The sequence below is a fragment of the Aegilops tauschii genome, chromosome 5, assembly GCF_002575655.3.
Source record: "Aegilops tauschii subsp. strangulata cultivar AL8/78 chromosome 5, Aet v6.0, whole genome shotgun sequence".
NCBI classification, from domain to species: Eukaryota; Viridiplantae; Streptophyta; class Magnoliopsida; order Poales; family Poaceae; genus Aegilops; species Aegilops tauschii.
Genome location: NC_053039.3, coordinates 521,761,579 through 521,833,667, shown reverse-complemented (window position 1 = coordinate 521,833,667; position 72,089 = coordinate 521,761,579). Strand labels below are relative to the sequence as shown.

At 47.7% G+C, this 72,089-nt stretch overlaps 1 long non-coding RNA gene across 1 annotated transcript; it reads right to left on the bottom strand.

The window, feature by feature from the left end:
• Positions 1 to 36,834: 36,834 nt before the first annotated feature.
• On the bottom strand, positions 36,835 to 37,789 carry LOC109756416 (uncharacterized). Its single transcript, XR_005758226.3, has 2 exons — positions 37,338 to 37,789; positions 36,835 to 37,125 (listed from the first exon to the last, which is right to left on the bottom strand). It is a non-coding gene; the product is annotated as an uncharacterized lncRNA (long non-coding RNA).
• Between the last annotated feature and the right edge of the window lie 34,300 nt (positions 37,790 to 72,089).

Here is a 72,089-nt window from a genome sequence, read left to right as displayed (position 1 = left end):
CCGCTATCACAGCCGTCGGGTTAAGTCCAGGACCTTTCAGGAGGGTGACTTGGTGCTCCGGCTCATCCAAGATCAAACAGATGCACATAAGCTATCCCCACCTTGGGAAGGGCCCTTTGTGGTCAGCAAGAACTTGCACAACGGGTCATACTACCTCATCGATGTTCGAGAGCACAAAGATTCACATAAGTCTGAGGAGGAGACCCGCCGGCCGTGGAATATAGCTCAGCTTCGGCCTTATTACACTTGAGCCACCAGCTCTCATAATGTACATATTTCTATAGCCATGTACATATTATGATAAATAATAAAGCAGGACCTCTGTCCTTTTTTCCCCTCCAAAGGTAAATGTGTCATTGTTATTTTCATTGTAATATCACATGGTCACTTGGAGGTTGATCCGGCTTATGATCGTATTCGAATCTAGCCATTAAAAATATGATCATTTGGGGGCTTCCTGTTCAAACATAGGTCGTATTCGAACCAAACAGAACATAGCTGTCGATACCCACTTGATTGGCATATTGCCGAGCTCATTGGGGAGTTTCTTGATCATATTTGAATCATAGCTCAACCCCCTTCGGGAACCGACGTGGATCGTATTCGAATCAGCGTCGTTAAACAACTCTTAAGGTCATTTGGGGGCTTCCTGTTCAAACATAGGTCGTATTCGAACCAAAGAGAACATAGCTGTCGGTACCCTCTTGATCGGCAACGCCAAAGCCACTGGGGGCTATATGATCGCATTCGAATCTTAGCTTGACCCCTTTGGGACGGTTCTCTGGTCGTATTCGAATCAGAGGCCTCTAAATTTTTGAGATCTCTTTGTTGCAAACAAGTTCTTTTGGTCATATCAAAGGTGTTCAAGGGTGGTTCTTATTCCACCGGCTTAACCTTGGTTAATAACGTCGATAGCACATAATAAGCATTATATGTGCTGGTGAACCGGAGTTGAGTTCTTAACCTCATTATTCGGGTTACATAAACCGGAAGTATACTTGAAGGCTCGCAGGTATGCTGTTATGGTTATATCAAAGATATAATTGAGAACCGGTTTATTATGACTTTGATTCATATTCCGGGTTATATGTACGGTATATGACTCTCCATGCGGTGAGCCGCCTAGGGACTTGTGATTTGTTTTCTATGCAGGACAATTAAAGACACCTCTTTAAAACTTAAGGAAAGCAGAGGATCAAACATAACCCGGAAGAATATAAAAGAGCGGCTTAAACAGTATTGAGCGCTACACACGTGCACGATGGCACGGCAAAATTAACTGCTTATCCTACTCTATTACATGACTCCCAGAGTCCAAAAGGTGAGGCATTGTTTTTAAAGACATAACCATGAGCCGCCTAAGAGATCAAAGGTGCTATTGGGCTAAAGCTTCCGGTTCATCCCTCTCCGCTCCTCCGGCTGTTTCCATGTCCTGGAAGGTTGATGATTTCCAGTCAATGCCACTCAAGGCTTCAAATTGAGCTTCATCATCAATTAACCCGGTCGGGTCAACTTCAGGGGCAAAGGTATGCTTACGAGTCGGAGGAATCAGGCTGACTGCTTCATAACAAGGTGTTGGGATCCTGTGATTCTCCGCGTCATAGCCCGGTTGATATTTGGTAAGGTCTGTGTCATTACCAATCAAAGTGGCCACAGGGCGTACGCTCTTCACGCAAGCGGCGAAGTCCTTATGGTCAAAGGGAGTGCCATCTTCCTTCAAGCTAGGATACCCAAGGGCGATGTCGGCCGGGTCTAGCTCTGGTAGAAACGCCTTGGCCCGGCTTAGAGCGGCTATGGCTCCGGCTCTTGCAGAAGCACGTCTTAACTCTTGCAAGCGTTGAGGAAGCATGGCAAGCCGCCTGAGTACATCCGCCAGATGAGTGGGAACTTCGTTTGACAGAGCCACAACGGCTAAGGCACGTTGTGACCCGGTGTAAAGTTGCTCTACCAAGGTATAAACCGCCTTCAGTTTGGTCAGCACGTTCTGGTTGAGATTGGAACTCCTGGGACCTGCATTACAAAGTCAGGTGAGCTGATGGCAATTGAGATACTTATGGGAAATGAACGATGTAAACTAGCTAGAAACTTACAGAGTAACTTACCAAAGATTGCGGAGACCATCTGAGATACATGGCGTTTTAAGCCGGATAGCTCGGCGGTTCTTTCAGTAAGAGTGGCCTCCGCTTGTTCGGCCCGGCTGAGCAAAGCAGTTTTTTCATCCGCCCAGGCTTTTCTTTCGGCTTCAAACTTTTTCTTCAGTTTCTCTTGTGCAGATACACTGAATTCAAATTTGGAGTTGGCCTTTTGGGTTTCACTTTCCTGAGTCTTCAGGCGGTTCTTTAGATCAGAGATTTCCGATTCAAATTTCTTACAGACGGCCTGTACAAATTCCGGGTTACAGTTAGGGTGATTATAATGCAACATTAAGTCCCAAGCACTTTGCAAGCAAAGACACTTGGCACTTGGGGGCTAATGTATGCTGAAGAGCTCTATTTACAGTGCCGGTTCATGAAAATAAGTCCCAAGCACTTTGCAGGCAAAGGTACTTGGCACTTGGGGGCTAATGCGTAAAGCTGCTCAACTACTTGATTAAAACAAGGTAAGGACCGGTTCAACTATGTTGTTTAAACCGGCCCTCGAGTGTTACCAGATAAGCCGGTTTTCTTGCAGTGATTACTAAGCCGGTATTAAGTCTACAACATATTTCATCGTAAGTAATAGACTTGGGGGCTGGCATGGTAAGGATAACTATGGAGTAAGCAAGAGAGTCATACCTCAGATTTTTGCTGTATTTGCTTCACCATATCAATTTCCAGGTCCCGGCTGTTGTGCACTTGATTAATATAGCCAGAGACAATATCTCCATTGCTCAGATTAGCATAATCAATGATGTCCAGCCTGGCCATGCGGCGTTCCAGAAGTTCTTCCTTGGCAGAGCATCTAGCCAACACGGTGGGTCTTCCCGGTTCGACAAACTCGGTCCGGGTGATTACAACGTCCGGATCATCTGGATGAGCCGGGCTGGGGATCTCCGGGTTATCAGAACCTTGCATAACTTGTTCATCAGATGGAGTAGTGGTGGTTTCAGGAGCTGGTGCAGACGGCAGCTCATGAGCAGAAGCATTAGGTTCAGTCAGGACCGGCTCTTCGGCCGGCTTATTTTTCTTCGCCCTCTTGGTGGGCTTTACTTGTACACTAAAAGTCAAAGGGTTAGTGCAAAAACATGAGTAAGATAAGCACAAAATAAGCTGATCATCATTACCCGGGTGCGGTTTTGAAAGCCGGCAAGCTAGACTGCATTGAGTCGCCGGAGGAAGGTGAAGTTCCCTGGTAGTTTGAATCAGAAGAATTGAGTGGTTGACAAGTGACGCCCGCCAAAGGATGAAAAGGATATAAGTCGGAGATAACCTCAGTCCGGCGCTTCCTTGATGCTTCGGGTAAGCCGGAGGAGAGGTCTGCATCCTTGCTGGTCCGGGTCTACCTCCGACTCTCATAAATCTGTCGCTTCAAAAGAAATTGAGGATCTTGATAAGCTAAAGGATGTGAAAATCTTACTTTCCGGGTTACTGTTCGGACTTTCTGTCTTGGCAAAGGCTCGGAGTCGGAGGAAATTATAGTTACCTCTTCAATCGCTTCATGACTCTCTCCGGTGTCCTCCTGCTGATAATCCATGTCAATAAGATGGTTAAGAAAGGAGCTTAAAGAGTCAAGGGCTACCTCTGACTCGGAGGTGTCTTCTAGGTGAAGCAGGTCCGAGGCGCTAGGTTTACTCCCCTTCTTACGGGGAGCGGCTCTCCTGGCGGTTTCTTAACCTTTCTGGCTTTCTTGGCAGCATCATGGTCATACTTGACCTTCCAGAATTTATCATTAGCCTGTAAAATACAACAAAGGTTTTTGAAGTTAAGACGAAATCGTTAAAATGGAAGGTGAGGTGTTCAGGTCAATAGTTTACCGCTGGGGCCGGATTAGCCTTGCAGAAAGGACTTAAGCCTGTTCTCCCGCAATCTGCCAGGCTCTCGTTCAGAAGAGACTTGGTCATGTCATCAATGACGTCCTCAGGTAAGTCGTTGGGACTGTGCCGAAGAGGATCATCCTTCCGGCCCGTATAATCGCACATTAAGCCGGGGCGGCGGCTTAAAGGAATCACCCGCCAGGCAATCCAGACCCGGACCAGATCAATGCCATTCAGGCCGTTCCCCAGAAGAGCTCTGATCTTGTTAATGGTGGGAGTAAGTGGCTGATGTTCAGCTTGAGATAGTTTATCTGGCAAGGGGTGATTTGATTCCAGACGCAGGGCACGAAAGCCGGGCAGAGGATTCTCATCAGCCGGAGAAGTGTCTTGGCAGTAGAACCATGTCTGGTTCCAGTCTTTCGGGTGGCTTGGCAGCTCAGCATAAGGAAAGAGACAATCTCTCCGTCGTTGGATTGAGATTCCACCGAGCTCCAGGCTAGGCCCATTGGCACATTCATTTTGGCGGTTCAGATAGAATAACTCCCTAAAGAGTAGCAAGTTGGGCTCTTCTCCAAGGTACACCTCACAGAACACTTGGAAGTTACAAATGTTTGACACGGAATTGGGTCCAATGTCTTGAGGTCATAGGTCGAAAAAGTGCAGAACATCTCTGAAGAATTTTGAGCCGGGAGGAGCAAAGCCCCGGCTCATGTGATCAGCAAATATGACAACCTCTCCGTCCTTGGGTTGAGGTCTCTCTTCAGACGGGTCAGGAGCACGATATGACATGACCTCTTTCTTGGGCAGGTAACCCGTTTTCACGAAGTCAGCTAAGGTGCTATCGGTGACGTTAGATCTAACCCAGTTGCATGTAATGGGCGCCTTGGGAGCCTTGGGCGGCATTGTGAAGGATGGAAGCCTATGACAAAATAAAATTTCCGGTTCAAATTTAAGCCGGAGGAAAGTTTCAGTTTAGTATTTAAGGTGGCGGCTTATGAAGGGGCCTAATGATATATGGCTAATTGTGTCAGATTATTTAAGCCGCTATGGATATCATGAGCAATTAAGTTATTTGAATCTATTATGAATGAGCCGGAATATTCATGAAGCATTGCCTTTTTTAAAGCCAGAGATATGAGCCGCCATAGCTAACAGATGCAATTTTTGCCTAAGTGTTGCACAAACAAGTTTCACAGATTGCAGTGATTATTTTGGATCAAACGGTCGTCCAGAAAGGAAAATTTTCTAGACCTAAAAACTGGTACAGAGAAGCTCATAAGCTCCAGTGAGGTATTTTTGCAAGTAAAAGGGGTCTACTAGTGTTGAAAATGGGTGCGAAACAACTACCGCAGGAGGTCTGTACTGTTTTTCGAATCAAAAGAAATCGCGGTGGAAGAACTATGAAGGAACCGAGATGAACTACGAAGAACACGGAGAAAGCGCGGAACCCTAATGCGGATCTGACGTTCGAGAAGAAGAAGACTTACGGTTGCAGGTTCACTGCGGAGAGTCGTCGCCGTTCTCTGGACCAGCACAGGTTGATGCAGCGGCCGAGGCTGAGGAAGACGAGAGGCGCGGCGGCGGCGGCGGAGCTCGGGTTCTGGGGTGTTGAGAGGAGGAAGACGATGGAAAGGGAAGAGTGAGAGAGGACCCGGTCGGGCCTATTTATAAGGGACGGCTGATGAGTGGGTGCGAGAAACGAGGAGGCTGAAAACATGATTATCCAGCTGTAGAGGCGCCTCGATTTTCGGGATAGTTATTAAGATAAGGATCCGTTGAGATACGTTGGACAGAACGTGCATTAATGGCGGATGACGTCACGGCGGGTTACCAAGAATCCAGAAGATGACGTCATGGCGGGTTATAACCTTTGCGCAAACAGAAGCCGGAAGATTTTTCTTAAGGTATTGAAGATTGACATGAACCGGTTCAAATCAATCTAGGGCCTAATGTTGAGGATATAGCTACTGGTGTAACCCGCCCAAGATGGGCCGGGTTACGTTGCGACAGCTCTTCATTCAGAAGCCCAAGGACAGGTTAAGGATGGCGGTTTAGTAATAGGTCTAAGGCCCATAGGCGACTTAAGGCCCGTAGTGGTAAACCGCCGTTGTGGCATGACTTGTAGTGTAAGGCAAGAATAGTTAAGAGTCCAAGCCGGACACAGTTTATGAGCCGGCCGGGACTCTGAGAGCCGCTGGGCGTTAACCTTTCTATATAAAGGGATGACCCGGCGGCGGTTCAGGACAAGTAACATCAAATCGATAGCCAGGCATAGCAGTTTAGCTCCCTGGTCATTGAAACCCCAAGTAATTCCACCTCAACTGGAGTAGACTTTTACCTTCACCATAAGGGGCCGAACCATTATAACCTTCATGTCCTTTGTCCTGTTTAACCCCTTTAAGCTTCCTAGCTGCGATGGCTCCACGACTAAGTCCTTGAATGAGGACATCTGCCGTGACAATTCCATGACAAGAAGTGAAGATGCTTCCACAATCTGAAGAAATCAATTGTGGAATGCCGTGCAAGGAGACAATCCTGGAGGTGTATAGCTCTGCCAACTGAGCTGCTATGATAGATTCTTTGATTGGAAGGAAATGAGCCACTTTAGTAAGCTTGTCGATGACAACGAAGATAGCATCACGCGCTTGGACTTGGGAAATCCAGTCACGAACTCCATTTCGATATGATCAAACTTCCATTCTGGGATAGCAAGAGGTTGGAGGAGACCAGCTGGTCGTTGGTGTTCTGCTTTCACCCTTCGACAGACATCACATTCATTCACGAATTGAGCGATTTCTCGCTTCATTCGAGTCCACCAATACGACTGCTTGAGGTCATGGTACATCTTCGTACTTCCAGGATGAATGGAAAGAAGAGAATTGTGCGTCTCGTTCATAATGACTTTCCTTAGATCACCTTTAGGAACCACAATCCGGTCCTCAAAGAATAAAGTGTCTCTGTCATCAATGCGATAGCACTTGTATTTGGAAAGACCCTTATCAATACCACGTTTCACCTTCTTCACCATGGTATCCTGGAGTTGTGCCTCACGAATTTGATCTTCCAAAGTAGGAGAGACTATGAGGTTGGCAAGAAAGCCTTGAGGAACAACTTGGAGATTCAGCTTGCGGAAAGCTTCACAAAGATCTGGTTGAAAAGGCTTGAGAATTAAGCTGTTGCAATAAGCCTTCCTGCTCAAAGCATCTGCAATGACATTGGCTTTGCCTGGAGTATACTCAATACTCGGATTGTACTCTTGAATCATTTCGACCCATCGAGTTTGCCTGAGGTTGAGGTTGGGCTGAGTGAAGATGTACTTGAGACTCTTGTGATCGGTGAAAATGTCCACTTTTCTTCCCAACAAGAGATGTCTGCATGTTATTAATGCATGGACAACTCCCGCCAACTCAGATCGTGAGTGGGGTAGTTCTTTTCGTTGGGCTTCAACTAACGAGAGGTATAGGCCACGACTTTCTTCTCTTGCATTAACACAGCACCGAGACCTTGAAGAGAAGCATCACGGAAAACTTCGAATGGCTTGGATTCGTCAGGAGGAGTTAAGACAGGAGCTGTGACGAGTTTCTCTTTGAGAGTGTTGAAAGCAACGTCACACTCAGGAGACCAGACATACTTCACATGCTTCTGGAGGAGGTTGGAAAGAGGCTTTGCAATCTTAGAGAAATTCTCAACGAATCTTCGGCAATAGCTTGCAAGACCAAGAAAACTGCGAAGCTGCTTGACATTCTGAGGAGGTTCCCAATTTACAATTGCAGACACCTTCTCGGGATTAACAGCGATGCCCTTGGCAGAGATGATATGACCAAGGTAAAGAACTTCATCAAGCCAAAACTCACATTTGGAAAAATTCGCATAGAATTGATACTCTCTGAGCTTGTCAAGCACCAATCGCAAATGTTTGGCATGATCCTTCTTATTCTTGGAGAAGACCAAGATATCATCGAGATACACCAGGACGAATTCATTGGTATAGGGGTTGAAGTTGAAATTCATCATTCGACAGAATGTTGGAGGAGCATTGACAAGGCCGAAAGACATGACATTATATTCATAAGAACCAAAGCTTGTTCTGAATGCTGTCTTGGGAATATCTTCTTCACGAATGCGAATCTGATGATAACCCATACGAAGGTCAAGCTTGGAGAATACTTTAGCACCCTTGAGTTGCTCGAATAGCTCATTGATGTTGGGAAGTGGATACTTGTTCTTGATTGTCTTCTTGTTCAATGGACGGTAGTCGACACAAAGTCGGTCTGTGCCATCCTTCTTCTAGACAAAAAGAACACCACAACCCCACGGAGATGAACTCGGTCTGATCAGACCCAGACGCTCTTGTTCATCGAGCTGTTTCTTCAATTCTTTCAGCTCCTTGGGTCCAAGCTTATAAGGACGCTTGCAAACGGGTTCAGTGCCAGGCTCAAGATCGATAACGAACTCAACAGGCCGGTGAGGAGGCATACCCGGAAGCTCTTCTGGAAAGACATCTTGGTACTCACAAACGACTGGAATCTGAGAGATGGCATCCAACTCGCCCTTCTCATTGAGAGAAAACAACCGAATGGTTTCATCATGAGCGGCATAGATAATCACATCCTCAGAAGAGTGTGTCAATTGAATTTCCCTGGCAGCACAATCAAGTTGAGCCTTGCGCTTAGAAAGCCAGTCCATCCCGAGAATTAGATCAATATCCGAGTCACCAAGAACCATTGGAGAAGATAAAAATTTATAGTTGCCCATCTTAATAGAAACATCCGGAGCCATCATTTTGGTATTCATGAATAAACCCGGAGAGGAAACCGCTATCGGCTTAGACAGATCGACAGTATGCAAATTGTTCATGGATGCAAAAGGTCTTGATATGAAAGAAATAGATGCACCAGTATCAAATAAGACTTTTGGAGGAATATCATTAACTGAGAGATTGCCCATTATCACATCAGTAGATTCCTCCGCTTGAGCTGCATTCATCATGTTCACCTTTGCAGACTTGGGATTATGCTTGACCACTGCATTGCTGGAAGATCTCACAGGAGGAGGAGGCGGAAGGCGCCTTTGGTTGAAGCATTTGTTAGCATAGTGACCTTTCTGCTGACACTTGTTGCAAGTCACCTCTGAGAGTGGACGGTGATAAGGAGAAATCGACTTGGGAGCTTGATTCTGAGACTTGTTCTGATAGCCAGGGTTGGGTGGGTGGGAAGATCCATGGCCACCTTTGTTCTTCTGCTGGAAAGGCTGACTAAACGGAGGAGGAGGCAACCAGAACATCTGTTTCTTAGCAGCCACTAGTGAGGAAGAAGAAGACTGAACTGCGTCCCTGACTCTCTTCTTAGAAGCCTCACACTTGAGCTGAGCAGCCTCTTGCTTCAGTGCCATATTGTAGAAATCATCATACTTGGTCGGCTCAAAAAGCACGAGAGACAATTGCAGATCTTCTCTGAGGCCACCTCTGAATTGATAGATCATGCTCTCTTCATCAGGAACGTCTTGCTTAGCGAAGCGAGCGAGTTTCTGAAACTGAGTATTGTATTGATACACGGACATGCTGCCTTGCTTGAGATTGCGGAACTCCTCACGCTTGCTCTCAACAACACTTTGTGGAATGTGGTGAGCTTTGAAGTCTCAGCGGAAATCATCCCAGGTAATCACACGACCTCCCCTGGAATCTTTGTATTGTTGATACCACTCGGCGGCTTGATCCTTGAGTTGAAAAGAAGCGAACTTGCCAAAGTCCTCAGGCCTGACATTGCTACATTCAAAATGCTTGTTGATGTCCACGAGCCAATCATCGGCGTCTGTGGCCTCGGCACAGTAGCTGAAAGACTTCAACTGATTTGCGAGGAACTGGTTGAGTGTAGCGAAATGAGGCTGATTGTTGCCTTGGCCTTGATTACCTTGATTGCCTTGCCCTTGGGTGCGTTCTTGCAAGAGTTGCAAAATCATCTGAGCATTGGCGTTGGTGGCTGCCATGATAGCTTGCCATGCCTCCGAAGGCGGAGGTGGTGGCGGAGGGTTCGCCTGACTCCCTTCATTGCGTTCCGGATTCTGACGCGTTGGCGGAGCCATCCTGAAGAGGGTGGCATCCATTAGCATCTTGATAGACAGGTAGACAAGTTGAATCGACGGGTAGAAATTGCAACATATAGTCTTCACAATAAACATTCGAACGAGGATGAATGAATGAATTCCATAGTAAATCATCACACTTCCATTAAGGTGAGAAGCCACTTGATAAGAGATTGATGAATAAAATAAAAAGGTACGAGTGGAACAAATAAGTGGTAAGGATTACCCAATCACAAACCAAATATCTGCGGGAAGAAATGCTAAGAGCTACTTGAATCCCACCTATAAACTCCCGAAACTTTCTGGTTATGCAATCTGGTGTCGGGATACATGGGACACAAAATATATCACCCAAACTAGCAATCCCTAGATCCAGTTGTATCCATCCGTCAACACATAACCAAGAAACCTTCGGAAATCGTGTACCTCAACCTTCGAAAAGCATCCGTTATACGAGTTATGGCAATACTCCCGAACTCCCGCCCCAGTACTGGGTGGCGTCGAGGTCATCTCACCAACAACTGCATAAAAGAGATTTTCGATGTTGGCGAAACTCAGGTATTCCAGAACTGCAACGATAAAATTGTGACGACAACACCTCGGAGCTCAACTCCCCGGGACACTGCCACAACCCCTAAATGTCAGGAGGCACCAAGAACAATGTTCTCGTCACAAAACCATCGGAACGATTCTAAGATACCCGCGTGATCCTAAAAAAAATTAGTGAAATTTGAGGAGAGAAGAGTCAAAACTTCTACGTCAGGAGGCCTCACCAGAGCGACGAAGGGACTGAGGAGTAAAAAGAATCCTACTCTCCGATATATATAATCCTAAGACTCAAAACATTTTTTGTTCTAGACTCAACAACGCCAGCGATTCGATCAAGCAGGGGGCTCCTAAGTTGGGGATGGCTCTGATTACCAACATGTAACGCCCATGATGCGGCTATATCTCCCACGTGTCGAGGCATGACTTAGAGGCATAACCGCATTGTAGGTATTGTCGCAAGAAGGGTCATCTTCACACAATCCCATGTAATGAACAAGAATGGGATAACGAGAGTTGGCTTAGAATCGCCATTTCACACAATACATAAATTAATTCATACATCATTCAAAATCCACACATAGACCGACTATGGTCAAATCCAAATGAAAATAAGACAACCCCAAATGCTAGATCCCCGATCGTCCCAACTGGGCTCCACTACTGATCATCAGGAAAAGAAACATAGTAACGACCACGTTCCTCGTCGAACTCCCACTTGAGCTCGGTTGCGTCACCTGCACTGGCATCGTCGGCACCTGCAACTGTTTTGGTAGAATCTGTGAGTCACGAGGACTCAGCAATCTCACACCCGCGAGATCAAGACTATTTAAGCTTATAGGAAAGGATGGTGTAATGAGGTGGAGCTGCAGCAAGCACTAAGCATATATGGTGGCTAACATACGCAAATGAGAGCGAGAAGAGAAGCAACGCAACGGTCGCGAAGCTAGAAATGATCAAGAAGTGATCCTGAAGCTACTTACGTTCATGCATAACTCAAACCGTGTTCACTTCCCGGCCGCCGAGAAGAGACCATCACGGCTACACACACGGTTGATGTATTTTAATTAAGTCAAGTGACAAGTTCTCTACAACCAGACATTAACAAATTCCCATCTGACTCATAACCGCGGGCACGGCTTTCGAAAGATAATACCCTGCAGGGGTGTCCCAACTTAGCCCATTATAAGCTCTCACGGTCAACGAAGGATAAACCTTCTCCCAGGAAGACCCGATCAGTCTCGGAATCCCGGTTTACAAGACATTTCGACAATGTTAAAACAAGACCAGGAAAGCCGCCCGAATGTGCCGACAAATCCCGATAGGAGTTGCACATATCTCGTTCTCAGGGCACACCGGATGGGCAAGACGTCGGGTTGGCATAGACCCTGGTTGCCCAGGAGGCGCCGGACATCGCCCAGTTTGGGCCAGCACTCGAAGAAGCACTGGTCCGGGGGTTTAAATAAAGATGACCCTCGGGCTCGCGAAAACCCAAGGGAAAAAGGCTTAGGTGGCAAATGGTAAAACCAAGGTTGGGCCTTGCTGGAGGAGTTTTATTCAAGGCGAACTGTCAAGGGGGTACCATAAATCACCCAACCGCGTAAGGAACGCAAACTCAAGGAACATAATACCGGTATGACGGAAACTAGGGCGGCAAGAGTGGAATAAAACACTAGGCATAAGGCCGAGCCTTCCACCCTTTACCAATATATAGATGCATTAATTAAATAAGAGATATTGTGATATTCCAAAAAAATATCCATGTTCCAACATGGAACCAACTTCAACTTCACCTGCAACTAGCAACGCTATAAGAAGGGCTGAGCAAAAGCGGTAACTTAGCCAAACAACGGTTTGCTAGGAAAGGATGGTTAGAGGCTTGACATGGCAATATGGGAGGCATGATATAGCTAGTGGTAGGTAGCACAGCATAGCAATAGAACGAGCAACTAGCAAAGCAAAAATAGAAGTGATTTCGAGGGTATGGTCATCTTGCCTGCAAGGTTCTCAGAGTTGTCGAAAGCTTGATCCTCGTAAGCGTACTCAACAGGTTCCTCGTTCACGAACTCGTCTCCCGGCTCTACCCACAGCAAGAACACAAGCAATGGAACCACAATCAATCACGGGAAATGCACAAGCAACATGATGCAATACATGAATGATATGCGAGATATGATATGCGATGCGTATGCGTGCTCTGGAGAAAAAAGGATGAACAAGGCAGTAACTTGGCAAACCAAGTATGCCACTAGAAAGATGAGATGATTTCGGTCGAAATCGATATAAAGATCACCGGAAACGGATGCACGGTTTGCAAATGGCAAGCAAAACAAGAATGACACGATTCTGCGATTAACAACATGATAGCACTTAGAATACAACAAGTAACTATGCTACAGCAGCCCAACATAGCAACAAAGCATATGGCAGTAATCTACAGGAGACGCTTGACAAAAATGAACACTGAGCTACGGCTAGATCACCCCATAACAGGTTCAAACAAGCATGGCAAAAGTGCAAAAGAAATCAGGTTCACAGACTTGGTGGAAATACTGAACATGGCTGAAACAGCATCAGGTAGCAATGTTCAGAGCAAGAACTCAACATGCTACAGGAACTTAACATAACAAAACAAGGCATGGCCTGAATCCACTAAATGCATAGAACAAAAGTCCCTTACTGACCATGAGCCAAAAAGGATCAGAAGATATGATGGCACCCATGTAAACATAGAGTCCCTCACTAAATGCACAGTTTTCAGACTTAGCAGAAAACAGAGCATGGCAGAAACAGTATTATGAAGGCATCTTTGTGAGCTTGATTCACTCAACACAAAGCAATGCATGATAAAACAAGCATACCTACAGAAATATGGCATGTTTATGAAGCTAACCATGGCAAGATCAAGTTCATATCCTGTATGGATCAACTACAACAACCTTGGCAAAGTTGAATATCATGTTAACAATCTGCCAGAAATATTTTATAGCAAAAGTAGAGCAAGATTAAGACATGCTAGGTCACTCCATAATTGCAAACAGGGGCATGAATGGATAGAGCATAACTATATCTACAAAACATCCTTACTGAACATGCCCAGAAGAAGCATGGATCTCACTGTAGCCACAAGGATACATAGCAACAAAATAACAGCAGTAACAGACTTGGTGAAAATCTTGTCCCTGAAAACAGAAACATCACGAAGCCTAGTTTGCATGCTTTTTCTAGTCGCCACATAGATCACAAAAATACATGGCATACACCTCTGTAAATATGGCATGGCATAGATCAAAAGACATGTAGAGCTCAAACTCATAAGATGCACACATTAAATGCAACAAAAATAACAAAACACCAAGTTCTGGTAAGTAACAGCAGTAAACATCATATAGCAGTCTTGCACCAGAGATTTGGGCATCCAGATGACTCAAACGAGCATGGTACAATGGAACAAAATGAAGAGCATCTTGAGACGAACATTTCGATATATCATGCACGCAAAACAGAGTAGAATACGATGAGATATGATGCGATGAACAGGGCAATATATTGCAATAGTTCAGGGACTTAGAGGAAAATACGGGATCGACCTGATCCCAGATCTAGGGTTCTTCGGCACGGGCTTCGAGGCGCGGCGCTCGCCGGAGACGGAGAGGAGACGGCGGCCGGAGGTGGAGGAGCTCGCCGGGGTCGGGGAGGCGACGGGGCACGCCGGCGCGGGCGGCGCGGATCCCGTCGACCGGGCGCGGCGGCGAGGGAGAGAGGCGGCGGCGGACCCGCGGTCGAGGCGGCGGCGGCGGTCGGCGGGAGCGACGGCGAGGTCGGCGACGGCGGCCTCGGGGCGCGGCGCCGGCGGACGAGCGGGAGGACGAGGGCAGCGGCGCGGGACGCGGGAGGAGGCGGCGCGGGGACGCGGGCGCGGGCGGCCGCGGCTCGGGCCGCGGGGGCCGGATGCGGGCCTCGTGGGCCAGCGGCGTACGGGCGGCGGGGGCGCCATGTGTCGCGCGCCGGTTGGCTGCGGGCGGCGGCGGCTTTCGTCCGGCGCCGGGCGGACGTGTCCGGCGGCGCAAGGGAAGGGGAGACTAGGGTTTGATCCGAAATTTTGGACGGGGAGGGTGTTTATATAGGCATAGGGAGCTAGGAGACTCCAAATGGATTGCGGTTTTCGCCCACACGATCGTGATCGAATGACCGAGAGCATGGAAGGGACTTAGAGGGGTTATTGGACTGTTTGGAGGGGGTTTTTCTGCAACACACAAAAAGACTTTTGTGGTTACCCGGTTAACCGTTGGAGCACCAAACGACCTCCAAATGGAACGAAACTTGATAGGTGGTCTACCGGTGGTATACCAAGGCCACTTGACAAACCTCGGTCCATTCCGAGAACGTTTAACACCCGCTCACGAAAAGAAACAAAAGGGGTGCGCCGGTGCATGTGGGAGTGGCGGATTGCAAAACGGACAACGGGGAAAATGCTCGGATGCAAGAGACGAACACGTATGCAAATGAGATGCACATGATGACATGATATGAGATGCATGACATGAACAAAATGCAAAACGAAAAACAAAACCCAACCACGGAGGGAATATCATAACACATAGCCGAAAATGGCAAGAGTTGGAGTTACAAATATGGAAAGTTACATCCGGGGTGTTACATCACAGCAGTTGGAACTGGTCTACCAAATCATTGTCTTCACCAAGCCTACTGGTTCTATTTCCTCAACTCTTTCATTTCCTCATTTCTGTGTTGTGTGCTTGTTCATATCTGTGTTTGAAGACTTTAACTGAAGACTTTCTCAATTTCCTCAGTTCAATTTCTTCGGTCTGTTTGTCTTCATCCTGTGTTATCCTATGTTTACGCTTTCTGTACTCCGTGCTTGTCTTCATTTCCACATGATGACTATGCTTGTGTTCTGTTATGTTTACTTTTGAGTACTTATTCAGCTGCAAGTAGTTCTTCATTTAGGAATTTCCTCACCCTGAAATTCCTCAGTGATGAATTCATCAAAATCGCCTATTCACCCCCCTCTAGTCGATATAACACACTTTCACTCCACAACCTCCATCTCCTTGCGCGTCTCCTCCGCCATCTCCTTCATTCTGTCCATGACGCGGGATTTCTCGACGCGAGCCTTCATCATCTATTCCACGGCTGCATTACGTACCTTGACAGCAGCCGGGTGCTAGATGCGGAGCTTCGCCAACTCCTCCTTCTGTTCCATGATGAGGGCCTGCAGCATCTTCATCGATGAACTACTATTCTCATGCAGCTTCTTCCAGCCGGCGTTCTCCTCCTTCGGCAGGTCGAGCTCGTGGCAGACTTCGCCTTATCCTCCTGAAGTTGTAGGATTTCGCCGGTCGCCTTATTCTCCGAGGCAATGCTCTTCTTCAGCAGCATCACCAAGCCGGCGGTCAACTCCCCTGCTCATTGAGCTCAGCGGGCATGTCGTCGAGGATCTCCTTCAGCAGCTCCACCAAGCCGTGGATGAACTCCTTCTACCTATTGAGGTGCTTATTGAGCTGATCGGGCATGCCGTCAAGGGATAATGACTCCAGCGCCGCCAGATCGGCATGTTTGCCTCCGCGGCTAGGGCACTCCTGGGAGCCATCGCCTGCCCGTGAGAGATCTTTCAAGGTTTCTGCATGGCGGCGAGCCCTCTCTTTTTTCCACAGCCTTGGTTGCCGCTCCCTTGTTACGAGTAGTTGTCGACCTAGAGCTCTGCACACTGGCCATGGCAAGGACGGACGAAGAAGAAGGACCTATGAAGAGGAAGGTAGAGTAATTTTTGGTTAGGTAGTTCCCCTTTTTATAACCTACTAGCAAACATGCCCATGCGTTGCAACGTGTGCCAAAAAAATCATATGTATATTCTTGTAGTTATAAATGATATCTCCCTGTTTGATCTCGGCAAAAACATATGTACATTCTTGTGTAATTAGGCTTGTAGATGAGTGTCAATTATTCATCACTCTGTTAAATGCACTTTAGTTTAATTTGTAATAAAAAAGGCCCGTGCATTGCAACGGGTACAAAAAAAAGATTAGAAACCTAAACAATAATTTGTCACTGAAACAAAACCTTGCAAGTAGAAAAACAATATTCAAAGTACACAACATATTTTAAATGAAACCCATTCTCAAATAGAAAATATATCCTATACTAAATATATAATTTACCGTATGCATCTTCAGCCTCTTTTCTCCTCTCTGCCCTCTCTGTTCTTGGTTCTCCAGTACGGCAAAGCTCCTGCCGCTGACGATGTGTTGCTCCGAAGCTCATTGAGATGGTTTGCCAACCCTTCTCGCCAATGAAGTTGCATGTCATAAGTACATGAAAGGAAGAACATAGTCATTAGCAGGTAGAGAGGGAATTGTTCAGATCAACGAAACAGTCTACAAACTTAGGTGAAACAGTTGCTAGTATATGCATGTCAATTATGATAAATCAACCCGATGAAAACATAACATTTCTCAACTGCGGAGAATCCATAAACATGATGAGCATCTATCCATGTTGTCTCAAAATGCAGAAAGTTCGTTCTCCTTATTCTTATGTATCATTTTTCCACCATTAATCTTCCCTTGTTGTGCAAAGATGCTTCTTTAAACATTTTTATACCAATGGACTCGAGTGATCTTCTTGATGCAATACCTACAGTTATGAACTCATACTCACAAGATTATATCTTCCTGTTATTTGTTGCAAGATCAAGACATTAGGTAAAAAAATATGCTTAGATTAAAATTACCCCTCGCCTCTATACTATGCTAGTATGCCTCCAAGCGAAATCCATACATGGATAGTCGCCACAAGATACACGTATAAGCAAGAGTTTGACCATCACTATTCGGAATAACATGCTCAGTTGTATTGGCTGCAGAATTTTTTTCTAACATGTGTAGTTGTCAATCGTTGTGATACATTAATGATCTCTTGGAAAAAGATTCAAGCATGTCACACATCAGGTCACTGCAATTTTCCCAGGCTTCTTGGCTTTTCTCCTTTTCCTCACAAGCTCTAGATAATCACTTCAGTAAACCAATTAAGGAGTAACTTCTAGATAGTTAAACATAACTTTGTGATCTTCAACTCACTGGTTACTTTGTAAGGTTAAGATAATATACATATGAGTATCAGATCAATACTTTGCTACAACAGAATTGACATAGCAATCCTCATTGCTACATTATTCCTCACACACAACTTCCATGAGAAAGACATGCCATGGTTCTATTTGGTAGATGCCACCGTATTGGTTTATTTTTTTTCAGAATCCACTAAATAGAACACAAATTGAACAAACAATAATATTGCACATCTAATCCGTCCTTACGGGATGAGTGCTTTTAATTTACCTCTAAACCAGAAGGCAACAGGCAATCAAGGATGTCCGCCTTCTTCAGCCACCATACAGTCTCATGGTTTCAATCTCTCCCAAATCTTCTGAGAATGACCACTGATTGAAGAGTTCCTTCAGAAAAAATGAGAACATGGTGATACGAAGAGGATGGTTGGGAAATTGCGACGGTGAGGAGCACCAAGGCACGAGCCTAGCCCGTGTGTTGCAACGAGTGAAAGGAATAATTGATTGGTCCTTTTTCCATACATTAATTCGACAACCGGAGATAACACTGAGATGGTTGGTGATGGAGATGGTGGTCATTTATCTAATTATCAGATTACAAAACACTCAAACAAGGTGGGGCTCTAGCCCAGCGTTCATGATTCAGGAAAAAAACATCATGATCCACTTTTGCAATATAATAAAAAGTTAAAACTCCCACATTCAGATTGTTTGTATACAAATGTAGTGCACCTACTTGTAAAATTGATCCTCCTCTAAATATCATTATTGAACGTATGTAACAGAGAGCAAATCATTCCTAGAGCCCTTGCAACGGATCTAAGTTCAACCAAAAATCATTGAAAGAATTATCCCACAGTCCAAAAATATCATCGGTTGCCTCCCATTTCTAAAATTACTTTTATGAAAGAAAGAAACATTCACCACTTACTCCAATTTATTTTTGTCACATGGAAACTTGCAAATTTATATCAAAATCTATTAATATTAAATTTGGTAAATTACATTGAACGATCTTGAAGTTAAATAGTTTTTCTATTAAATCATTAGAAAAAACCAACTATTTCACTTGAGTATTACCATGTGCAGATTCAATGTAAGAAGCATTTCTTTCCCTAATAATAAAGCGATTATCGCTTCTGCCCGCTTGCTCACCGTCGTGGATCTTTTGCTAAAAACCCCTGTGTTTTTCAGTAATACAACCCGCAGTCCTCTTTTAAGTGTATTCTGAAAAAACGTTTCGATTTTACATAAAAAACCCTCTAATTCCGCCCAGACTCGGAACGGTCCGCGCCGCCGCCCGCAGCTCCCTCTTGCCCTCGCTCCCCTCGTGGCCGCAAGATGCCTCGCCGGCGACCCCGCACCTCCGCCACGCCCTGCCGCCGGCGACCTTCCCCGCTGGACCTCCGGTCGATCCGCCGCATCGCCCCTCTGCCTTCTCCTCCTTCCTCTCGATCTCCTCTCACATCTCTCCCTCTTTCTCGCTAAACAGGGACCTCCAGGAGGGCCATGGCGCTGCCGGCCCTCAATCTCGCCGGATCCGGCCGCCACCACGCCAAATCCGCCGGAAATGGATCCATCCCGGCCATATCCGCCCGGATCCGCCCGGGCCTCCTGCCGTACGACGCCTCATCCAGGAGTACAACAGCTGCCCCATGCCAGCCAAGATCCTCCAGATCCTCTCCACCCAGCCGCCGTCATTGCAGGAGGCTCACCAAAAAGCTTCCCCAAATCCTACAAGAGGCTCAGGTAGGAATACATATGTATATTAACCTCAATATCTACTTGATTCACTTCCCTTCTGAACCAATATATGCACTTTGAGTTGGGGACACTCATCTTGCTAATTAAATTGTGTAATCTTACATGGGCAGTTTAATTGTGTGATTGTTGAGTGGTCTAGTGAGTAGTGCGCCTATAAGCAAGGGAATGATAGAATGATGCACGATTCTGTAGGTTAGACGAGCCGCTGACAAAGACACATCTCTATTCTGAATTTTTACTTGCAAAGATGGACCATCAGCTACGGAATATGTTGGCTAAACTCTCACAGGTCGCTAACAAATTTTTTCTTATTGTCATCTTGGTAATTGGATTGGTAGTATTGTCTTTTGGTTCAACAGAAAGTTGTTCAAGTGAAAATGCAGAGGAACATGTTGAACAAAAGACGTGGTATAAAAGGGAAAGGACGGCCTAAACAGTACAATGATGCAAGTTCAGATTTCATATGTTGTCTTCCCTGCCTCATGAATATGCTAGCATGGTTGTCTTCTAGATTATGCACATGTCTTTGTTTGCCATATACTGTTCGACGCATTGTGTAGTATGTACTAATTCTAGGGAGACTGATATGATATTGTTCACTCTTCAGAATTAGTATTTATAAGTTTTTGTGTGGTTTTAGTACCTCAGTTAAAGAAATAAATATTAGCCTTCTCTAAAGAGGTCTGCTGCCTTGATTTTTATAATTCTATTAATTTATATTAATCTCCTTGCATAGAACTTCTGTTGCATTACTCTCCCATTTCTGTTAGTGGACCTGTCGTGGAATTGTCACGTCAGATGTCCTAGTGCAAGGACTTAGTCGTGGAGCCATCGCAACTAGGAAGCTTAAAGGGGTTTAAACGGGACAAGGGATATGAGGGTTATACTGGTTTGGCCCCTTACGGTGAAGGTAAAAGCCTACTCCAGTTGAGGTGGAATTACTTAGGGTTTCAATGGCCAGGGAGCTAAACTGCTATGCCTGGTTATCGATCTGATCTTCCTTGTCTAAACCGCCGTTGGGCCGTCCCTTTATATAGAGAGGTTAACGCCCAGCGGCTCTCAGAGTTCCGGCCGACTTATAACAGTGTCCGGCTCGGACTCTTAAGTATACTTGCCTTACACTACAAGTCATACCATAACGGCGGTTTATCACTACGGGCCTTAAGCCGCCTCTGGGCCTTAAGCCCATATCTGAACCGCCATCCTTAAGCTTGATATTGGGCTTCACGCGATGATTGTTACGACGTAACCCGGCCCCTCCTGGGCGGGTGACTCCAGTAGTTATATCCCCAACATTAGGCCCCAAATTGATTTGAACCGGTTCATGTCAATCTTCAATACCTTAAGGAAAATTCTTCCGGCGTCTGTTTGCGCAAAGGCTATAACCCGCCGTGACGTCATCTTCTGGATTCTTGGTAAACCGCCATGACGTCATCCGCCATTAATGCACGTTTTGTCCAACGTATCTCAACGGATCCTTATCTTTAATAACTGTCCCGAAAATCGAGGCGTCTCTACGGCTGGATAATCATGTCTTCAGCCTCCTCGTTTCTCGCGCCCATTTATCAGCCGCCCCTTATAAATAGGCCTGGCCCATAAGCCTTCGTCACTCTTCTCCTCCATCATCTTCCTCCTCTGACGCCCCAGAGCCCGACCTCCGCCGCCGCCGCGCACCTCGTCTTCACCGACCAAGGCCGCTGCATCGACCTGACTTGACCAGAAATCTGCGGCGCACCTCCGCTGCTCATCAGCACCAGTAAGTCCTCGTCGCTCTGCATATTAGATCCGCATTAGGGTTCGTGTTTCCTCCCTGTTCTTGGTAGTTTCATCTCGGTTTCTTCATAGTTCCTCCACCGAAGCTCCTTTTGATCCAAAAACAGCACAGAACTCCTGCGGTAGTAATTTCACTCCCATTTTCAATACTAGCAGATCCCCTTGCTTGCAAAAAGATCTCATTTAGAACTTATGAACTTCTCTGTACCAGTTTTTAGGTCTAGAAATTTTTCTTTTCTGGACAACCGTTTGATCCAAAATAATAACTGTGATCTGTGAAACTTGTTTGTGCAACACTTAGGCAAAAAACTGCGTCTGTTAGTTCTAGCGACTCATATCACCGGCTTAAAAGACACCATGCTTTGTGAAATTTCCGGATCATTCACAATAGAATTTTAGATAACTTAATTGTTCATGATATCCACGGCGGCTTAAATAACCTGACACAATTAGCCATATATCATTAGGCCCCTTCATAAGCCGCCATCTTGATTACTGAACTGAAATTTTCCTCCGACTTAAATTTGAACCGGAAACTTTATTTTGTCATAGGCTTCCATCTTTCACAATGCCGCCTAAGGCTCCCAAAGCACCCGTCACCTGCAACTGGGTTAAATCCAATGTCACTGACAGCATCTTAGTTGATTTCGTAAAGACGGTTTATCTGCCAAAGAAGGAGATCATGTCTTATCACGCTCCTGACCCATCAGAAGAGAAACCTCATCCCAAAGAGGGGGAAGTTGTTATTTTCACTGATCACATGAAGCAGGGTTTTGCTCCACCCGGCTCCAAATTTTTCAGAGATATCCTGCACTTTTTTTATCTGCGACCTCAAGACATCGGACCCAATTCTGTGTCAAACATCTGCAACTTCCAAGTATTCTGTGAGGTGTACCTCGGAGAAGAACCCAGCCTGCTACTCTTCCGGGAGTTATTTTATTTGAACCGCCAGAATGAATGTGCCAACGGGCCCAGCTTGGAACTCGGCGGAATCTCAATCCAACGACGGAGAGATTGTCTCTTCCCTTATGCTGAGCCGCCAAGCCACCCCAAAGACTGGAACCATACATGGTTCTATTGCCAAGACACTTCTCCGGCGGATGAGAACCCTCTGCCCGGTTTTCCCGCCCTGCGTCTGGAGTCAAATCACCCCTTACCAGACAAATTATCTCAAGCCGAACGTCAACCACTTACTCCCACCATCAACAAGATCAAAGCTCTTCTGGGGAACGGCCTAAATGGCATAGATCTGGTCCGGGTTTGGATTGCAAGGCGGGTGATTCCTTTAAGCCGCCGCCCCGGCTTGATGTGTGATTACACGGGCCAGAAGGATGATCCTCTTCAGCACAGTCCAGACGACTTACCTGAGGACGTCATTGATGATACAACCAAGTCTCTGCTGAACGAGAGCCTGGCAGACTGCGGGAGAGTGGGCTTAAGCCCTTTCTGCAAGGCTAACCCGGCTCCAGCGGTAAACCATTGACCTGAATACTTCATCTTCCATTTTAACGATTTTGTCTTAACTCAATAACCTTTGTTGTACTGTGCAGGCTAATGATAAATTCTGGAAGTTCAAGTATGACCACGAAGCCGCCAAGAAAGCCACAAAAGTCAAGAAAGCCGCCAGGAAAGCCGCTCCCCGTAAGAAGGGGCATAAACCTAGCGCCTCGGAACTGCTTCATCTGGAAGACACCTCCGAGTGAGAGGTAGCTCTTGATTCTTTAGGCTCATTTTTTAACCATCTTATTGACACGGATTATCAGCAGGAGGACACCGGAGCGAGTCATGAAGTAAATGAAGAGGTAACTATAATTTCCTCCGACTCCGAGCCTTTGCCAAGACAGAAAGTCCGAAGAGTAACCCGAAAAGTAAGATTTTCACATCCTTTAGCTTATCAAGATCCTCAATTTCTTTTGAAGCGACAGATTTATGAGAGTCGGAGGCAGCCCCGGACCAGCAGAGATGCAGACCTCTCCTCCGGCTTACCTGAAGCATCAAGGAAGCGCCAAACTGAGGTGATCTCTGACTTATATTCTTTGTATCCTTTGGCGGGCGTCACTCGTCAACCACTCAATTCTTCTGACTCAAACTACCAGGGAACTTCACCTTCCTCCGGCGACTCAATGCAGTCCAGCTTGCCGGCTTTCAAAACCGCTCCCTGGTAATGATGATCAGTTTACTTTTTGCTTGCCTTACTCATGTTTTTGCACTAACCCTTTGACTTTGCAGTGTACAAGTAAAGCCTAGCAAGAGGGCGAAGAAAAATAAGCCGGCCGAAGAGCCGGTCCTGGCTGAACCGGAACTCAGAGCGGCTGCTCCTGACGCCTCTGCTGATGAGCCGCTGGCTGTACCATCTCCTGATACCACCACTGCTCCAACTGTTGAACAAGCCATGGGAGGTTCTGAGAACCCGGAGATCCCTAGCCCGGCTCATCCAGACGATCCGGACGTTGAGATCACCCGGACTGAGTTCGTGGAGCCGGGACGACCTACTGTGCTGGCCAAGTGTTCTGCCAAGGAAGAACTTCTGGAGCGCCGCCGGGCCAAGCTGGATATCACCGATTATGCTCATCTGAGCATTGAAGAGATTGTCTCTGACTATGTGAATCAAGTGCACAACAGCCGGGACCTGGAGATTGATATGGTGAAACAAATCCAGCAAAAATCTGAGGTATAACTCTCTTGCTTACTCCCCAGTTATTCTTACCATGCCAGCCCCCAAGTCTATTACTTATGATAAAATATGTTGTAGACTTGATACCGGCTTAGTAACCACTGCAAGAAAACCGGCTTACCTTGTAGCACTCAATGTCCGGCTTAATCAGCATATATGAACCGGTCCTTACCTTGTTTTAATCAAGTAGTTGAACAGCAATATGCATTAGCCCCCAAGTGCCGAGTACCTTTGCTTGCAAAGTGCTTGGGACTTAATTTCATGAACCGCCACTGTAAATAGAGCTTTTCAGCATACATTAGCCCCCAAGTGTCAAGTATCTTTGCTTGCAAAGTGCTTGGGACTTAATGTTGCATTATAATCACTCTAACTGTAACTTGGAATTTATATAGGCCGCCTCCAAGAAATTTGAATCGGAGATTTCTGATTTAAAGAACCGCCTGAAGACTCAAGAAAATGAAACCCAAAAGGCCAACTCCAAATTGGAATTCAGTGTATCTGCCCAAGAGAAACTGAAGAAGAAGTTTGAAGCGGAGAGAAAAGCCTGGGCAGATGAAAAGACGGCTTTGCTAAGCCGGGCCGAACAAGCGGAGGCCAGTCTTGCTGAAACAACCGCCGAGCTATCCGGCTTAAAACGCCATGTTTCTCAGATGGTTGCCGCAATCTTTGGTAAGTTACTCTGTAAGCATTTAGCTAGTTCACCTCTTTTCCAAAGAGCATCTTAATTGTCATCTGCTTAACTGTCTTTGCAATGCAGGTCCCAGGAGCTCCAATCTTAATCAAAACGTGCTGACCAAATTGAAGGCGGTTTATACCTTGGTGGAGCAACTTTACACCGGGTCACAACGTGCCTTAGCCGTTGTGGCTCTGTCAAATGAAGTTCCCACTCACCTGGCGGATGTACTCAGGCGGCTTGCCGTACTTCCTCAACGCTTCCAAGAGTTGAGACGAGCTTCTGCAAGAGCCGGAGCTATAGCCGCTCTAAGCCGGGCCAAGGCGTTTCTACCGGAGCTAGACCCGGCTGACATCGCCCTTGGGTATCCCAGCTTGAAGGAAGATGGCACCCCCTTTGACCAGAAGGACTTCGCCGCTTGTGTGAAGAGCGTACGCCCTGTGGCCACCTTGATTGGTAATGACACAGACCTTACCAAGTATCAACCGGGCTATGACGCGGAGAATCAGAGGATCCAAACCCCACGCTATGAAGCAGTTAGCCTGATTCCTCCAACTCGTAAGCACACCTTCGCCCCTGAAGTTGACCCGGCCGGCTTAATTGATGATGAAGCTCAATTTGAAGCCTTGAGTGGCATTGACTGGAAATTATCAACCTTCCAGGACATGGAAACAGCCGGAGAAGCGGAGAGGGATGACCCGGAAGCCTCAGGCCAACAACGCCCTTGATCTCTCAGGCGGCTTATGGTTATGTTTAAAAACAATGCCTCACCTTTTGGACTCGGGGGGTCATGTAATAGAGTAGGACAAACACTTAATTTTGTCGTGCCTTCGCGCACGTGTGTAGCGCTCAGTTTTATTTAGGCTGCCCTTTTATATTCTTCCGGGTTATGCTTCATCCTCTGTTTCCTCATGCTTACAGAGCTATCCTTAATTGTCCTGCATAGAAAACAAATCACAAGTTCCTTGGCGTCTTACCGCATGGAAAGGCATATACTTTATATATAACCCGAAATATGAATCAAAATCAGAACAAACCGGTTCTCAGTTATATCCTTGAGTCAATCATAACAGCATACCTGTGATCCTTCAAGTACACCTCCGGTTTATGTGATCCAAATAATGAGTACAAACCCAACTATTGAATATGATGTTTATCATGTGTGATCAACTTTATTGATCAAAGTTAAGCCGGCGGGATAGAAACCACCCTTAAACACTTGGAGGCTTCTAATTCGAATACGACCAGAGAACCGGCCCAAAGGGGTTAAGCTAAGATTCGAATACGATTATGTAGCCCCCAGTGGCTTTGGCGTTGCCAATCAAGAGGGTACCGACAGCTATGTTCTCTTTGGTTTGAATACGACCTATGTTTGAACAGGAAGCCCCCAAATGATTTCAAGAATTGTTTAACGACGCTGATTCGGATACGATCCACGTCGGTTCCCGAAGGGGGTTGAGCTATGATTCAAATATGATCAAGAAACTCCCCAGTGAGCTCGGCGATATGCCAATCAAGTGGGTATCGACAGCTATGTTCTCTTTGGTTCGAATGCGACCTATGTTTGAACAGGAAGCCCCCAAGCGACTTTACATTTCACGGCTAGATTCAAATACGATCATAAGCCGGATTAGCCTCCAAGTGACCATGTGATATTATAATGAAATAACAATGACACATTTACCTTTGGAAGGGAAAAAAGGACAGAGGTCCTGCTTTATTATTTACCATAATATATACATGGCTATACGTACATTATGAGAGCCGGTGGCTCAAGTGTAATAAGGCCGAAGATGAGCAATATTCAACGGCCGGCGGGTCTCCTCCTCCGACTTACGTGAATCTTTGTGCTCTCGAACATCGATGAGGTAGTATGACCCATTGTGCAAGTTCTTGCTGACCACAAAGGGCCCTTCCCAAGGCGGGGATAGCTTGTGTGCTTCCGTTTGATCCTGGATGAGTCGGAGCACCAAGTCACCTTCCTGAAAAGTCCTGGACTTAACCCAGCGGCTGTGATAACGGCGCAGGTCTTGCTGGTAAATCGCCGAGCGAGCTGCTGCTATGTCACGTTGTTCGTCCAACAAGTCAAGAGCATCTTGACGTGCTTGTTCATTGTCCGCCTCAATGTAATCCGCCACTCGAGGCGAGTCATGACGGATGTCGCTAGGGAGAACCGCCTCGGCTCCGTAAACCATGAAGAAAGGCGTGTAACCCGTAGACCTGTTAGGAGTAGTATTGATGCTCCATAACACAGAGGGTAACTCCTCCACCCAACAACCCGGCGTCCGTTGCAAAGGGACCAAAAGCCGGGGCTTGATGCCTTTCAAGATCCTGATTGGCTCTCTCAGCTTGACCGTTGGATTGGGGGTGAGCTACTGATGAAACATCAAGCCGTATATGCTCTCATTGACAAAATTCCTCCATGGCGCCTTTAGACAGATCGGTACCATTGTCAGTTATAATGCTGTGTGGAAAACCAAAGCGAAATATCACCTTTTTCATGAACTGAACCGCCGTAGCTGCATCATACTTACTAACTGGCTCTGCCTCAACCCACTTTGTGAACTTGTCAACCGCCACCAAGAGGTGGGTCTTCTTATCCTTGGACCTTTTGAAAGGCCCAACCATGTCAAGCCCCCAGACTGCAAACGGCCAAGTGATTGGGATCACCCTCAACTCTTGAGTCGGCACGTGAGCACATCTTGAGAACTTCTGACAACCATCACATTTACTGACCAAGTCCTCTGCATCAGCATGAGCCGTCAGCCAATAAAAACCATGACGAAAAGCTTTAGCCACAAGGGATTTTGAGCCGGCATGATGGCCACAATCCCCCTCGTGAATTTCACGTAAGATTTCTTGACCTTCCTGAGGGGAAACACAACGCTGAAAAGCCCAAGTGACACTGCGATGATGCAACTCGCCATTGACAATTATCATTGACTTAGACCGCCGGGTTATCTGTCTGGCCAAAGTTTCATCTTCAGGCAATTCTCCCCGGGTCATGTAAGTCAAGTATGGCACTGTCCAATCTGGGATAACGTGAAGAGCCGCCACCAATTGTGCTTCTGGGTCAGGAACAGCCAAGTCTTCCTCTGTAGGCAACTTGACGGAAGGGTTATGCAGAATATCCAAGAACGTATTAGGCGGCACCGGCTTACGCTGAGAGCCTAGCCGGCTTAAGGCATCAGCCGCCTCATTCTTTCTGCGATCAATGTGCTCCACTTGATAACCCTGAAAATGCCCGGCAATGGCATCAACTTCACGGCGATAAGCCGCCATGAGGGGGTCCTTGGAATCCCACTTGCCTGATACCTGTTGAGCCACCAAATCTGAGTCGCCAAAGCACCTCACCCGGCTTAAGCTCATCTCCTTAGCCATCCGAAGACCATGGAGCAAGGCATCATACTCAGCTGCATTGTTAGTACAGGGAAACATCAACCGTAGCACATAACGAAATTTGTCACCTTGAGGGGATGCTAATACGACTCCAGCCCCCGAGCCCTCCAACTGCCTGGACCCGTTGAAGTGAATAGTCCAGTATGTGTTATCTGGTCTCTCCTCAGGCATCTGCAGTTCTGTCCAATCATTGATGAAATCTACCAATGCTTGAGACTTGATAGCAGTGCATGGCACATACTTTAAATCATGAGGCCCAAGTTCAATTGCCCACTTAGCAACTCTTCCTGTGGCTTCTCTGTTTTGGATGATATCTCCTAAAGGAGCAGAACTAACCACAGTAATAGGGTGGCCCTGGAAATAATGCTTAAGCTTCCGGCTCGCCATGAACACCCCATAAACAAGCTTCTGCCAATGTGGATATCGTTGTTTGGACTCAATGAGTACTTCGCTGACGTAGTAAACCGGCCGCTGAACCGGATGTTCCTTACCCGCCTCCTTGCGCTCCACCACGACGGCCACACTGACAGCTCGTGTGTTAGCGGCTACATACAACAATAAGGGCTCCTTATCAACAGGAGCAGCAAGAATTGGCGGCTCAATTAGCTGTCTTTTCAAATCCTCAAAAGCAGCATTAGCAGCATCACTCCAGACAAAGTCGTCCGTTTTCTTCATCATCTGATACAGTGGTATGGCTTTTTCGCCCAGCCGGCTTATAAAATGACTTAAAGCAGCGATGCGACCCGCCAGACGCTGGACATCATTTATACACGCTGGCTTAGCCAGAGAGGTGATTGCCTTGATCTTCTCCGGGTTAGCTTCAATGCCTCTGTGAGAAACCACAAAACCCAAGAGCTTGCCTGCAGGAACACCAAAAACACACTTGGCCGGATTAAGCATCATCTTGTAGACCCGGAGATTGTCAAAGGTCTCTCTCAGATCATCTATCAAGGTCTCCTTCTCTCTGGATTTGACCACAATATCATCCACATAGGCATGAATGTTGTGCCCAATCTGATTATGAAGACAATTCTGCACGCAACGTTGGTAAGTCGCCTGTGCACTCTTGAGCCCAAAAGGCATAGATACATAACAGAAGACTCCAAAGGGAGTAATGAATGTCGTCTTCTCTTGGTCCTTAACAGCCATTTTGATCTGACGGTAACCAGAATACGCATCCAAAAAACTCAAACGCTCACAACCCGCCGTAGCATCAATAATTTGATCAATACGAGGGAGAGCAAAAGGATCAGCCGGACAAGCCTTGTTTAAATCCGTATAATCCACACACATCCTCAAGGTGCCGTTCTTCTTGAGCACGAGCACCGGGTTAGCTAACCATTCTGGATGAAAGACTTCAACAATGAACCCGGCCACCAAGAGCCGAGCTACTTCCTCACCAATGGCCTTTCGCCTCTCCTCGTTAAACCGCCGGAGGAATTGCCTGACTGGCTTAAATTTTGGATCAATATTAAGAGTGTGCTCAGCGAGTTCTCTCGGTACACCCGGCATGTCAGAAGGTTTCCATGCGAAGATGTCCCGGTTCTCACGGATGAACTCGATGAGCGCGCCTTCCTATTTAGGATCCAGATTGGCACTGATGCTGAACTGCTTAGATGAATCACCTGGAACAAAGTCAACAAGCTTAGTCTCATCGGCCGACTTAAATTTTATTACCGGCTCATGCTCCGCGGTTGGCTTTTACAAAGACGTCATATCTGCCGGGTCAACATTATCCTTGTAAAACTTCAACTCCTCTGTTGCACAGACAGATTCAGCGTAAGCAGCGTCACCTTCCTCACATTCCAAAGCCACTTTTCGGCTGCCATGAACCGTAATGGTCCCGTTGTGACCCGGCATCTTGAGCTGCAAATATACATAACACGGCCGTGCCATGAACTTGGCGTAAGCCAGCCGCCCAAACAGAGCATGGTATGGGCTTCTGATCTTGACCACCTCAAAAGTCAATTTTTCCGCCCTGGAGTTGTACTCATCTCCAAAGGCTACTTCCAGCTCAATCTTACCAACTGGATACGCCGACTTACCAGGCACCACGCCGTGGAAAACAGTATTGGACTGGCTGAGGTTTTTATCGGTTAATCCCATACGACGGAAGGTCTCATAGTAGAGGATGTTGATGTTGCTGCCCCCGTCCATGAGCACCTTAGTGAATTTATACCCACCGACCTGAGGTGCCACCACCAAAGCCAGGTGACCCGGATTATCAACCCGGGGAGGGTGATCCTCCCTACTCCATACAATAGGTTGCTCAGACCATCGCAAGTAACGTGGAACCGCCGGCTCAACAGCGTTCACCGCCCTTTTATGAAGCTTCAGGTGTCGCTTGCACAAGCTGGTAGTAAACACATGATATTGTCCACTATTGAGCTGCTTTGGATTGGTCTGGTATCCCCCCTGTTGCTGCTGCTGATTACCCTGGCCAGATTGCTGGTTAAATCCCCCTTGATTACCTTGAAAATTCTGAAAATTGGAATTTGAACCGCCGCCCGGGCCATGAAAGCTGTCGCCGCCCTGCCCATTGTTGCCATTGAAAGTGTTGGAATTTTTGAAAGCTTTCATGATTGCGCAGTCTTTCCATAGATGAGTGGCCGGCTTCTCCCTAGAGCCATGCCTTGGACAGGGCTCATTCAACAATTGCTCAAGTGACGGGCCTGATCCGCCGGATCGGGGAGGTGGTCTCCCCTTACGTCGGTGGTTGTTACCCTGCGCGTTGGTGTTAGCCACAAATTCCATACTGCCATCCGCCTTACGCTTATTACCTCCCTGGTTCGCCGGGTTATGCTGAGGGCCCTTGCCGTTGCCGTTCTTCTTTCCCTTCCCTGTCTTTTCATCATCAGACGCGGGATCCTTGGTACTATCAGAGTCGGCATATTTAACCAGAGCCGCCATCAGGGTACCCATATCGTTGCAATCGCGCTTGAGCCGCCCGAGCTCATCTTCAGGGGCGTAAAACGACAATTTTGCTCCAACATTAAGACTGCAGAGCGAGCATCCATCATATCAGACGAATGTATTATTTCCTTGACCCGGCGTACCCAATGGGTTGTAGATTCCCCTTCTTCCTGCTTGCAGCTAGTCAAGTCCACAATTGACATAGATTGCTTACATGTATCTTTGAAGCTATTGATGAACCGGGCTTTCAGTTCTGCCCATGACCCGATGGAATTAGGTGGCAGTCCCTTCAACCAAGTGCGGGCAGTCCCATCCAACATCATGGTAAAGTATTTGGCCATCGCTGCTTCACTGACCTCCAGCAACTCCATAGCCATCTCGTAACTCTCAATCCATGCTCCGGGCTGTAAATCAGCCGTGTAATTAGGTACCTTCCTAGGTCCTTTGAAATCCCTGGGCAGACGTTCGTTACGGAGAGCCGGTACCAGACAAGCGACCAGCTCTCGTAGCTGCGCCCGTCTCAACCGAAGCCGTCGGGTAAACAGGAAAAGGTTGGTAAGCCGTCAGCTGAGCCGCCTGCTCGGCCTCCTGACACGCTCTGTTCTGGTCCACTACGTTAAAGGCTCCATTGTGCGCCAGACCATGCCCACCCGGCAAGTAATGACGCCGGACGTTGCTTGAGCCGGCCGCCGACACTATGTGTCTGCTGTAACTCGGGCTCTGGTTTTGACGAATTGCTTGACGAGGGGTTGAATGAATCCTGTCCCGGCTGTATGAATATGCCTCCTGCTGCGCCAAGGCCGTCTGGAGAAGTTCTCTGACCCTCTGGGTTTCGACCGCCGTTGGGGAGTCGCCCTCGACCGGGAGAGCCGCCAGTCGCGTTGCCGCAGCGATCATGTTTTCCAGCGGGTTAGAATAATGACCCGGCGGTGTTGGTACATATGGAGGAGGGGCAGTATTCACACGGGGAGGCCCCATCACGGGCGGCTGAACCAGCGTTCCGATATCGGGTACCGTAATCTGATTCATCTCTGGCGGGTTGCTAGGCCCTGCACCGGGTGTGTTGAAGAGGTTGCGAGGATCATAAACCGGAGGAAGCCGAGATTGAGCCTTCTGATACCTCCTTCTCATGACCTCATTGGATGCGTTCTGATCCATCGTGAGCCGGAACGACTGCGCCTGAATAAGCTGAGTCTGGGCGTCCAGAGCCGCCGGCTCTACGGCCATCCTAACTCCTTCCGCTGCTAGGTCTTCCTTGGCCTGTGCTATGCCCAATTTTAACTGTGCCACTTCTGCGTCATGTTGAGCTTGATCCGCCGGGACGACCGTGGCAGTTAACAGGGCCGTTATCTTATCTGTGAGATCCATCAGCACTTGAGCCGGCGAGTGCACAGGGCCTCCTGCCCCAGCAGCGGAGTTTTGAACAGGTTGCGTGCCGGCCATGAAGATTCCAACCCGGCTCAAAGGGTTCCGGGATACTGTTGCCATCGGAACAACCCCTGAGCCTGCCATCTTGAAGTTGATACAACGAGTCGGTCTCACCTGTGGACGACTCACCGTCAGAGCCGATGGCCGGCTCATCGCCAGATCCAGATCCTTCAGAGAGTCCTCCATGGATGCATCCCACGAAAGCATGCTTTAAGGCAGGCAGAGTCCGGGCGGGTCTCGCACGCTGAGCCGTCTCGACGAGGTCGGTGCAGATGTCCGGCTCAGGGCCTGGCTCGCCGATCTTGCCGATGAAAACGTGGATTCCGCCGAAGGGGACCCGGTATCCGTACTCGATTGAGCCGGCGTCGGGGCCCCAGCCTGCATCGTCGATGTAGAGCTTGCCGCGACGACTCTTGGTCATCCGGCCCACAGCGTATCCCCTGAGCCCTTCGAAGCTGCCCTTCAAGAACTCAAATCCACCGTGCGCGAGCCCCACGGTGGGCGCCAACTGTCGTGGAATTGTCACGTCAGATGTCCCAGTGCAAGGACTTAGTCGTGGAGCCATCGCAACTAGGAAGCTTAAAGGGGTTTAAACGGGACAAGGGATACGAGGGTTATACTGGTTCGGCCCCTTACGGTGAAGGTAAAAGCCTACTCCAGTTGAGGTGGAATTACTAGGGTTTCAATGGCCAGGGAGCTAAACTGCTATGCCTGGTTATCGATCTGATCTTCCTTGTCTAAACCGCCGCTGGGCCGTCCCTTTATATAGAGAGGTTAACGCCCAGCGGCTCTCAGAGTCCCGGCCGACTTATAACAGTGTCCGGCTCGGACTCTTAACTATACTTGCCTTACACTACAAGTCATGCCATAACGGCGGTTTATCACTACGGGCCTTAAGCCGCCTCTGGGCCTTAAGCCCATATTTGAACCGCCATCCTTAAGCTTGATATTGGGCTTCACGCGATGATTGTTACGACATAACCCGGCCCCTCCTGGGCGGGTGACTCCAGTAGTTATATCCCCAACAGTACCTGTCACAAGAGATTGTTGTAAGTCCTCAATATGTGTTTGATATCAAACAATATCCAATCTACTACATGGTGTCTCAGTCTCAAGTTCATAATTTCTGCATCATTTGAATTGTATACAACAAGATACAGAAGCAGTAGGTCTCCAGCCGGCACAAAAATGCAGACTTGATTTGTTTCAGTTCCTTAATACATCTACTACAACCTACAAGAGACCCTAGCTAAGAAAACAAAATCAAGGACCGATGTACTTCTGATATTATTTCTTATTAATATCAAATTAGAATAACATTGATGGAACATATTCTTTTTCTCTCCTTGCTTGAGTTAATGGAGCCTTGCTTGAGTTAATGGAGTACAGTATTGCATTTTGCTGAGATGATCTGCTCAGTGCAGGTTTGGAGCCGACCAAGGAAGTAACAGTTTAAGAGCTCGAGGAGGAGGGGCGTGTGGAGGTTTCGGCCGCCAGTGGCTGCACAGCTGGTCTTCATCGCCTGCTCCTATCAGATCCAGCAGGACCTATCCTATCGGTTCTCCATCGCTTCACTCTGCTTCATGTGCATATCTGTGGAGAAGATGACGACCCTGCCCCTGTTCTTCGCCAGCCACACTCTCCCTTGTGCGGTAATAAATCTCAAGAAATCCCCTTTTCCTTTACATGAACATCAAACCTACTTTTTTGTTTGATGTTGGTGCATGTCCTGCCTGATATGTGTATTGGGCTGCTGCTGTGCAATTGCTGGCTGTGTTGCTACTTGTGGCAATGGTTATTTTGTTAAAAGTATGTGGGACGACAACGCTTCTGTCTTTTGGTGGAATCATTTTCCTTTTAATTTAATTACCTGAGAAAAAATTCTATATTTTCTTAATTTCCTTTCTCTGTTGTTTTCATGGCTGACTATTTGATGTTATCTGTTCACTGAAGCAGTTCTTGCCTGAGGGCATGTTTTTGTATGTTCATCTAATAATGGAAAGTTGTAGTTCATTTCGAAATGCCAAATGAATCAAATTTCTGATAACACTTTTGACATCTAAACGCATAACTAACCTTATTTTCCTACAAATATGCTTGTGCAGGTAGCTCATTCGGTTGAAGGTGATTTGTCAAAGAGAATTAAATTTGGTAAATTACATTGAACGATCTTGAAGTTAAATAGTTTTTCTATTAAATCATTAGAAAAAACCAACTATTTCACTTGAGTATTACCATGTGCAGATTCAATGTAAGAAGAATTTGTCCAATAAACAACACAATACATGACACTTGCATGAGAATAGTATAAAGAGGAACATCTTACGCTGACAGTCGGACACTATGTCAGCCGTGTTTCAGATGCATGTATTTCTTGGCTTATGAAATATATGTTTACGTATACATTTGGAACATACATCTAACCTATCACCGAATTATTTAGATTGATTATTCTACTGTCTCCATGCCATTAGTACTTGTCCCAGGCATCATTTATTGGAACATATGACATGCATGTTGAAACATAAACTTGAAGCAAGAAGACGGACCGGAGATAAGGTGAGAAATGTCTGCTATATTGTTCTACAACTTGCAATTACTGCTAATCGCCAACTCCTTTCTCTCGATGTGGCTTGGCTGGCAGACACGGCGTGCGGCATTTCCACAATGAGCAGGAACCATTGTTGAACAGGCTCAACTGCAGCCTTGTATTTGTTGTATGACCTGCAGCGAGCAGCGTCCCATCGGCCCTGTTTGACTGCAGCAGAACGCTCGCCCCTTGCTTCGCTTATTCGCTCCTCCTTGGCATCCCTTGATTTGTCGCGTGCTCGGGCGAGATGGCCGGCGCTGGGTGGCGGCTACGTCGACGAATCCAGCGCCGATTTGTTCTGGACCTGTAGTTGATTAGTTGGGACAGCAGAGCACCCCCCGATCCAAGCCCGCAAGAGCACGCCTCGGGACAGCCAAGGCTCGATCCAGAGGAACCGGCCCGCACCAAGCCCCGCCGCCTCAACAGGAGCTCGCCGCCCTACCCGCCGGCCCGTCACCAGAGGCGCCACCGCCGGCGACCGCCTCCCGCACCATCCGCCAGATCCCTCCCTCACCTTGCGCCCCTGCTCCTTCTCCTTTTTCCCCTCTCTTTCCTCTCTCCCTCACGCCCTGTCTCTCTCTTTCTCTGGATGAGCAGGCCGCCGCCGCTACCGGAGCAAGCTGCCGCCGCAGCCGCCATATCGCCACGCCCGATCTGCTCATCTTCCTCGCGCTGCAGAACGTTTAGGATTGCGGGTTGAATATAAGAAACTACAGGGTTTCTCACGCAAAATTCCAACGTTTCTCACTTGTAAAGGGACAGCGGGTTGAATTTCCAAAACTACAGGGACTATTTGCAAAAGTGCCGCGACGGTAAACAGGCGGGGCAGAAGCGATAGCCGCTTTATTATTAGGGAAAGATGTCGACCATAGTGTTTGTTTTATGTAATGAAAATGGCCGAAGGGAAATCAGCTAAACACACCTCAAACAAATAAATACACATGAAATATTCTAAGAATGCATGAATGACTCTGTTCTAACCGGATATGCATCCTAACCATATGAGGCTCTGACTAACTAATAAGACCACCACATCCAGTATAAAAATAGTAAGAATTCTGAGTCCAAGGCACACCCTGAACCTTAATTCGCACGCCCGTCAGCAGCAGAAAAATAGAACCAAAATTAATCTGGTAACTAATTAGGCAACACACTATAGCAGTCCAACATATTCATAATTAAGCATACTTTGCCTTTAGGGGGCCAAACGAATCTGAATCTATGACCTTAGTATCCTATATGGCACCATGTACTGGATCGTGCTATAGCCGGCGATGTCCCTAAATTGACAAAGCACTGTTCAGCGGGTGAAACAACAAATGAACCACAGAAAAATACTTATAGAATATGCATCATGTGCCCTGCAGAGCCCCCTCCGATCAAGGATGTCCCTCCTTCCAGCGGGGAAAAAGGTTGAGAAAACACAAACAATCCATGACGAGTCCAATGGTAGAAGACCAGATCAAGCACTACTCTAGTAATATAGCAACCTATTCATCTGAAATGCAAGCCATGCTTTATAAAGAGAATCGCCTCGTTGATAGGGGGAAAATATGACATTGGCAGGAAAGGAATGATCATAGGCATCTCTCCTAGATCTACACATAATAAATGAAATAAATAAACTAACGAAGGATGGCCGAAGAAGAGCATGACTAATGAACCAGACAAAGACATAGACAGAGGCCATGTTTTATACAGATTGCACCTTCCTGACAACACATCTACCCCAGCTGCATGGTAACGAACAATTTTTATGGACTCTATTTGCCACGCCATTGGCCTCTTTCATAGCCTGAAGAACAAGACAGGCAAACAAGAAAACAAAACAAACAAGCCATACAAATGGCTGCATCTTGTCGTCACCTGACTACTACAACTACTGTCCAACGGATATCTGCAACGATAGTGGCTTGTTCGGTAGCTCCAACAACATGGCACATGCGAGCAGTTCCAACAAACAAATCAGCATCACATGGCAGAAATGTATAGAAGGAAATTAGGTCCCACCAAGATTCATATAAGTGACAAAAGCACAAAAATACAAGCAAAGAATGACACTCTTAGACGCCAGCTTTCTACCAATAAGAACACAAGGAAGATACACGACCGCAATAACGCAAGCGCAGGCCTGGAGAGCTGAGAGGTCAAGGAGAAAATGGGTTGACCTGTAGAGCGATGACCGAAGAGGCAGCAGGACGAACCGACGAGAAACATGAGCACCTGCTGACAGCAGACCAACCTGCAAGGGGGAAAGGAGCAATTCATGGATTAGCTTCAGGTAACCAAAACTGAGACACTTGAAAACAACAAGCAATTACAGATCAAGGAACACAACAACATATCTGACGCATAGGGAGCAAGAATAGAAAGATCTGTAGGCAAACGAGATCCAAAATTAGTCAAGAACACCGACGGCAACCAAAAGAAATTGGATTCGAGGAAAGAAACTACCTTAACCAGCGTCACGCGAAGACCAACCTTGGGAACGAGGGGGGCCATCTTCTTCCTCCCCCATGGCCTCACGTTCCTCTCCCCGCTGCTCCCCCTTCGAGCTCGAGCTCTCCCATGGCAGCGCCCAGGTGACGGCGGAGACGACGAGAAGCCGTGGCTGCGCCGACCCCCTGGGCCACACCTCCCCACGCCACGTCCCATACGCCGCCGCCTTTGCCTCGCCTCGCCATTCCTCCTACCCTCCGGCGGGAGCCGGAGCCAGGGCGGGGGGTTGGGGTTTGGGTGGCGCCAGATCGGAGGGGGTGGAAGGAGGAGGACATGAGGGTAGGAGGCCGAGCGGCGGCGGGGAAGGAGGCAGTAGTGGCGGCGCGAGGGGCGAGAGGAAGAGGAGAGGGAGGCGCGGGTGCGAGAGGAGGAAGGAGGCGCGCGTGTGGGAGGATGAGGAGGCCGCTAGGTTTTAGCACGGGAGTTTGCCGTTGATTTATACCCGTATGCGAAATGACCAAAATGCCCTCGGCGGCCGTCCAGTTTTACAAGCGGTGGCACGGCGATCGACGCTACTCATTGCTATATCATCAGTTTTTGATCCAGCGGTCCAGATCGTCCCAAAGCGAGATCCGACGGGCGAAAACGCATCAGGAAATCGATCGGACGGTCGAGAGTCGCTAAACTCTAAGAGAGCCTGGTGGAACGTTCCTTTCTTACTTCTCGATATCATCGAACGAATTCACCGATCCAATGCCTACGAATTTCTCTTATATTGTTTTTGCTAAGTTACTATTGTTGCTGTTCCTATTGCACTTCCTACAAAATCATTGCTATCACTGTTACTGTTATTATTGTTGTTGCTACTACTATCAAAACTATCATACTACTTTGCTACTGATCACTTTGCTGCAAATAATTAATCTCCAGGTGTGGTTGAATTGACAACTCAGCTACTAATACTTGCAAATATTCTTTGGCTCCCCTTGTGTCGAATCAATAAATTTGGGTTGAATACTCTACCCTCGAAAATTGTTGCGATCCCCTATACTTGTGGGTTATCATTGGGGAAGATGACGGAGGTGTTGGTGTAGATCGTCGTCACACGATGATTGCCCGGCGGTGTTCCGGTGCCACCAGTAGAGAGGGGGAGAGAGCCCCCCTCCTCCTTCTTCTTCTTCCTTAACCTCCCCCTAGATGGGAGGAGGGTTTCCCCTCTGGTCCTTGGCCTCCATGGCGGCGGAGGGGCGGGAGCCCCCTCCGAGATTGGATCTCTCTCTCTTTCTCTCTTTCTCTCTTTCTCTCTCTCTCTCTCTCTCTCTCTCTCTCTCTTTCTCTCTCTCTCTCTATGTGTGTGTGTGTTTCCTTCTGTTTCTGCGCTCCCGATTCTGGCCTTTCACCGCTTCTTAAATTCCCAGAGATCCGTAACTCCGATTTGGATGAAATTTTAACACGATTTTTATCCGGATATTAGCTTTCTTGCGGCCGAAGAAGGGCACCAACCGCCTTACGGGGTGTCCACAAGCCCCTTAGGCACGCCCAGGGTAGGGGCGCACCCCTAGGGCTTGTTGGCCCCTCGGGCACTGTCTTGCGTTGATTCTTTTTCCCAAAAATCACATATATTCCAAAAAAAACTTCGTAAGTTTTTATCGCGTTTGGACTTTGATTGGTATGGATATTCTGCGAAACAAAAAATATGCAACAAACAGGAACTGGCACTGGGCACTGGATCAATATGTTAGTCCCAAAAATAGTATAAAAAGTTGCCAAAAGTATATGAAAGTTGTAGAATATTGGCATGAGACAATCAAAAATTATAGATACAACGGAGACGTATCAGCATCCCCAAGCTTAATTCCTGCTCGTCCTAAAGGTAAATGATAAAAAGGTAATTTTTGATGTGGAATGCTACCTAGCATAATCTTGATCATATAATCTAATCATGGCATGAATATTAAGATACAAGTGATTCAAAGCAATATTCTATCATTTGACATAAAGACAATAATACTTCAGATATACTAATAAAGCAATCACGTCTTTTCAAAATAACATGGCCAAAGAAAGCTATCCCTACAAAATCATATAGTCTGGCTATGGTCCATCTTCACCACACAAAGTATTTCATCATGCACAACCCCGATGACAAGCCAAGAAATTGTTTCATACTTCTAATGTTCTCAAGCCTTTTCAACTTTCACGCAATACATGAGCGTGAGCCATGGATATAGCACTATAGTTGGAATAGAATATGATGGTGGAGGTTGCATGGAGAAGACAAAAAAGGAGAAAGTATCACATCGACGCGGCTAATCAATGGGTTATGGAGATGCCCATCAATTGATGTCAATGCGAGGAGTAGGGATTGCCATGCAACGGATGCACTAAGAGCTATGAGTGTATGAAAGCTCAAACTGAAAACTAAGTGGGTGTGCATCCAACTTGCTTGCTCATGAAGACCTCGGGCATTTGATGAAGCCCATCATCGGAATATACAAGCCAAGTTCTATAATGAAAATTCCCACTAGTATATGGAAGTGATAACTCAAGAGACTCTCTATATGAAGAACATGGTGCTACTCTGAAGCACAAGTGTGGTAAAAGGATAGTAACATTGCCCCTTCTCTCTTTTTCTCTCATTTTTTCTTTTTCTTTTTTTATTTTTTATTTTGGTCTCTTTGGCCTCTTTTTTTATTTTCGGCTCTTTGGCCTCTTTTTATTTTTGTAAGTCCGAAGTCTCATCCTGGCGTGAGGGAATCATAGCCTCCATCATCCTTTCCTCACTGGGGCAATGCTCTAATAATGATGATCATCACACTTTTATTTACTTACAACTCAATATTACAAGTCGATATCTGGAACAAAGTATGGCTCTATATGAATGCCTCTGGCAGTGTACCAGGATGTGCAATGATCTAGCATAGCAAAGATATCAAAAAACGGACAAGCCATGAAAATATCATACTAGCTATCTTATGATCATGCAAGGCAATATGATAATGAATGCTCAAGTCATGTATATGTTCATGATGGAAGTTGCATGGCAATATATCTTGGAATGGCTATGGAAATGCCATGATAGGTAGGTATGGTGGCTGTTTTGAGGAAGATATAAGGAGGCTTATGTGTGATAGAGCGTATCATATCACGGGGTTTAGATGCACCTGCGAAGTTTGCACTAACTCTCGAGGTGAGAAAGGGCAATGCACGGTACCGAAGAGGCTAGCAATGATGGAAGGGTGAGAGTGTGTATAATCCATGGACTCAACATTAGTCATAAAGAACTCGCTACTTATTGCAAAAGTTTATTAGCCATCAAAACAAAGTACTAATACGCATGATCCTGGGGGAATAGATTGGTAGAAAAGACCATCGCTCGTCCCCGACCGCCACTCATAAGGAAGACAATCAAAAATAAACCATGCTCCGACTTCATCACATAACGGTTCACCATACGTGCATGCTTCGGGAATCACAAACCTTAACAAAAGTATTTCTACCAATCCACTGAAGGAAATATGCCCTAGAGGCAATAATAAAGTTGTTATTTATATTTCCTTATATCATGATAAATGTTTATTATTTATGCTAGAGTTGTATTAACCGGAAACTTAGTACATGTGTGAATACATAGACAAAACAGAGTGTCCCTAGTATGCCTCTACTTGACTACCTCGTTAATAAAAAATGGTTAAGTTTCCTAAACCATAGACATGAGTTGTCATTTGATGAACGGGATCACATCATTAGAGAATGGTGTGATGGACAAGACCCATCCGTTAGCTTAGCATTATGATCGTTTAGTTTTATTGCTATTGCTTTCTTCATGACTTATACATATTACTCTGACTATGAGATTATGCAACTCCCGAATATCGGAGGAACACCTTGTGTGCTATCAAACGTCACAACGTAACTGGGTGATTATAAAGATGCTCTATAGGTGTCTCGGAAGGTGTTTGTTGAGTTGGCATAGATTGAGATTAGGATTTCTCACTCCGAGTATTGGAGAGGTATCTATGGGCCCTCTCGGTAATGCACATCACTATAAGCCTTGCAAGCAATGTGACTAATGAGTTAGTTGTGGTATGATGCATTACGGAACGAGTAAAGAGACTTGCCGGTAACGATATTGAACTAGGTATGATGATACCGACGATCGAATCTCGGGCAAGTAACATACCGATGACAAAGGGAATGACGTATGTTGTTATGCGGTTTGACCGATAAAGATCTTCGTAGAATATGTAGGAACCAATATCAACATCCAGGTTCCACTATTGGTTATTGACCGGAGATGTGTCTCGGTCATGTCTACTTAGTTCTCGAACCCGTAGGGTCCGCACGCTTAACGTTCGATGATGATTTGTATTATGAGTTATGTGTTTTGGTGACCGAAATTTGTTCGAAGTCCCGGATGAGATCACAAACATGATGAGGAGTCTCGAAATGGTCGAGAGGTAAAGATTCATATATTGTAAGGTTGTATTCGGATATCAGAATGGTTCCGAGTGATTCGGGTATTTTACCGAAGTACCGAGGGGTTACCGGAACCCCCTGGGGGAAATCATGGGCCTCATGGGCCATGGGAGAGAAGAGGGGACAGCCCACAAGGGGGAGGCGCCCCCCTAAGGGGAGTCCGAATCGGAAGGAGAGGGGGCGCAGCCCCCCTTTCCCTTTCCCTCTTCCTCTCCTCTCCTTCCCCCTTTCCCCCTCTGTTGGAAGGAAGGGGGCGAATAGGACTAGGAGTCCTAGTCGGTTCCCCCCCCCCATGGCGCGCCCCTTGGTCGGCCTCCTCCCTCTCCTCCTTTATATATGGGGGCGGGGGGCACCCCAAAGGCACAACAGATATTCTCTTAGCCGTGTGCGGTGCCCCCCTCCACAGTTTACTCCTCCGGTCATAGCGTCGTAGTGCTTAGGCGAAGCCCTGTGCGGATCACATCACCATCACCGTCGCCACGCCATCGTGCTAACGGAGCTCTCCCTCGACCCTCTATTGGATCAAGAGTTCGAGGGACGTCATCGAGTTGAACATGTGCTGAACACGAAGGTGCCGTACGTTCGGTACTTGGATCGGTTGGATCGTGAAGACATTTGACTACATCAACCACGTTAATCTAACGCTTATGCTTTCGGTCTACGATGGTACGTGGACACACGCTCCCCGTCTCGTTGCTATGCATCTCCTAGATAGATCTTGCGTGATCGTAGGAAATTTTTTGAGATTGCATGCTACTTTCCCCAACAGTGGCATCCGAGCCAGGTCTATGCGTAGATGATATGCACGAGTAGAACACAAAGAGTTGTGGGCGATAATAGTCATACTGTTTACCACCAACGTCTTACTTTGATTCGGCGGTATTGTTGGATGAAGCGGCTGAGGGAGTCCTAGATTAGGGGGTCCTCGGACAGCCGGACTATATACTTTGGCCGGACTGTTGGACTATGAAGATACAAGATTGAAGACTTCGTCCCGTGTCCGTATGGGACTCTCCTTTGCGTGGAAGGCAAGCTTGGCGATTCGGATATGTAGATCTCCTTCTCTGTAACCGACTCTGTGTAACCCTAGCCCCCTTCGGTGTCTATATAAACCGGAGGGTTTAGTCCGTAGGACCAAGATCAACAATCATAATCATAGGCTAGCTTCTAGGGTTTAGCCTCTACGATCTCGTGGTAGATCAACTCTTGTAATACTCATATCATCAAGATCAATCAAGCAGGAAGGAGGGTATTACATCCATCGAGAGGGCCCGAACCTGGGTAAACATTGTGTCCCCCGCCTCCTATTACCATTAGCCTTAGATGCACAGTTCGGGACCCCCTACCCGAGATCCGCCGGTTTTGACACCGACATTGGTGCTTTCATTGAGAGTTCCACTGTGTCTTCACGATAAGGCTTGATGGCTCCTTCAATCATCTGTAACGATGCGATCCAAGGTGAGGTTTTCCTCCCCGGACAGATCTTCGTATTCGGCGGCTTCGCACTGCGAGCCAACTCGCTTGGCCATCTGGAGCAGATCGATAGCTACGCCCCTGGCCATCAGGTCAGGTTTGGAAGCTTGAACTATACTGCCCACATCCGCGGAGACTTGATCTTTGATGGATTCGAGCCCATGGCGGGTGCGCTGAACAGTCACGATGAGTATGACTTAGATCTGCCATCGGACTTTGTTCAGGAGATCACACCTGCAGCTGCCCCGGCTATTAATCCGAAGCAGATCGTGCCATCCGAGGACGGGTGGATGGACCCCGCCATGGAGGCCGCATACTCATCGGCGATAGAGCCGAACACAGATCTCACCTCCAACGAGGTCTGTGTCATCGGACCCTCGGACTCGTCTCCGGCCATAGGCTCCGAACCGCGTGCATCCATGCCTATAGAATCTGATTGGGCACCGATCATGGAGTTTACCTCCGCGGATATCTTTCAACACTCGCCCATGGGCGACGTGCTAAATTCGTTAAAATCTCTCTCCCTGTCAGGAGACTCTTGGCTGAACTATGTCCGGCTTGAGTGGGGAGCGGACGACGAAGAAATTTGTTACCCACCCACCACCCACTTAATAGCCACTGTCGACGACTTAACCGACATGCTTGATTTCGACTCCGAAGACATCGACGGTATGGACGACGATGCCGGAGAGGAACAGGAACCACCGCCCACACGGCGCTGGACAGCCACTTCATCCTATGATATATACATGGTGGATACACCCAAAGAAGACAACAGCGAGGAACGGAAGGATGCAGCGGAGGATAATCCCCTTGAAGAGCAACCAAAGCGACGGCGTCGGCGCCGCTCCAAATCCCGCCACAGTAAAAACAGCGATAACAGCACAAGAACAAATAATACCCCGGTCGACCCCATGGACCCAGCGATGGAGCAGGATGAACCAGGGGCATCGAACATAGTCCGGGGCCGCCGTCCGATCATAGTGACGGCAGAGATAAAACTCACAAACCTGTCTCCGGAGAGGAGAACAGTCCGGGCGACGATGCATTCATCATCCCGGAAAAGCAATTGGAACAAGAAGACCTTCGCGAAGTGCTTATTGCCACCGCGAGGAGCTTGAAGAAGCAGAAGCAAAGGCTTAAGGCCGCACAGGATACGCTCAACCGAAGATGGAACAAAGTGCTCGACACTGATGAAAAATACGGCGGCGATCGCCACACCAAGAGCTACCCAAAACACAAGCTTCTGCCCGAATTCGACGACGAGGTTATAAAGCCCATACCGCCAAAAAATAATACGGCCGACCGGCCGGACCGACCACCCTGTGGCCAAGACAAAGCGGCTAATCATGCCGCACACAAGTCAGCGCATGATTTACGTGAGCACCTGGACAAAAAAGTCGGTATGGCCAGGTCCATCTATGGATCTAGGAGGCGTGCTCCGACATAGGATCAGGGACGCCCAAACGATTATACTGATCGAATAACAACTCGGAATCAAGACTGAACACTACAACCGTCGGAAGCATCCAAATACAGGGGTGCCGCACACCCCCTGTGCTTCACCGATGAGGTGCTGGATCATGAATTTCCAGAGGGATTTAAACCCGTAAACATAGAAGCATACGACGGAACGAAAGACCGTGGGGTCTGGATTGAGGACTTTATTCTTCACATCCACATGGCTTGCGGAGATGATCTCCACACCATTAAATATCTGCCCCTCAAGTTGAAAGGTCCAGCTCGGCACTGGTTAAAAAGCCTCCCCGAAAACTCAATTGGAAGTTGGGAAGAACTTGAGGATACTTTTAGGGCCAATTTTCAAGGGACCTATGTCCGACCTTCGGATGCAGACGATTTAAGTCACGTAATTCAGCAACCCGGAGAGTCAGCCCAAAAGCTCTAGAACAGATTCCTCACTAAGAAGAATTAAATCGTCGACTGCCTGGACGCCGAAGCTGTCGGATATCGGGTTCCGGCAAAACCCTTAAGGTTTGAACTCTGGGGTGCGCGCGGAGATCTTCCCCCTACCGATCCACGCCCGAACGCCTCGCTGAGAATCTAAGCTACACGGTCGAGAACACAAGAGACACGAGGTTTATACTGGTCCGGGCCATCGTTGTGGTGTAATACCCTAATCCAGTGTGTGGTGTGGCGGATTGCCTCAGGGGTTGATGAGGAACAGTACAAAGGAAGAACAGCCTCGCGAGAGGTGTTCTTGAGCTGGTGCGGTGTTCTACTTGGGAAGGATTCGATCCCCTCTACTGTGGTGGCTAACTCTATTTATAGAGGCCCTGGTCCTCTTCCCAAATATTGAGCGGGAAGGGCGCCAACAACAGCCATTTTGAAGGGGAACATCTAGTACAAGTTATCCTGACTAAAGGTGGTCTTCGGCTGCCAAAAGCGCTGGTGATGACGCCGTCTTGGGCTCCACGGTGACCTCCGTCCTACCGCTCTGCTGGTCTTGGTCTCGTTGCACCGATATGGTAACCTTTGCTTGATGCCTCGGTACTCCGCGCCTGCGCTTGCCCCCTTTGCACCAAAGAGGAAACAAGGACACTGCACAGGCCGGCGCCCGCCTGGCCTTGATCGTCATGGCTTGCGTCATGGGCACCTCACGAGGTACCCCCTGCCTTGATCTCTCCGCCTCCTCGCCAGCCTGCCTGGTGAGGCCGTTCCCGAGGAAGCCTTGCGTCGTCCGCCCCGCGAGGCTTGGCCCCTCGCGAGGGTCTTGAGCTTGGGTTGATGAAGATGGGCCATACTGGGCCACCCCTTGAGCCACGCCGCAGGCCGCAGGCAGGCAAGTCTGGGGACCCTCGTTCCCAGAACACCGACAGTAGCCCCCGGGCCCAAGGCGCGCTCGGGCTTGCCTTAGCAGCGAAGCGAAAGGGCAAGTGCGGAGTGCCGCGGGCCCCAACAGCCTGCGGCCTTGGTCGCCGCATGGCGGTTGATTGGACGTGGGTGCCTCCGCTTCCCCATGCCGCCTCGGCAACTGCCCGATTTGACGAGTCCCTGCATGCAAAGAGCGTCATGATTACCTGCGATCGTGGAGGCCAACGGTTGGCCTCCTGTGGGCTATAAGTACGGAGGGGCGCGAGCCCCCGTAGTCCATCTCTTCTTGCTCCACTCCTTCTTCTTCCTCCTTCCCCCAGCTGCTCGCCGTGTTCCATGGCGCCCGCAAAAAGGTTCTCGGCCACGAAAAAGGGAAGGCTCGCCAGGAAGGGCCTGGTTCTCCTCCACCCAAGCGCGGCCGAGGCCGTCCCCTCAAGCACCCTGAAACTCCTGCAGCGTCTCCTTGTGGTCGTGATCCTTCACGCGGTGAAGGCCGCTCGATTAGCGGGGGAAGGCGCGCCGTGGCTGCGCGGCCTCCCCGTCCACGCTTTCATTCGGCAGAGGTGCTGCCGGAGTTTGTCGTGTGGTCGGTGGATCCAGCCGGCAACTGGCTCCAGCTTCCCCGCTTCTTCGCCAGCGAACTGCCGGCCGGTGCCCCCGGCGGGCTCTGGCTCCAGGCGGACGGCTGCTGCAGCAGGGCCTCCTGGGTCACGGTGAGAATCTCCGCCACCGGGAGCGTGGCCCTGGCCCGCGGTTGGCAGACGTTTGCCCGCGCGCGCACCCTGGGCCGGCGGTGCACCCTCCACTTCAAGTTTGATGGCGACTCGACCCTCTACGTGAGGGTGTTTGGAGAAGACGGTCGCCGCGTCGGGTGCTGCCCTGAAGATAACGACGGCGACGAGGTGCTGGCCCTTGGCAACGGTCGTGTCGAAGGCGAAGGTGAGCTTGCTCCTGGCGGCGTCCGCAGCTCGCCGAGCTTCGGTGGCTCTTCCTCCGGTGACAGCTCCTCCAGCGTTGGCCGTGATCAGCCGCCACGTCGTCGTGCCCGCTTTGAGGGCGGCAGCGGGTCGTCCCGCCGTCGCGCCTTGGTGAAGCGCGAGGAGGAGTCTAGTTGAGCTCAGGAGGGCGGTACGTGCCCCTCCTCGCGAGCCGTCGAGCGGCACGCCGCGTTTATTTTGTTTTTCTCCTTTTCCTGCATTGAGAGAGAGAAGTATGGGACCATGTGGGGGCGTGCAAGACTATTATCCTTAATGATCATGCTATTTCTGCCACTAGCAAAGTGGCCCTCTCGATGCGCGGGCTAGAATTTTATAAAGTTCATTGTGAGAACCTATTATTTGATTTGTAGTAACATCTTAATCAACTACTATTACAATATTTTAATTTTAGTTTGCTTTTGTACAAAAGCTTTTCTGGCCTTCTAATAAAAATATAGCTCTTCATACATGCAATTTTATGTTTCTCATGTTTTTTATTTATCCTGGGATTGGATTGGTGACTTACCATTCAGTGACTTTGGCACTGGACGTTCCAAAAACGGGTACTATCGGATCGGGTCAATTAGAGAATAGACAGAGGCCCATTGGCATTTCAGCCTTTCTTCTCCTTTCAGGGCCTATCCAAAAGAGAATTCAGTACCTCTTGGCCCTGAATATCAGAATAGGACGAACGAAATGGCCTATATTTGAATTTATAAGTAATTGTTCATATAACTCTATCATTTATTATAGTTGGTTCAAAGCATCTTAGGCGCTAATGAATATATTATACAACTAAATTAATTTTAACCATAGTATATATGTCCTTTATTTTATAAAGATTACTACTAACCCTCAAAGGTTTAATAAGGGTAAAAGTACAAAATTTGTCACATTGATATGTGTTACTGATCATGGTTTCAATCTTCATGGACAACCCGATAAATATTCTTATTTCGTGTAGCATCTCCCGTGCCATGCATCCACGTCAAAAAATGTATGGGATGATCAATATTTATCTATAATTTCTCTGTCTGAAAAGAAGGCCAAGATATCAATAGTTCAATCACATATGTATCCTATATCAGACCAAAAATAATGAATTATGGCATTGACTGATTTTATAACTATATATTTTGAGACTAAAGCATTATAGACAAGGTTGCAACCATAGGGAAAGAATGTGGAATGGCTTTGGGATGTTGCAAGTTAGTCTGTAAATAATAATGCACTTTGAAACCTGACTTGTTAATCTTGGCTTGGATATATGAAACCAAAAATCTTTAGAGGGAGATTTAATTACTTTTCAAATTCAAAATGCCCATGTATGTAGGTTAAATGCCATCTTCTTTCTTTGTGAACACCATGAATACATTTGATTCCGTTGCACTTCAAAATACAAAAGGCATAAACTATTGGATCAATTCCTTATGATAGCATGGAAGAGAAAAGATTATAAAAGAAATTGATGTGCATGAGGTGGAGAGAATTTCAGCTGGATCAACACATATATGAATAATGCCATAGTTCATTATATTGAGTATTGCTTAAGCGGTAGAAAAGAAAGTGAATTAATTATAAGTCTATTAATAGACCATTTGTTGAATGTGAATTGTGTAGGCATCATAGCTAATTTTACATGAACACGATGGTTGTTTCGTCCATGCACGATGTACTATTATACCTATATCCTTGTCGGTCCAAAGGCATTTTAGGTGAAGTTTTAAAACCATGCCCCCCTTCAAGATCTGAACATGTAGGTTGCGTACACTTCGACTCGGTGGTTGCAAAATAATTATGATGTTGAAACACATGTTGGTATGATAAGGAATTTTATGCTCCTCGATGATCGACATAATATCTGCACAAAGTTCAAAATGGAAAATGTAAAAGAGAAAGAGCCCAACAGTGAACTTAAATAGTTGACAATAAAAATTAATATTTGTTGGTAATAAAACATTGGTAAAGAGTGACACAGACCTGCAATGAAAAGTTAAGGAATATGAGATCATGGCATTTAAAAAAAAAACATGTGTTGGTGTATGTTGTGCCAAGTACGTGCGTGCATGTATATATGTTGTTCCTAGATGAGATCTTTTCCTAAAAAGATGTATCTATATATACGCTGACCGAGGAAGTTAGGTTGTGTTATATATCGGTAATATCTCAAGTACACTAAATGAAACAACATCAAGGGAGCTCGATGCCTCAAACCTGCATGGTTCAACTGACGAATTTTCTGCCAAGAAACGATCGACTTGTTTTCGAGTTGGGAAAATAATTGTTTAACTGAGCATATATGTAGGCTTAAATATGTTAGAAATAAATTTAGTCTTAGAGAGAGATCATGGCATGTGATTGATGCCATGCTGGTATGCCAGATTCACTCGAGTGATTAACTAAATTATAAAATAATGGTCATTGGGAACAAACAATACATCCATCGATGAGTAGTTAAGGTATTGCTCAAATAACAGTCAAATAAACAACAATCTTGATTCCCTGTGTTAACAAAGCAACACTCTTTGCTCATCACATGCATTCATCACGCAGTACAGAGAGTAAATTACAAAAAACCATCACAATTGCGGACCCTAAATCAAAAAACCACCATCATTCGTCTTTTTTGCAAAAACCCATCACTATTGTGCTGACAGTTTGCGAAAAACGCTCGTAGGTCAATTAGAGCAATTTGATTGAAAACCTGACGAGTAGGTCCTACTGTCAGGTGCCACGTGGCGCGAGTGAAGACGGCGCTCGTCACACCGTTTGGATCACCCGTTAGGTTGACTTGGGACCCACCCCACTACAGTTAGCGTTGCCGCCGCCGATGGGGTCGATACGGCAGCGCCGCCCTCGTGCGCACCGGCCGGCCCCGCCGCCACGTCTGGGCAGCTCGCACCGCCGCCGCTGCTCCTTGCGCCCGCCGCCCGCCGCCCTCTTTTCCTCTTCCTCTCCTCTTTCTGTGCGCGTCCGCAAGCCACATAGCTGCGGCCATGGCTCGATCGGAGGTCAAAGCCGGTGGATCTTATACCGCACGATCTCCAGCTCCGGTTAGCTCTGGACCACGTTCTTTGCTTCCTCGCGTCTCCAGGAGGTTCATCGGGTGCCGCACCGAGCTGGGCAAGATCGGGAGCTTGGAGACGACGAGCACCGAGCCGTGGAGCGAAGCCGTCGAGGTGAGCCACATCAACGCCGGAACCCGTCGTTGTTCGCGCGTGAATACATACGCACGTACAGGTGTACGACAAGCTGCTTGATTGATTCATACGGAGGCTAGCCAGCTATGTACTGGCGGATGGATTGAACGACCTGACCACCTCCGGGAGCACCCGTGCACCAGATGGCGCTGCGTGCGCATGGCGAACGGCGAGCCCGGCGCTCGGACGCGTGCAGCGGCCCGGAGCAGCACGATGGCCAGGGCGTGAGCCGAGGTCTCGGGCCTGCACGGCGGCTCGGACGCAGAGGCGGCGCGGTGGTAGCCACCACGCGGCGGTGACAGCTCGGCCGAAGTATGCGGCCAGCACGGCGATGCCCGTTATCTGGGAGGTTGAGGAGCATGGGGTGGCCGTGGACGTTGTCAAGGACCTTGAAGACCCAGTGGCGCACTACCCCGGCGGCGCAGCCGCGTCTTGCCACGCTGCCTGCTAGGTGTTTGATCAGAGGAGGGCCTCTTGGGAGCTCGACCATGGCGGAAAGGAGGCGTCCGGCCTACTGCTAATCCATTTGAGCATATAGGCGGTGCACGTGCACAGCTTGCACGAGGTGGAGCAGCATAAGAACTCCGCGTCCAGTGCTGGCGCTGGTTGGCTTCCGACGAGCCAAGCGTCGTCCAGAGCGGCGTCCATGGCGGGCAGGAGCTGCAGCGGCGGGCGGTGCGCCATGTCCGACGGCGGCGCAGGGCGGGGGCGGTGGGCTCGGGGGACCCAGCTGCACCGGCGGGCGCGCGTGCGGGCAGACCAAGCTACCGTGGCTGGCGCTGCCGCGCGAGTCAAAGCCCCTATCGACTTAACAGTATTCAGATTCTGTGTTAAAAGCTGCTTATTGATCGATTAGTGTTTTTTCAAAAGGATTACTGAATACCTGATGGTTTTTGCAAAAAAAGGAATGGTGGTGGTTTTTTGATTTAGAGTCCACAATTGTAGTAGTTTTTTGCAATTTACTCCAGTACAGAGGTAGCAAGAAACCAAATTCAGGTCACCGTCTCTAGCTAACTAACAACAACTCAGTTTTGGCCCATTTCCCTCCTTTGATTTCTTGATATTTGTAGAGACAACGTAGGTATATATATAACCAAATATGTTTCACAACCTGTTTTCGTAAAAAAAAAAATTTGTTTCACAAGCTTACATGGATTCAGAGGCACACCACTGATATTTACCTTACATGAACATGTAATGCTCGTTGCACTACTATTTGCCTTTCAGTTAAATACATACAGATGTAGAAGTAGATGTAGACGGGAGTATTACCTCTGTAATTTTCGTCTGCAGTTCAATTAATTTGTCCTCGGTTCTTGGCGATTCATTGTGGGTGATTCAGGGGCTGATGTAGCAAACCGTTGCTGAGTTCCTAGATCTGGGCTTGTGCATGCATCACGTCTTCTTGCATGAGCGAGCAGCGTACATGCAGGATGGGAGTCCATCAACGTAACTGCCGCAATATTTTCACTTCTCAGTATTCCGGGTTAATTCCTAATAGTCAATCAAGACAAGAATTAGACGAATAGATTTGACCTCCTCATGAAGATCATCGGACAACAGCAAACACACTAATCGCTGAGCGTCAGAGACGTGCATACTAGACGGTGATGGCTCCCGCTTGCACCATGGGGAAGGACCTCGAGGGAAAATTCGTTGCCGGACCACCTTCATACTTTGGGCGCATCTTCCACAGTGGCGCAGGAGCTCGCTGTATGAAACAGAGTACTTCCGGCAAGTTAATAGCATTATAGCAAGGTGGCTTGATCTGCATGTAAGGGACGCATACAGGATGTCATAGCGGCGGCCAAAACCTAATTTTTCCTTAGAAACGACCTAAACCTTATTAGGGCACCCCGTAGCTCCTTTTTAGACCAGAGGCTGTAACATCGATCGATACCCGGTAGCTCCTTTTTAGAACCGAGAGGCTCCAACATGGATCGATACAATATGCGGGAAAATTTTGTTATGGTAGGGAAAATTTGGTATGGCATAGGTGGGTGATTTGTTTCATATTCATTGTTAATAAGTAACTTTTGAGATATGATGCTTGTGATTTTTTGATCTCATAAATCAAAGGACACATATTTCCAATTTGGAGTAGAAAAGAAGAAGTTCCTCTTTACTTTCTCCCTGGATTAAGGACATGGGAATACGTACAAAAAGGATATGGGAGATCTGTGTTCACATGATGGATACGTGAGATTTTTTTTCTTCCCGGGATTAAGGACGTGGGATGGGTACCTACAAAAAGGATGTGGGGGATGTGTGTTCACGTGATGGATACGTGAGTTTTTTTCCCACGGGGTAAAAAAATTGATTTTTCGTAACAGACCAAGTACTGCACGTTAGCATGTATGTAAAATAAATAAAGGTATGACATGGCAAGGACTTGTGATGCTATATATGTTACGCATATCTAACGGATACATGATTATAATTTTAAAAGACCCACCAAATCAAGAGCTAGTATTTTCTAATTAACGTGGAATTTTTAGACTAATTCTCTCGCTTCTAATTAACCCATCATTTACTTTTTATATATAAATAGATGAACAAGTCATGTACGAATGAAAGTGTGCTGCCCATTTTCTATAAAAAAAAACTACAGCATCTACAGCCAGGCATCCCAAACCGTCCCCAAATGCCCGGGTGGACGGCCCCGTCACTGACCGGTCGTGAAAAACCGACCCAGTCGGGGGCCTTAAACCGTCGTCAAACGACTGGGCTGTCCGACACCCCTCATTTCCAGCCCAAATATGGGACGGATATGAAGTGGTCCGGGCGCGTCCGCCATGTCGGCTTGGCCCAGCCTGGCCCACGTATGCCCCACAAATTTCCTCATCCAAAAACCTTAGACCGCGGTGCACTTCAGACCCCTCTCCGTCCACGCCACTTCTGATCCCCTCCGAACTCATTCAATGACCGGCGACCGAAGCTGCGCTCGCTCCAGTGGGTAATCCGGCTCTGGCGATGACTGGGCCAGCCTGCGGCGCGAAGCGGAGCCCGGCGATGTGGAGGAGGTCGCCCTCCGCATCGCATTGAGGTGTTCCCAGCTCGACCAAGGCATATTTACTTTGTTAGCAGCTGGTGCCCGTCGACGCAACATCAGCGACGTCACCGGCCCATCCCGCCCGGCATGCAGCTCCGGCCGCTCCGCTCCAGTCCCTCAGGCATGCTGCCCACCACCACCCTCTGCTCCAGACATGGTACCCGACCACTGTTGGGTCCTCGTGCCTGCGTCGGGGCCAGCGCGCACGAGGACGCCCGAGTTCGAGGCACGAGCAGCCCGGCGCGAGCTGCAGCAGGAGAGCGAGAGGGCAGTGGCTAGGTATGCGTTGTCCGCGCGCCGGCCGATCCCGAGGCTGTGCTTCTCGCATCGGTCCTCCGTCGCTCTCTCACGATGGCGGAGACGGATGCACGGCGCCTCCGTCGCAAGAATGCCAAGGTGCCTTGACTCGCCATCGAGTTGTCGGAGCGCGAGGCAAAGAAGGAGACGGTCCGCCATGCAAAGAGTAGGGCAACCTTCTTCGCAGGCTGTCGGGCAAAAGATGCAGCTCCGACTCCGACTTGACGGACGACTCCACCTCTAGCTCCGACGAAGTCGCACCTCCGCGCAACGACGCCTACATGGAGGAGGGGCACAACCGCGCCAACGAACGAAAGGGGAAGGGGAAGGGGCTGGCGAGGAAATGATAATTTCCTCCGCCCTTGCCCGTTTTATTTATGTTTTATCTATGTTCTAAGTACTTATAGTATGAATTTGCACTAGCGGCTGATGAACCTTTGATAAACTATGAGCTTTTGTCCGGCGATGCAATAATGATCCGGCTAGTTGATCATGTTTAGACGTAGTGTTGGGGGTTGGGTGCGACATATGCCAATGGATGGCTTATCATGGTGGGAGCGAGTAGAACGTCACCGGTGCCTGGAAGCGGGATGAGGCGTAGACACGAACGTCGGCGCACTTTACCCAGGTTCGGGGCTCTCCTAGGAGATAACACCCCTAGTCCTGCTTTGCGGGGTCTCCGCATGATCACTAAGGCACTAGTGAGTACAATGGTGCTCCTCGAGCTGTATGCTAGAGGTAGAAGAAGGCAGGGCTTGCTCTCCTCTTCCCCTAGGTGTGAGTCTAATTCTAACAGGTTCCAACCCTTTGCATGGGTGTCCTGGGGGCTTATATAGGCCTACCCCCCGGGGGTACAATGGTAATCCGGCCGGGTGTAGGACCCGGCTGTCAGTGTCTCTGGTCGCCGGCTTCTCCGCCGGCTGCTGGGGCCCGCCGCCTGGTGGGTCCCACCGACTGGTCTGGTACGGCGCCGATAGGCCGCTCCCGCCGCTCGCGGGTCTTGCCGGCTGCTGATTACTGTAGCCGTGATGCTGATGACGTAGGCTTGGTCAGGGGGCGTGGCTACAGTCCCGCCGCCTGGTGGGAGATTACTGTAGCCACTCCGGGTCTTGTTAGGTTAGTGGTGCACGGGCCCCGAGGTAGGAACGAGCCGCCTGCTAGGAGCCGGCCTCCCTCGGGTCCGACTGGTGAAGCTTCTGCCGTCTTCCGGGCTCTCGCTGCCTGGTAGGGCCCGCAGTCTTCAGGCCGTACCGACAGGCGGTCGTGGGAGCAGGGCTCCGCCTGATAGGAGTGACGTCAGGGGCGGAGTGGCAACAGTGCCACGCCAGGCGGAGATCTCTGCCTGTACGGAGCACTGTGGCCACGCCCGGCCCTGGATACGGGGGTGATGGGCTACACTGTAGCCTCACCCTGTCTCGTCTTCTTAATGGGGTGTAGACTTTGGGGTGCCGTGGGCCGACTGCTAGGAGCCGGCCTCTCCGGAGGCCGCCTGCTAGGAGTCGGCCCGTATTGAAGCCGCCTTCCCGTGCGTGGCCGTCTTCTCGCAGTCGGCCCTTCAGCCAGCCGGCCACCAGAAGGCGGCGCTTCGTCTTGACGTCTTGAGGGGCGCAGCCGGCCCCGATGTCTTGAAAGGTTCTGGGACTCGGGTTAGGCTACCCGTGGCCCATTACTCCGACAGTAGTCCCCGAAGCTGGTGAGGTGCCGCGGCTGAGGAGCCGAGGAGCCTCAACAGTTTCCTCCTCCGGGTGCTCTGAAGGAAGCTTCGTCCGACTCCTGGGAAGCCGGCTGGCAGGAGACGGCCGCGTCCAGTCGGGTTTGCCTGAAACTTCAAACGCCACGGTGGGAACTAGGTGGTGTGTTAGCTAAGCTTCTCGGCCCGCCGCTCGTCATGAGCACGCACGTGCCGCCAGCCAGCCGGGCCAGCCTGCAAGCCCACGCGCACGATGGGACGCGACTGCGGGCTGGGCCCTCCACCACCGGGCCTCGGCGCGCGAGCGGATCCGCTGCGGCCGAGGCGGGCGATTGCGTTTCCCCACAGAGTTACTACGCAGTAACTCGCGCGGTAAAGGTGAAAACGTGGGGTCGTGGGCACAGTTAATCCCACGATCCCACGCCCGCCCCCTCGGCTTCATAGCCCGTAGGCTATAAGTAGGGGGAGGAGAGGGAGCGGCAGAGCACGCGCGCCCCTCCATCCCGCTTTTGCCTCCTTCTTCCTCTTGCCGCAGTGCCCCCGAGCCATGCCGGAGCGCTGCCGCAGCTCGTATCCGTCGAGTTTGTTCGCCCCGAGCCCTCTTGGTCCTGCTCCATTCTCTGTTGGGAAACGTAGTAATTTCAAAAAAATTCCTACACACACGCAACATCATGGTGATGCATAGCAACGAGAGGGGAGAGTGTTGTCCACGTACCCTCGTAGACCGAAAGCGGAAGCGTTAGCACAACGCGGTTGATGTAGTCGTACATCTTCATGATCCGACCGATCCGAGTACCGAACGTACGGCACCTCCGAGTTCAGCACATGTTCAGCTCGATGACGTCCCTCGAACTCCGATCTAGCCGAGCTTTGAGGGAGAGTTCCGTCAGCACGACGACGTGGTGACGGTGATGATGATGCCACCGACGCAGGGATTCGCCTAAGCACCGCTACGATATTATCGAGGTGGAATATGGTGGAGGGGGGCACCGCACACGGCTAAGAGATCAAGAGATCAATTGTTGTGTCTCCAAGGGGTGCCCCCTTCCCCGTATATAAAAGAGTGGAGGAGGGGGAGGGCCGGCCCTCTCTATGGCGCGCCCTAGGGGAGTCCTACTCCCACCGGGAGTAGGATTCCCCCTTTCCTAGTAGAACTAGGAGCCCTTCCAAGTAGTAGGAGTAGCAGAGAAGGAAAGGGAAAAGAGAAGAGAAGGAAGGAGGGGGCGCTGCCCCTCCCCCTAGTCCAATTCGGACTAAGCCTTGGGGGGGCGCGCAGCCTCCCTTCTCTCTTTCCCTCAAGCCCAATAAGGCCCATATATGTTGGAGATCGTTGCAGAAATTAAAAAATTTCTACGCATCACCAAGAACAATCTATGGAGTCTTCTAACAACGAGAGGGAAAAGAGTGCATCTACATACCCTTGTAGATCGCGAGCGGTAGCGTTCAAGTGAACGGGGTTGATGGAGTCGTACTCGTCGTGATCCAAATCACCGATGACCGAGCGCCGAACGGACGACACCTCCGCGTTTAACACATGTATGGTTGGGGAAGACGTCTCCTCCTTCTTGATCCAGCAAGGGGGAGGGAGAGGTTGATGGAGATCCAGCAGCACGACGGCGTGGTGGTGGAAGCAGCGGGGATCTCGGCAGGGCTTCGCCAAGCTCAGCGAGAAGGAGAGGTGTCACGGGAGGGAGAAGGAGGCGCCAGGGGCTTGGGTGCGGCTGCCCTCCCTCCCCCCTCTTTATATAGGGGTCCAGGGGGGCGCCGGCCCCAGATATCCCATCTCAAGGGGGGGCGGCGGCCAAGGGGGGGGGGCTTGCCCCCCAAGTCAAGTGGGGCGCCCCCCACCCTAGGGTTTCCAACCCTAGGCGCAGGGGAGGCCCAAGGGGAGCGCACCAGCCCACCAAGGGCTGGTTCCCTTCCCCACTTCAGCCCATGGGGCCCTCCGGGATAGGTAGCCCCACCCGGTGGACCCCCGGGACCCTTCCGTTGGTCCCGGTACAATACCGGTGACCCCGAAAATTTCCCGGTGGCCGAAACTGGACTTCCTATATATAATTCTTCACCTCCGGACCATTCCGGAACTCCTCGTGACGTCCGGGATCTCAACTGGGACTCCGAACAACTTTCGGATTTCCGCATACTAATATCTCTACAACCCTAGCGTCACCGAACCTTAAGTGTGTAGACCCTACGGGTTCGGGAGACATGCAGACATGACCAAGACGACTCTCCGGTCAATAACCAACAGCGGGATCTGGATACCCATGTTGGCTCCCACATGTTCCACGATGATATCATTGGATGAACCACGATATCAAGGATTCAATCAATCCCGTATACAATTCCCTTTGTCAATCGGTACGTTACTTGCCCGAGATTCGATCGTCGGTATCCCAATACCTTGTTCAATCTCGTTACCGGCAAGTCACTTTACTCGTACCGTAATGCATGATCCCGTGACCAAACACTTGGTCACATTGAGCTCATTATGATGATGCATTACCGAGTGGGCCCAGAGATACCTCTCCGTCATACGGAGTGACAAATCGCAGTCTCGATTCGTGCCAACCCAACGGACACTTTCGGAGATACCCGTAGTGCACCTTTATAGCCACCTAGTTACGTTGTGACGTTTGGCACACCCAAAGCACTCCTATGGTATCCGGGAGTTGCACAATCTCATGGTCTAAGGAAATGATACTTGACATTTGGAAAAGCTCTAGCAAACGAACTACACGATCTTGTGCTATGCTTAGGATTGGGTCTTGTAATACAGGCAAGAACCCCTTCTTGGACTGATCCATATTGAACTTCTTCAATATCTTGTCAAGGTACGTACTTTGTGAAAGACCAATGAGGCGTCTTGATCTATCTCTATAGATCTTGATGCCTAATATATAAGCAGCTTCTCCAAGGTCCTTCATTGAAAAACACTTGTTCAAGTAGGCCTTTATGCTTCCCAAGAATTCTATATCATTTCCCATCAACAGTATGTCATCCACATATAATATGAGAAATGCTACAGAGCTCCCACTCACTTTCTTGTAAACACAGGCTTCTCCATAAGTCTGTGTAAACCCAAACGCTTTGATCATCTCATCAAATCGAATGTTCCAACTCCGAGATGCTTGCACCAGCCCATAGATGGAGCGCTGGAGCTTGCATACCTTGTTAGCATTCTTAGGATCGACAAAACCTTCCGGCTGCATCATATACAATTCTTCCTTAAGAAAGCCATTAAGGAATGCCGTTTTGACGTCCATTTGCCATATCTCATAATCATAGTATGCGACAATTGCTAACATGATTCGGACGAACTTCAGCTTCGCTACGGGTGGGAAAGTCTCATCGTAGTCAACCCCTTGAACTTGTCGATAACCCTTAGCGACAAGTCGAGCTTTATAGATGGTAACATTACCATCCGCGTCCGTCTTCTTCTTAAAGATCCATTTGTTTTCTATCGCTCGCCGATCATCGGGCAAGTCTGTCAAAGTCCACACTTTGTTTTCATACGTGGACCCTATCTCGGATTGCATGGCTTCAAGCCATTTGCTGGAATCTGGGCCCGCCATTGCTTCTTCATAGTTTGAAGGTTCACCGTTGTCTAACAACATGCTTTCCAGGACAGGGTTGCCATACCACTCTGGTGTGGAACGTGTCCTCGTGGACCTACGAAGTTCAGTAGTAACTTGATCCGAAGTACCTTGATCATCATCATTAGCTTCCTCTCTAGTCAGTGCAGGCACTACAGGAACATCTTCCTGAGCTGCGCTACTTTCCGGTTCAAGAGGTAGTACTTCATCAAGTTCCACTTTCCTCCCACTTACTTCTTTCGAGAGAAACTCTTTCTCCAGAGAGGACCCGTTCTTGGCAACAAAGATCTTGCCTTCGGATCTGAGGTAGAAGGTATACCCAATGGTTTCCTTAGGGTATCCTATGAAGACGCATTTTTCGACTTGGGTTCGAGCTTTTCAGGTTGAAGTTTCTTGACATAAGCATCGCATCCCCAAACTTTTAGAAACGACAGCTTAGGTTTCTTCCCAAACCATAATTCATACGGTGTCGTCTCAACGGATTTCGACGGAGCCCTATTTAAAGTGAATGCGGCAGTCTCTAAAGCATAGCCCCAAAATGAGAGCGGTAGATCGGTAAGAGACATCATAGATCGCACCATATCCAATAGAGTGCGATTACGACGTTCGGACACACCATTTCGCTGAGGTGTTCCAGGCGGCGTGAGTTGTGAAACTATTCCACATTTCCTTAAGTGTGTGCCAAATTCGTGACTCAAATATTCCCCTCCACTATCTGATCGTAAGAACTTTATTTTCCTGTCACGTTGATTCTCAACCTCACTCTGAAATTCCTTGAACTTTTCAAAGGTCTCAGACTTGTGTTTCATTAGGTAGACATACCCATATCTACTCAAGTCATCAATGAGAGTGAGAACATAACGATAGCCACCGCGAGCCTCAACACTCATTGGACCGCACACATCAGTATGTATGATTTCCAATAAGTTGGTTGCTCGCTCCATTGTTCCGGAGAACGGAGGCTTGGTCATCTTACCCATGAGGCATGGTTCGCACGTGTCAAATGATTCGTAATCAAGAGACTCCAAAAGTCCATCTGCATGGAGCTTCTTCATGCGTTTGACACCAATGTGACCAAGACGGCAGTGCCACAAGTATGTGGGACTATCATTATCAACCTTACATCTTTTGGTATTCACACTATGAATATGTGTAACACTACGTTCAAGATTCATTAAGTATAAACCATTAACCAGCGGGGCATGACCATAAAACATATCTCTTATATAAATAGAACAACCATTATTCTCGGATTTAAATGAGTAGCCATCTCGAATTAAACGAGATCCTGATACAATGTTCATGCTCAAAGCTGGCACTAAATAACAATTATTGAGGTTTAAAACTAATCCCGTAGGTAAATTAGAGGTACCGTGCCGATGGCGATCACATCGACCTTGGAACCATTCCCGACGCGCATCGTCACCTCGTCCTTTGCCAGTCTCCGTTTATTCTGCAGCTCCTGCTTTGAGTTACAAATATGAGCAACCGCACCGGTATCAAATACCCAGGAGCTACTACGCGTGCTGGTAAGGTACACATCAATAACATGTATATCACATATACCTTTGGTGTTGCCGGCCTTCTTGTCCGCCAAGTACTTGGGGCAGTTCCGCTTCCAGTGACCACTTCCCTTGCAATAAAAGCATTCAGTCTCAGGCTTGGGTCCATTCTTTGGCTTCTTCCCGGCAACTGGCTTACCGGGCGCGGCAACTCCCTTGCCGTCCTTCTTGAAGTTTTTCTTACCCTTGCCTTTCTTGAACTTAGTGGTTTTATTCACCATCAACACTTGATGTTCCTTTTTGATCTCCACCTCCGCTGATTTCAGCATTGAATATACCTCAGGAATGGTCTTTTCCATCCCCTGCATATTGAAGTTCATCACAAAGCTCTTGTAGCTCGGTGGAAGCGACTGAAGGATTCTGTCAATGACCGCGTCATCCGGGAGATTAACTCCCAGCTGAGTCAAGCGGTTGTGTAACCCAGACATTTTGAGTATGTGCTCACTGACAGAACTATTTTCCTCCATCTTACAACTGAAGAACTTGTCGGAGACTTCATATCTCTCGACCCCGGCATGAGCTTGGAAAACCATTTTCAGCTCTTCGAACATCTCATATGCTCCGTGTTGCTCAAAACGCTTTTGGAGCCCCGGTTCTAAGCTGTAAAGCATGCCGCACTGAACGAGGGAGTAATCATCAGCACGCTGCTGCCAAGCGTTCATAACGTCTTGGTTCTCTGGGATGGGTGCGTCACCTAGCGGTGCTTCTAGGACATAATCTTTCTTGGCAGGTATGAGGATGATCCTCAGGTTCCAGACCCAGTCCGTATAGTTGCTGCCATCATCTTTCATCTTGGTTTTCTCTAGGAACGTGTTGAAGTTGAGGGCAACATTAGCGTGGGCCATTTGATCTACAAGACATATTGTAAAGATTTTAGACTAAGTTCATGATAATTAAGTTCATCTAATTAAATTATTCAATGAACTCCCACTCAGATAGACATTCCTCTAGTCATCTAAGTGAAACATGATCCGAGTCAACTAGGCCGTGTCCGATCATCACGTGAGACGGACTAGTCAACATCGGTGAACATCTTCATGTTGATCGTATCTTCTATACGACTCATGCTCGACCTTTCGGTCTTCCGTGTTCCGAGGCCATGTCTGTACATGCTAGGCTCGTCAAGTCAACCTAAGTGTATTGCGTGTGCAAATCTGGCTTACACCCGTTGTATTCGAACGTTAGAATCTATCACACCCGATCATCATGTGGTGCTTCGAAACAACGAACCTTCGCAACGGTGCACAGTTAGGGGGAACACTTTCTTGAAATTATTGCGAGGGATCATCTTATTTAAGCTACCGTCGTTCTAAGCAAATAAGATGTAAAACATGATAAACATCACATGCAATCAAACAGTGACATGATATGGCCAGTATCATATTGCTCCTTTGATCTCCATCTTCGGGGCGCCATGATCATCTTCGTCACCGGCATGACACCATGATCTCCATCATCGTGTCTTCATGAAGTTGTCACGCCAACGATTAGTTCTACTTCTGTGGCTAACGTGTTTAGCAATAAAGTAAAGTAATTTACATGGCGTTATTCAATGACTCGCAGGTCATACAAAAAATAAAGACAACTCCTATGGCTCCTGCCGGTTGTCATACTCATCGACATGCAAGTCGTGATTCCTATTACAAGAACATGATCAATCTCATACATCACATATATTTCATTCATCACATCCTTTTGGCCATATCACATCACAAGGCATATGCTGCAAAAACAAGTTAGACGTCCTCTAATTGTTGTTGCATGTTTTACGTGGCTTCTATAGGTTTCTAGCAAGAACATTTCTTACCTACGTAAAACCACAACGTGATATGCCAACTTCTATTTACCCTTCATAAGGACCCTTTTCATCGAATCCGATTCGACTAAAGTGGGAGAGACAGACACCCGCTAGCCACCTTATGCAACTAGTGCATGTCAGTCGGTGGAACCTGTCTCACGTAAGCGTACGTGTAAGGTCGGTCCGGGCCGCTTCATCCCACGATGCCGCCGAAACAAGATAAGACTAGTAGTGGCAAGAAAATTGACAACATCTACGCCCACAACAAGTTTGTGTTCTACTCGTGCATAGAAACTACGCATAGACCTGGCTCATGATGCCACTATTGGAGATCGTTGCAGAAATTAAAAAATTTCTACGCATCACCAAGAACAATCTATGGAGTCTTCTAACAACGAGAGGGAAAAGAGTGCATCTACATACCCTTGTAGATCGCGAGCGGAAGCGTTCAAGTGAACGGGGTTGATGGAGTCGTACTCGTCGTGATCCAAATCACCAATGACCGAGCGCCGAACGGACGGCACCTCCGTGATCAACACACGTACGGTTGGGGAAGACGTCTCCTCCTTCTTGATCCAGCAAGGGGGAGGGAGAGGTTGATGGGGATCCAGCAGCACGACGGCGTGGTGGTGGAAGCAGCGGGGATCCCGGCAGGGCTTCGCCAAGCTCAGCGAGAAGGAGAGGTGTCACGGGAGGGAGAAGGAGGCGCCAGGGGCTTGGGTGCGGCTGCCCTCCCTCTTTATATAGGGGTCCAGGGGGGCGCCGGCCCCAGAGATCCCATCTCAAGGGGGGGAGGGGGGCGCCGGCCAAGGGGAGGGACTTGCCCCCCAAGTCAAGTGGGGCGCCCCCCCACCCTAGGGTTTCCAACCCTAGGCGCAGGGGAGGCCCAAGGGGGGCGCAGCAGCCCACCAGGGGCTGGTTCCCTTCCCCACTTCAGCCCATGGGGCCCTCCGGGATAGGTGGCCCCACCCGGTGGACCCCCGGGACCCTTCCGGTGGTCCCGGTACAATACCGGTGACCCCGAAACTTTCCCGGTGGCCGAAACTGGACTTCCTATACATAATTCTTCACCTCAGGACCATTCCGGAACTCCTCGTGACGTCCGAGATATCATCCGGGACTCCGAACAACTTTCGGATTTCCGCATACTAATATCTCTACAACCATAGCGTCATCGAACCTTAAGTGTGTAGACCCTACGGGTTCGGGAGACATGCAGACATGACCGAGACGACTCTCCGGTCAATAACCAACAGCGGGATCTGGATACCCATGTTGGCTCCCACATGTTCCACGATTATCTCATCGGATGAACCACGATGTCGAGGATTCAATCAATCCCGTATACAATTCCCTTTGTCAATCGGTACGTTACTTGCCCGAGATTCGATCGTCGGTATCCCAATACCTTGTTCAATCTCGTTACCGGCAAGTCACTTTACTCGTACCGTAATGCATGATCCCATGACCAAACACTTGGTCACATTGAGCTCATTATGATGATGCATTACCGAGTGGGCCCAGAGATACCTCTCCGTCATACGGAGTGACAAATCCCAGTCTCGATTCGTGCCAACCCAACAGACACTTTCGGAGATACCCGTAGTGCACCTTTATAGCCACCCAGTTACGTTGTGACGTTTGGCACACCCAAAGCACTCCTATGGTATCCGGGAGTTGCACAATCTCATGGTCTAAGGAAATGATACTTGACATTTGGAAAAGCTCTAGCAAACGAACTACACTATCTTGTGCTATGCTTAGGATTGGGTCTTGTCCATCACATCATTCTCCTAATGATGTGATCCCGTTATCAATGACATCCAATGTCCATAGTCAGGAAACCATGACTATCTGTTGATCAACGAGCTAGTCAACTAGAGGCTCACTAGGGACATGTTGTGGTCTATGTATTCACACATGTATTACGATTTCCGGATAACTCAATTATAGCATGAACAATAGACAATTATCATGAACGAGGAAATATAATAATAACCATTTTATTATTGCCTCTAGGGCATATTTCCAACAATATCTCCCCGGGAAATTCCCGTAACTCTCCGGTACTCCGGAAAATACCCGAATCACTCGGAACCTTTCCGATGTCCGAATATAGTCGTCCAATATATCGATCTTTACGTCTCGACCATTTCAAGACTCCTCGTCATGTTGCCGATCTCATCCGGGACTCCGAACTACCTTCGGTACATCAAAACACATAAACTCATAATATAAATCGTCACCGAACGTTAAGCGTGCGGACCCTACGGGCTCGAGAACTATGTAGACATGACCGAGACACGTCTCCGGTCAATAACCAATAGCGGAACCTGGATGCTCATATTGGCTCCTACATATTCTACGAAGATCTTTATCGGTGAAACCGCATAACAACATACGTTGTTCCCTTTGTCATCGGTATGTTACTTGTCCGAGATTCGATCGTTGGTATCTCAATAGCTAGTTCAATCTCGTTACTGGCAAGTCTCTTTACTCGTTCCGTAATGCATCATCCCGCAACTAACTCATTAGTCACATTGCTTGCAAGGCTTATAGTGATGTGCATTACCGAGAGGGCCCAGAGATACCTCTCCGACAATCGGAGTGACAAATCCTAATCTCGAAATACGCCAACCCAACAAGTACCTTCGGAGACACCTGTAGAGTACCTTTATAATCACCCAGTTACGTTGTGATGTTTGGTAGCACACAAAGTGTTCCTCCGGTAAACGGGAGTTGCATAATCTCATAGTCATAGGAACATGTATAAGTCATGAAGAAAGCAATAGCAACATACTAAACGATCAAGTGCTAAGCTAACGGAATGGGTCAAGTCAATCACATCATTCTCCTAATGATGTGGCCCCGTTAATCAAATGACAACTCAAGTCTATGGCTAGGAAACATAACCATCTTTGATCAACGAGCTAGTCAAGTAGAGGCATACTAGTGACACTCTGTTTGTCTATGTACTCACACATGTATTATGTTTCCGGTTAATACAATTCTAGCATGAATAATAAACATTTATCATGAAATAGGGAAATAAATAATAACTTTATTATTGCCTCTAGGGCATATCTCCTTCAGTCTCCCACTTGCACTAGAGTCAATAATCTAGATCACATTACCATGTGATTTAACATCAATAGTTCACATCACCATGTGATTAACACCCATAGTTCACATCGTCATGTGACCAACACCCAAAGGGTTTACTAGAGTCAATAATCTAGTTCACATCGCTATGTGATTAACACCCAAAGAGTACTAAGGTGTGATCATGTTTTGCTTGTGAGAAAAGTTTGGTCAACGGGTCTGTCACATTCAGATCCGTAAGTATTTTGCAAATTTCTATGTTTACAATGCTCTGCATGGAGCTACTTTCGCTAATTGCTCCCACTTTTCAATATGTATATGGATTGTGACTGAGAGTCATCCAGATCGGTGTCAAAGCTTGCATCGACGTAACTCTTTGTGACGAACTCCTTATCACCTCCATAACCGAGAAATATATCCTTATTCCGCTAAGGATAATTTTGACCGCTGTCCAGTGATCTACTCCTAGATCACTATTGTACTCCCTTGCCAAACTTATGGTGGAGTACACAATAGGTCTGGTACTCAGCATAGCATACTTGATAGAACCTATGACTGAGGCATAGGGAATGACTCTTCATTCTCTTTCTACTTTTCTGCCGTTGTCGGGTTTTGAGTTTTACTCAACTTCACACCTTGTAACACAGGCAAGAACTCTTTCTTTGACTGTTCCATTTGAACTATTGCAAAATCCTGTCAAGGTATGTACTCATTGAAAAAAACTTATCAAGCGTCTTGATCTATCTCTATAGATCTTGATGCTCAACATGTAAGCAGCTTCACCGAGGTCTTTCTTTGAAAAACTCCTTTCAAACACTCCTTTATGCTTTGCAGAATAATTCTACATTATTTCCGATCAACAATATGTCATTCACATATACTTACCAGAAATACTGTAGTGCTCCCACTCACTTCCTTGTAAATACAGGCTTCACCGCAAGTCTGTATAAAACTATATGCTTTGATCAACTTATCAAAGCGTATATTCCAACTCCGAGATGCTTGCACTAGTCCATAGATGGATCGCTGGAGCTTGCATATTTTGTTAGCACTTTTAGGATTGACAAAACCTTCTGGTTGCATCATATACAACTCTTCTTTAATAAATCCATTAAAGAATGCAGTTTTGTTTATCCATTTGCCAGATTTCATAAAATGCGCCAATTGCTAACATGATTCGGACAGACTTAAGCATAGATACGAATGATAAACTCTCATCGTAGTCAACACCTTGAACTTGTCGAAAACCTTTTGCAACAAGTCGAGCTTTATAGACAGTAACATTACCGTCATCGTCAGTCTTCTTCTTGAAGATCCATTTATTCTCAATGGCTTGCCAATCATCAGGCAAGTCAACCAAAGTCCACACTTTGTTCTCATACATGGATCCCATCTCAGATTTCATGGCCTCAAGCCATTTTGCGGAATCTGGGCTCACCATCGCTTCTTCATAGTTCGTAGGTTCGTCATGGTCTAGTAACATGACCTCCAGAACAGGACTACCGTACCACTCTGGTGCGGATCTTACTCTGGTTGACCTACGAGGTTCGGTATTAACTTGATCTGAAGTTTCATGATCATTATCATTAGCTTCCTCACTAATTGGTGTAGGTGTCACAGGAACTGGTTTCTGTGATGAATTACTTTCCAATAAGGGAGCAGGTACAGTTACCTCATCAAGTTCTACTTTCCTCCCACTCACTTCTTTCGAGAGAAACTCCTTCTCTAGAAAGGATCCATTCTTAGCAACGAATTTGCCTTCGGATCTGTGATAGAAGATATACCCAATAGTCTCCTTTGGGTATCCTATGAAGACGCATTTCTCCGATTTGGGTTCAAGCTTATCATGTTGAAACTTTTTCACATAAGCATCGCAATCCCAAACTTTAAGAAACAACAACTTTGGTTTCTTGTCAAACCACAGTTCATAAGGTGTCATCTCAACGGATTTAGATGGTGCCCTTTTTTACGTGAATCCAGCTGTCTCTAATGCATAAGCCCAAAACGATAGTGGTAGATTGGTAAGAAACATCATAGATCGCACCATATCTAATAAAGTACGGTTATGACGTTCGAACACACCATTACGCTGTGGTGTTCCAGGTGGCGTGAGTTGCGAAACTATTCCGCATTGTTTCAAATGAAGACCAAACTCATAACTCAAATATTCTCCTCCACGATCAGATCGTAGAAACTTTATTTTCTTGTTAGAATGATTTTCCACTTCACTCTGAAATTATCTAAACTTTTCTAATGTTTCAGACTTTATGTTTCATCAAGTAGATATACCCATATCTGATCAAATCATCTGTGAAGGTCAGAAAATAATGATACCTGCCGCGAGCCTCAATATTCATCGGACCACATACATCAGTATGTATGATTTCCAACAAATCTGTTGCTCACTCCATTGTTCCGGAGAATGGCGTTTTAGTCATCTTGCCCAAGAGGCATGGTTCGCAAGCATCAAGTGATTCGTAATCAAGTGATTCCAAAAGCCCATCAAGATGGAGTTTCTTCATGCGCTTTACACCAATATGACCTAAACGGCAGTGCCACAAATATGTTGCACTATCATTATTAACTTTACATCTTTTGGCTTCAATAGTATGAATATGTGTATAGCTATGATCGAGATCCAACGAACCATTTTCATTGGGTGTGTAACCATATAAGGTTTTATTCATGTAAATAGAACAACAATTATTCTCTAACTTAAATGAATAACCGTATTGCAATAAACATGATCAAATCATATTCATGCTCAATGCAAACACCAAATAACACTTATTTAGGTTCAACACTAATCCCGAAAGTATAGGGAGTGTGCGGTGATGATCATATCAATCTTGGAACCACTTCCAATACACATCGTCACTTCATCCTTAACTAGTTTATGTTCATTATGCAACTCCCGTTTCGAGTTACTACTCTTTAGCAACTGAACCAGTATCAAGTACCGAGGGGTTGCTATAAACACTAGTAAAGTACACATCAATAACATGTATATCAAATATACTTTTGTTCACTTTGCCATCCTTCTTATCCGCCAATTATTTGGGGTAGTTCCGCTTCCAGTGACCAGTCCTTTTTGCAGTAGAAGCACTCAGTATCAGGCTTAGGTCCAAACTTGGGCTTCTTCACTTGAGCAGCAACTTGCTTGCCGTTCTTCTTGAAGTTCTCCTTCTTTCCCTTTACCCTTTTCTTGAAACTAGTGATCTTGTTAACCATCAACACTTGATGCTCTTTTCTTGATTTCTACCTTCGCCGATCTCAGCATCGCGAAGAGCTCGGGAATTACTTTCGTCATCCCTTGCATATTATAGTTCATCACGAAGTTCTATTAACTTGGTGATAGTGACTAGAGAACTTTGTCAATTACTATCTTATCTGGAAGATTAACTCCCACTTGATTCAAGTAATTGTAGTACTCAGACAATCTGAGCACATGCTCACTGGTTGAGCTATTCTCCTCCATCTTATTGGCAAAGTACTGTCAGAGGTCTCATACCTCTCAACATGGGCACGAGTATGAAATACCAATTTCAACTCTTGGAACATCTTATATGCTCCGTGGCGTTCAAAACATTTTTGAAGTCCCGGTTCTAAGCCGTAAAGCATGGTGCACTAAACTATCAAGGAGTCATCATACCGAGCTTTTGTCAAAACATTCATAACGTATGCATCTGCTCCCGCAATAGTTCTGTCACCTAGCGGTGCATCAAGGACATAATACTTCTGTGCAGCAATGAGGTTAATCCTCAGATCACGGACCAAGTCCGCATCATTGCTACTAACATCTTTCAACTTAGTTTTCTCTAGGAACATATCAAAATAAAATAGGGGAGCTAAACGCGAGCTATTGATCTACAATATAGATATGCTAATACTACCAGGACAAAGTTCATGATAAATTTAAGTTCAATTAATCATATTACTTAAGAACTCCCACTTAGATAGACATCTCTCTAATCATCTAAGTGATCACGTGATCCAAATCAACTAAACCATGTCCGATCATCACGTGAGATGGAGTAGTTTCAATGGTGAACATCATTATGTTGATCATATCTACTATATGATTCACGCTCGACCTTTCGGCCTCAGTGTTCCGAGGCCATATCTGTTATATGCTAGGCTCATCAAGTTTAACCCGAGTATTCCGCGTGTGCAACTGTTTTGCACCCGTTGTATTTGAACGTAGAGCCTATCACACCCGATCATCACGTGGTGTCTCAGCACGAAGAACTTTCGCAACGGTGCGTACTCAGGGAGAACACTTATACCTTGATAATTTTGTGAGAGATCATATGATATGGCCATCATCATCTTGTGCTTGTGATCTCCATCTCTGAAGCACCGTCATGATCACCATCGTCACCGGCGCGACACCTTGATCTCCGTCGTAGCATCGTTGTCGTCTCCCCAACTATTGCTTCTACGACTATCGCTACCGCTTAGAGATAAAGTAAAGCATGATCATCTCATACAATAAAATATAGTATCATGCCTTGACCATATCACATCACAACATGCCCTGCAAAAACAAGTTAGACGTCCTCTACTTTGTTGTTGCAAGTTTTACGTGGCTGCTACGGGCTGAGCAAGAACCGTTCTTACCTACGCATCAAAACCACAACGATAGTTTGTCAAGTTGGTGCTGTTTTATCCTTCGCAAGGACCAGGCGTAGCCACACTCAGTTCAACTAAAGTTGGAGAAACTGACACCCGCTAGTCACCTGTGTGCATAGCACGGCGGTAAAACCAGTCTCACGTAAGCGTACACGTAATGTCGGTCCGGGCCGCTTCATCCAACAATACCGCCGAACCAAAGTGTGACATGCTGGTAACCAGTATGACTTATATCGCCCACAACTCACTTGTGTTCTACTCGTGCATATGACATCTACGCATAAAACCAGGCTCTGATACCACTGTTAGGAAACGTAGTAACTTCAAAAAAAAATCCTACGTGTTGGGGAACGTAGTAATAATTCAAAATTTTCCTACGTGTCACCAAGATCAATCTAGGAGATTCTAGCAACGAGAGAGAGGGAGTGCATCTTCATACCCTTGAAGATCGCTAAGCGGAAGCGTTACAAGAACGCAGTTGATGGAGTCATACTCGCGGTGATTCAAATCGCGGAAGATCCGATCAAGCGCCGAACGGACGGCGCCTCCGTGTTCAACACACGTACAGCCCGGGGACGTCTCCTCCTTCTTGATCCAGCAAGGGGAGAGGAGATGTTGGGGGAGATCTCCAGCAGCACGACGACGTGGTGGCGATGGAGCTCGTGGTTCTCCGGCAGAGCTTCGCTAAGCACTACGGAGAAGGAGGAGGAGTTGGAGGAGGAGAGGGCTGCGCCAGGGGAAGGGGTGCGGCTGCCCTCTCTCTCCCTCACTATATATCGGGGGAAGGAGGATGGAGGAGGCGCCCTAGGGTTCCCTAGGGGAGGGGCGGCGGCCACAGGGGAAACCCTAGATGGGTTTGGGCGCCCCCACCCTAGGAAACTTGCCCCCCAAGCCGGGAGGAGTGGCTGCCCTAGGGAAGGCGCCCCCACCTCTCCACGTTACGTGAGATGGGGTGGGAGGGGCGCACAGCCCCTTAGTGGGCTGATGTGCCCCCTCCCCTGTGACACCCAAAATTTTATTTGGCCTTTAAAAAAAATTTATTTGACTTGAGGGAGGTGATTTAAATTTTTCTTCAAAAGAACCCTCCCTCTCAAAATATTTTCTTTTGTGACAAGTGTTTTTGTTTTGGATTCACCCAAGACTTGAATTTTGGTCTTGGAGGTTTTCCCTTTTTATTTGGACTCAAACCAAAATGCTTTTCACTTGGAAAAATGTCTTTTGAAAATTCCTTTGAAAAGCCCTATGGCTTTTGGAATGATCCTTTTCCACTTTCAAAAAAATCTCTCTTGCCATGACCTAAGTGTAAATCCCCTCTCATAAGCCTTTCCTCATCTTTGGATCATGTTTTACTTCAAAACCAGCAAGTTGAACCTCTCCATATAAATATTTCCATTTATTTCTTATCAAAAACAATTTCTGCCTTCTATTCTAGCTCTTAAAGATTTAGAAAGGAGCTACCCTTTCTGTTTTGATTTTTGCCCCCAAACCAATTTCCCTAGCTAGTCCTTTGAACCCTCAACCAAGATCCATGAAGATCCACTGGTCTTCAGTTCAAATTTTTCAAACTACACTTGCTGCAAGTTTGGACCAGATTTGCCAAATTTGATGAAATTCATTCAAATCCTTCTCCTAAAAATCTGAGAAAAATCAGGCAGCCTCTGGGTGCATTGAGAGGTCACCTCACCAAGTCCCAGCTCCAGGAAAAATTTTCTTCTTGCCAAATCATTTCATCGAACACCTACTGGACACTGTTTCTATAATGTTCAGTCAAGTTTAGTTAACAGTGTCTGAAACTACTGTCGTTTCTTCAGTGTCCGTTGTCGATCTCGCCAGTGCCCCGGCGTCGCCGTGCTTCCTGTCCCCTCCCCCTTGTCCTCTGCACCGCACGAGCGCCTGGAAGGTTGCGGGCGTCGGCGACGAGCAGGAGGAGGTGCGCCGCCCCGTGACCGACGCCAGCGGCGGCTTTGCGGCCGCCAGAGAGAGGCGCAGCACAGACGGCGCCGTCCAGTGCCGCCCAAGCCACCGGAGGTCGCCGCTTGGTCTTCCACTCCCCCGTGCGCGCTGCCACCCTCGTCGT